The following is a 64,082-nucleotide window of genomic DNA, read 5'->3' as shown; positions in this document are numbered from 1 at the left end:
GTTTCCGCCGAGATTCCCTCTCTTAGTGCGGTTGTAACGGCTCTTGTCTCTTGGCTCGATCTTGACCGGACTTGGTATCGGTCGATTTCCAGGTTTAGAGCTCGATGTGGGTTCGAGCTCGATATTGACTCAGGGTCGGTATTGGTTGGCCTCTAGCCCTTAAGCTCGATTCCATCGCTTCTCATCATAGTTCGATTTGGACTCGAGCTCGATAATGACTTCAAGCTCGGTATTTGACCTGTCCCTGAAACTCGAAACTCGTTTGTGCCTTCTTCGGATCCCATCTCGATATTATGAAGACTCTCTTCGGTTCCTTATGTTCCCATCTCGACCAGTCGTACGAAGGCTGAAATCGATTTCGACCGAATACAAATAGTCCACTCGTTTCTCGGGAAGGATGTGGCGAGAAACGATATGATTTTCCAATGGCTCGATCAGATATACACTGACGTTTGCATCGAGCCCGACCATGACATATGTGATAGCTGTCCCGTCGGTTCAGTTTACCAAGGCATTAAATGTGTATCAGACGGTGGTCGGCCACTGTTGATATTGAACCGTCAATCCACAATCTATAAATAGCTTCTCTTTTTACCATTGATATTGAACCGTCAATCCACAATCCACAATCTTTCTTCTGTGATTTTCACCGCAAAATCTTTCTTCAAAACACCACATCTTTGTCATCTTCTTCTATTCTAGATCTTCAAAACTAAAATGGTGAAAATATCAAAAACTGTTCCTCAAAAAGAAAAAGCTTCTTCTTCACAGCCTGCCGCCGACAAAACACCGTTGGAGCCACGGCCTGAAGAGTGTGTTCCCTGGGCGTGTGTTCTTTCCTCCGATTTTAAGGTCGACAAAGGCTCGTCGGTTTCCGGCCGATACGAGCCAGTATCGAGGTATATATGTTCGATAACTGAGGGGCATCTCGAAAAGATAAGGAAATATTGCAACAAGGAAAACAAAGGAGTGGTAATACCGTCTCCTAAAGAAGATATTACTATTCATGTGAAAGGGTTTTTAAGTATGTATACTTATCCTTTCACGTTAGGTCCTCTCGACCCCTGTTATCATTGATTTTTGTCGTCAATACCAAATAACCCTAGGCCAAATCCATCCTTCTTCTTGGCGGATCGTTATTTTGATCTGTTTTTTTGTGAACAAAATCGAGGGGATGTCTTTCACCCTCGACCACCTCATTTGATTGTACAGCCCCCGCCTCTTTCGAGGCGGGTTAATAAAACTTCAGTGCCGGGATACCAAGGTTCTGTTCTCGAGCATAGACGAGGACAATGATCGAGGCTGAATGGGCAGGTTCGTTCGGGTGAAGACTTCGGACCTAATACCGGCCGAGAAGATGCCATTTCCCGAGGAGTGGAACATGAAGTGTAAGTGTAACTCTGTTGTTTCCTCTTATTGTTTTGCCCCTTCGTTTCTTTCTCACTGATATCCCCTTTTGTGATGCAATGGTTCCTTCGATGCCCGGTGTAGTTCCTCACCTCAAGAACTGGGTACGGGACCTGGCTTCGACCTCTACATACGCCGAGCGCACATGGCGTGATTTGTCAAAGGGCTGATGGGAGGCCAAAAATCATGATAAGCCTCTTTCTCATATCTTTGATAGTTCGAACGAGATATTTTTCATATACTTAATCAATTTTCTTGTATGTAGGCCTGGACAAGGATGCGGTTTTGAGGGGGGCGTCCGGCGAGGAAGAGGCTTCGACCTCTGTTCCGAAGATCAAAAATCGAAGACGAGGATGGCTCGTAAGCCGAGGAAGAATACCATCCCTTTGACCGAAGAATCAGTTCGGCGTCTAAGGGATGAAAATGAGAAAGAAGAAGACAACCAGTCTGTACTGGTGGCCAGAGTGAAGAAAACCATTGATGCCTCAAAGGCAGCTGGATCGATGGTGGTTTGTGTGTCTCCGCCTCGGACTGAGGTAGTATTGGAGAAGGATTCGGGCAAAGTCCCCGAGTTAATGGAGGTCGTGGATGCCTCCCACTGAAGTCAACAACCTGTGGGTATATCTGAAAGGGTCGATCCTGAAGCTCTCCGAACTGAGGAGAACGACTTAAGCGAGTCGCTTGGGGCAATAGTAATCGGAGACTCGCCCACTCTCCCTGCATTTTTTGAAAGTGTAATTCGGGAAGCCCAAGCTTTGGGGGCCCTCGAGATAAACCGGTCTCATGAAGGCGAGGACCCCTTTTGTGATTTGTTTAATGGTGTCGAGGATATTGCTGGCCCTAGTGATGTGTCGGGCCTTTTCTGTGAAGTGCAACAAGCTCTGAATCGACTAAGCTCCAACTCCCTTCGTTGATACCACTTTTATGTTTGCTATTCTTTTCTAACTTCTTTTCTTCTATCTTTGTAGGTCGCAGCGGTTCATCGAGAAGCATGTTCTTGGTCTCGAGCTGAGCTGCGTCGGTACAAGGCCGACCTCCGACGGGTCACGGAGGAGAGGAACGCCCTTAGACTCCTCTTCGGGCAAAGGGAAGAAGAAATCAAGGACCTCCAAGCTAAGTTGTCCAAGGCTCATCAAGACCATACCGACCTAACCGGGCAGGTAATGATAATCTTAAAAATCCATGGGCTCGATCCTGGAACGGTCGCTAATATTTCGATCTCACAGTTGCAGCAAAAGCTTGAGGTGATTGGGAAGCTTCGTGAGGAAGTCGATATGATAAGGGCAGAGGCCTTGGGATGGAAAGATGGTAACCATCTCGCCGCAGAAAAAGAAACTGCTCGAGCCCAATTATCATCGGCGAAAAACCAACTTCAAGGCATGAAGGAGAAGAGGTTGGTTTCAAGCAAGAAAAATAGAGGAGCTCGAGGCTCGGTTGGCCTCCGAACTTGCCAAGTCCAAATCTGACACCAAAAAAACAAAGGCTAATGCGGATGCATTCGTGGCCGTCTATCGGGCCGATGCTGAAGCTGCTCAGGTACAGGCAAGAGAGGCAGCCGAGATTACTAAAACTCGAGCACATTGGGTTGCTTAACTTGCTAAATGCCAATCTCGGAGGGAGACCCTCGAAGAGATCCATGCTCGAGGTTTCGATCTCACCGAAGAGATAAAAGGGGCTAAAGAGCTCTAAGCCGATGTTGAAGCCTTGGCTTCCGATGATGATGGCGATGATGATGATGATGATGATGATGATGATGATGATGATGATGATGGTGATGATGGTGGTAGTGGTGGTGGTGGTGGATGATGATGATGATGGGAGCAAGAGCTAATCCGAGAGCGGGGAGGAGCCCGATGGAGAAGAGACCGCCCCCGGAGATAACCAAGAAACTTAGCCCTTAGTTTCTATTTCGGATGTTGCAAATAATCTATAAACAATCTTGTATATATATATAAATATCTTTTATTTTCCCGTCTTGCCTCTGTTTTATTTTCTGCCTTTTCTTTTCCCGACTTGTCTCTGTTTTATTCTCTGCCTTGTTTCATTCATGCCTTATGAAAGTTTTCATAAGTTCGAGGTTTTAGGCAATTTGATCGAATTTAGACCTTGTGGTCTTTATAACCGAGTGAGTGCTTGCCATAGGCTTAGTGGTCGAGTAAGTGATCACTCAAACTTAGAGGTCGAGTGAGTGAGCTCGAACTCGAAGCAAGGTAGCCCTAAGGCTTTATTGGTCGAGTGAGTGATTACTCGAACTCGAAATAAGGTAGCCCATAGGCTTTATAGTCGAGTGAGTGCCTGCTCGAAGTAATGTTAGCCTGTAGGTTGTAGTAGTCGAGTGAGTGATTACTCGAACTCGAAGTAAGGTAGTCCGTAGGCTTTAAAGTCGAGTAAGTGCTTTGCTCAAACTCGAAATAAGGTTAGCTCGTAGGCTTAGTAGTCGAGTGAGTGATTGCTCGAACTCGAAATAATGCTAGCTAGCCCGTAGGCTATAGTAGTCGAGTGAGTGATTACTCAAACTCGAAGTAAGGTAGCCCATAGGCTTTATAGTCGAGTGAGTGCTTTGCTCGAACTCGAAATAAGGTTAGCCCGTAGGCTTAGTAGTCGAGTGAGTGATTGCTCGAACTCAAAGTAATGTAGCCTGTAGGTTGTAGTAGTCGAGTGAGTGATTACTCGAACTCGAAGTAAGGTAGCCCGTAGGCTTGGTAGTCGAGTGAGTGATTGCTCGAACTAGAAGTAATGTTAGCCCGTAGGCTGTAGTAGTCGAGTGAGTGATTACTTAAACTCGAAGTAAGGTAACCCGTAGGCATTATAGTCGAGTGAGTGCTTTGCTCGAACTCGAAATAAGGTTAGCCCGTAGGCTTAGAAATCGAGTGAGTGCTTGCTCGAACTCGAAGTGATGTAGCCCGTAGGCTTAGTGGTCGAGTGAGTGATTGCTTGAACTCGAAATAAGAGTAGCCCGTAGGCTTAGTAGTCGAGTGAGTGCTTGCTCGAACTCGAAGTGATGTAGCCCTTGGACTTCGTAGATAGTCCCCGAGTGAGAATGGTTGCTCGAACTTGTTGATTTTTCGATTGGTAGTCCCCGATTTATGGGGTAATGATCGGCCCTTAAGCCTATTCGCATAATAGATCTCGAAATAGAGAAATTTTTTCTTGGATATAAGATATCGGTAAAGAAGAAATTTTTTCTTTGTAAGTCATTATACATGTGTTCATGTTTTGTTCCAAGGCTCGGGCCAACTACATGAGCATGGTTCGTTTTGACCATTTAGCTCTTACAATTTTTCCTATCGGAACCCTGTTGTTATGAACTTTCTTGCATCGAACTTGATAATCGAGCATCGAACTTGATAATCGAACATCGAACTTGATATATTTGAGGGTAATGCCGGCAATGCCCCCCAGTATTCGAGGTTGATTGTAAAGAGGCTTCGGATACTGTTGAATTGTTCTAAGTTAGCACGATCAATAGTTGCCTCATTAAAAACCTTGCCGAAAAACCCATTTGGGATAAAACTGGTCTAAGGGAAAAAGAGTGCAATGCGTGCTTTTAGGCTTAAGGCTATGTTGAACAACCCATCCTTGTTCCTGGCCGAACTCCTGCAAGGGTTAGTTCCGAAATATAAACGAACATGGAAGGGTCATACCTTAGCAGTAGTATCATTTTAGGTACGACACGTTCCAATTGCATGGTAGTTATTTGTCATATATAACACCGAGCTTGTAGGATCATTTACCAACGATTTCGAGTACCTGATACGGTCCTTCCCTTCATTTGGATTTCTGGTGTTAAGGGTGACTTTCCTTAACGCTAAGTCCCTGATTTTAAAATGGTGAAGATTGGTTCTTCGATTATAGTATCTTTTGATCCGCTGTTTTTAGGCGGCCAATCGGATGAGATCGCCTTCTCGTTTTTCATCCAATAATTCGAGACTAGTATTCATAGCCTCGTGATTTGACTCTTTTGTTGTATGTCGAAACTTGGCACTGGGTTCCCCGACTTCGAGTGGAATCAAGGCCTCAGAGCCATATACTAAGGAGAACGGGGTTGCCCTCATACTGGATTTTGATGTTGTTCGATATGCCCCAAGGACTTCGGGTAAAATTTCTCTCCATTTCCCCTTAGCGTCGTTCAACCTTTTCTTTATGTTTTGAATGATAGTCTTGTTCGTCGATTTGGCCTGTCAGTTCCCACTAGGGTGATACAACATTGTTAATATCCTTTTTATTTTATGGCCTTTGAGGAATTTCGTCACCTTGCTGCCGATAAATTTTTTTCCATTCACATACTATTTCGGCGGGTATCCCAAATCGACATACGATGTGATCCCAGATGAAGTCTATAACTTCTTTCTCTCTCACTTTCTCGAACGTCTGTAATTCAACCCGTTTAGAGAAATAGTCAGTCATAAATAAAATGAACTTAGCTTTACCTGGGGCCGATGGCAGAGGGCCGACAATGTTCATCCCCCATTTCATGAATGGCTATGGGGATAGGACTTAATGAAGTTGTTCTTCGGGCTGATGGATCATCGGTGCAAACCTTTGACATTTATCACATTTTCGAACAAACTCCTTGGTATTTTTTTCCATGCTATCCCAGTAGTATTCTACTCTAATGATTTTGTGTACCAGTGATTCAGCGCCAGAGTAGTTCCCGCAAGTGCCTTCATGGACCTCTCGTCAAACATAATCGGTGTCTCCTGGTCCTAAGCATACTGCCAATGGTCCATCGAATGTTCTTCTGTATAATGTTCCATCTTCAGCCAATGTGAATCCAGCAGCTTTGATTTGTAGGGTCCTCGACTCTTTAGGGTCTGATAGGAGCTTTCCGTTCTTCAAGTATTCAATATATTTATTCCTCCAATCTCAGGTTAAGCTTGTATAGTTTATCTCGGCATGACCTTCCTCGATCATGGATCTCGAGAGTTAGACGGCAGTCCCAGAGCTGATCTCGTCTTCCTCGACTGATGACCCCAAATTTGCAAGTACATCGGCCTCACTGTTTTGTTCTCGAGGTACATGCTGTAAAGTCCATTCTTTGAAACGGTGCAAAGTTACCTACAGTTTGTCCAAATACCTTTGCATTCTATCCTCTCGAACTTCTGCTCCCAAGCTTTTAGCTAGCTCGAGACCGCTATTTCCGATATTGCCAAGTACAAGTAAAGTTTCTCATCTACCTTGGGAGTGTGAAGCAGCAGTGGGCTTGATAGGTATCGCTTCAATCCCTCTAACGCCTGTTGGCATTCCGGGGTCCAGGCAAAATCGTTCTTCTTTTTGAGTAGAGAGAAAAATTGGTGGCTTCGATCCGACGACCTCGAAATGAATCGGCCTAAGGTAGTTATCCATCCGGTTAGTTTCTGTACGGCTTTTACACTGTCCACGACGGTGATGTCTTCGATCGCCTTGATTTTATCGGGGTTGATCTTGATCCCCCGCTTCGATACCATGAAGCCAAGGAACTTGCCCGATCCGACCCCAAAAGCACATTTCTCGGGGTTGAGCTTCATGTTGTATTTCCTTAAAATCTCGAACATTTACTACAAATGAACCAAATAGTCCTCTGCGCGCAGGGACTTAACTAGCATGTTATCAATATAAACTTCCATTAATTTACCTATTTGTTCTTCGAATATTTTATTTACTAGGCGTTGGTAAGTAGCTCCTGCATTTTTTTTAGCCCGAAAAGCATTACATTATAACAATATGTTCCATACTTGGTGATAAATAAAGTATTTTCTCGGTCCTCCGGTTTATTTGGATTTGATTGTACCCGGAATAGGCATCGAGAAAAGTAAGGATCCCGTGGATGGCTGTGGCATCGATCATGCGATCGATGTTAGGCAGTGAAAAAGAATCTTTGGGGTACGCCTTGTTTAAATCCTTATAATCTACACACATTCTAAGTTTGTTCCCTTTTTAGGGACTACAACTACATTGGCTAACCATTCGGGTATTTCACCTCCCGAATGGACCCTATTTTGAGAAGTTTAGTTACCTCGTCCTTTATGAATGCATGCTTTATCTCGGACTGGGGTCTCCTCTTTTGTTTTACCGATTTGAACCCGGGGTCCAGGCTTAGCCGATGCGTTGTTATCTCCGGTGGGATCCCTGTCATGTCTAAATGGGACCAAGAAAAATAATCTATGTTATCAATAAGAAATTAAATAAGCCTTTTCCTGAGTTCGGGGGTTAACCCCGTTCCCAGGTATACCTTTAGCTAGGGTAGGTACTCGATCAATATAACCTGTTCCAGCTCTTCAACCGTTGATTCATTGGCGTCGGAATTTTCGGGAACAATAAAAGTTTGAGGGGTCAGAAAATCCTCTTCTTCTTTTTCTATCTCCTGCTTCCCCGATTCGGTCAAGGCTGATGGATGTGATTGCTATTTGACTTCCTATTTACCTTTGATGCTCAACCTTTTCGAGGTTGATAGTGCCGATATTGGTGTTACCTCATCGACCGCAAACATTTCTTTTGCAGCATGCTGCTCCCCGTATACTCTTTTTACACCGTCCGACGTCGGGAATTTCATCACTTGGTGGAGGGTCGAAGGGACTGCCCTCATATTATGGATCCAAGGCCTTCCGAGTAGGGCATTGTACCTCATGTCACCCTCGATTACGTGGAACTTGGTATCTTGAATTGTTCCAACCAAATTCACCGGTAGAATAATCTCCCCTTTAGTTGTTTCACTGGCCATATTGAAGCCGTTTAAAACCCGAGCTGCAGCCACGATTTGATTATGCAGGCCGAGCTGTTCCACGACCCTCGACCGGATGATATTCGCCGAACTACCTGGATCCACTAAAACACGCTTAACTTGAACTTTATTTAATAAGATAGAAATTAACAGAGCGTCATTATGTGGTTGAGAAATGTCTTCTGCTTCTTCGTTGTTGAATGACAAAGTGCCTTCGGGCACATAATCTCGGGTTCGTTTTTCCATAGTGGTTGATACCTTAGTGTGTTTGAACATGGGTCATTGTGGAATGTCGACCCCACCTACGATCGTATGAATGACGTGTTGGGGTTCCTCCTGTTCATTTTTCCTATTGGCATCCCTTTCTCTGAAATGATTCTTGGCTCGATCGCTTAGGAACTCTCGAAGGTGGCCCTCGTTGAATAGACGGGCTACCTCATCCATTAATTGTCTATAATACTCGGTCTTGTGGCCATGCGTGCCATGATACTGGGCCGATACAATGCCCGATGCATCGATGCTAAAGCTATATTCCGATAATTGAGGTGCCTCTGTTGGATCGACATGCTTGTCAAAACTACTTTTTCTCATAAATCCTCGAGAACTCTGTCCTCGATCACTTCTTCGATTGTTCCGGGCGGAATTACGTCCTGAACCATCGTTCCTTCGATCTGCGGTATATGGTTGATATCGGTCTCTATTCGACCTTGGCTCCCTGTCGATATCCCTTTAGTTTTTAACTATCGACCTGTTCGGATGTACTGAACCGGAAGGGGCTCCTAGTTGGTCATCCTCGACCCTGATCTTCGATTGATATCGATTGTGCACATCTGCCCAGGTTACGGTAGGATACTCGATCAAACTTTGTTTCAACTGACGTGATGTTATCGAGCTCCGCTCGTTCAACCCTTGGGTGAAAGCTTGAACGGCCCAATCATATGTGACCGGTGGCAATTCCATGCGTTCTATTTGAAATCGGGGCACGAACTCCCTCAACATTTCATTACCCCTTTGTCTTACCTTAAAAATGTCTGATTTCCTCGTTGCGACCTTTATGGACCCTGCGTGTGCCTTTATGAAAGAATCTACTAACATGGCGAATGAGTCGATGGAGTTTGGTGGCAGTTTGTGATACCAAATCATTGCTCCCTTCGAAAGGGTCTCTCCGAATTTTTTCAACAGTACATATTCGATTTCATCATCTTCTAGGTCATTCCCTTTAATGGCACATGTATAATAGGTGGCATGTTCGTTGGGGTCGGTCGTTCCATTATATTTAGGAATCTCGGGCATGCATAATTTTTTGGGGATTGGTTTTGGAGCTGCACTTAGAGGAAAAGGCTTTTGCACGAATCTTTTGGAATCCAAACCTTTCAACACTGGTGGTGCCCCCGGGATCTGATCGACCCTGGAGTTGTACGTTTCCACCTTTTTGTCGTTTGCCACGATCCTCCTTTCTCCTGACTCTATTCGTTTGGTTAGTTCTTCGAACATCTTAGTAATTTCGGGATTAGTCCCCGATTCTTGCTCATATGACCTTACTATAGCTGGCTCAGTTCTGTGGGTGACTTCTCGGGGTGGACTGGACTCCGGCCTGTTCGGTATCTGGGTTTGACTCTACAACTGTGCTATCGCTACCTGTTGAGCTTGCAACATTTTGAAAATCTTACGCAAGCTAATTCCGTTTTCCTCAATGTTATGGGTGTCTCGAGCTGCAAATCGAGTACCACCATGAATGTTATTTTCAGGTTCAGAACGTTGGTTTGTATCAATGGCCACATGCGAATTAACGTCTAATGGTACTTCGGCTTGAGCCCTAACAACATCGATAAGCGGCCTTTCGGCCCTTGGCGTCAAGTTGTTGTTCTCACCTTGAAGGCCAGCTTCATTATCGATAGGTAAGGCCATTAATTTAGAGTTCATCGTTGCTAATCCGAAATCAAATACACCTTCAACCACAAGCATAAAATGGTGTGTTTTACAGATTCGTATCAAATAACCACTGTTATCCTTAGCCCCATGGTGGGCGCCAAACTGTTTACCCGAAAAATAGATGAGTTTGAATTTGTACGTAGTTCTAAGGGTACGTGATATAACTTGACACAAATTCGTATGAGCGAAAATATCGAGTATTGACTGTCAAGAATGAAAATACAAACAAAGTTGAAGGAAGGATAATTTATGAATAAACAAGATGAAAATAATGTATGAAGCTTAAAATCATAATCTCTCAATATGGAGCATATGCACAGTATCTGAGTTATGGTGTCTTAATGCCTCAATGGTTCGATCCTTTACAGATATAATAGCTATCCCTCTTATAGTGGGGAATCCCACTTTAAATATAATTAAAAATACATAGTGGGGAACTCATGATAAATCAGTTTTTTCTAGTTTCCGCCGAGATTCCTTCCCTTAGCGCGGTTGTAACGGCTCTTGTCTCCTGGCTCGATCTTGACTGGACTTGGTATCGGTCGGTTTCCAGGTTCGAGCTCGATATGGGTTCGAGCTCGATATTGAATCGGGGCCCAGTATTGACTCGGGGTCGGTATTGGTTAGCGTCTGGCCCTTAAGCTCGATTCAATCGCTTCTCATCATAGTTCGATTTGGACTCGAGCTCGATAATGACTTCGACCTCGGTATTTGACATGTCCCTGAAACTCGAAACTCGTTTGTGCCTTCTTCGGATCCCATCTCGATATTATGAAGACTCTCTTCGGTTCCTTATGTTCCCATCTCGACCAGTCGTACGAAGGCCGAAATCGGTTTCGACCGTATACAACATATTAATCAACCATGATTAAATGATCAATGTCAATACTAAGACAACTACTATGCATTTATTTATTTGACAAAGGGTCTGAAACAGTCTTTCTACCTGCACAAGGCAGGGTAGCGGCGTAGTCACATACATTGAAGGTTGGTCAACCGAACATCCTTCATGGAAGAATTATATTGTATATATAGAAACTTATATTGTGTATATAGGTTAAAATTTATTTTTTATGAGTATATTAAATTGTAAACACCCTTAGCAAAATTTTCGATTTCATCACTGGATAGGAGTAAGGTTTGCGTACACACTACCCTCTGCATGTTCACTTGTGGGATTACACTAAGTATATTAGCGGCGGTGGTGGTGTGAAAATCAACTTTATCAATAACCTTCCCCTCTTTCCCTTATTTACTTTTATCAATCACATGGGAATATAACATTTAATAGCTAGTTAATACTGCCAACTACTGAAAATTAACACTATTTAACATATAAATTAAACTCATTTAATTTGCAATATGTCGTCATATGAATGACTACTACACAAGTGAAACTGAGAATTTCTTCGTTATATGTTCGTCTCCGTCTGCACAAGTGAAAACATACATTTGTGTATGGATTGGTGGCATATTAAAAAACGACAATGATATGATTTCAGCAATTTTAAATTATAAAATTTGATTAATATTAATTTGGACATTATTTTAACCATGTTTGACTTGTTTGCTTAGAGCAGATATCTTACAAAAACAAAGTACATAAGAGAGAAGTTGACGGAGTGAGTGAAAAATGTGAATATTTTTTGCGGACTTTGCGGGTTTTCCCTTTGTAAGTTTGCTATTATCAAATTCCTCTTACCAAGAATCCATATTTGTTCTTCTCATATATGTCCAAGAGGCAAGTCCAACACAATAAAAACAATTTTCCATGACAAGTTTCTTTCCTCCTATTACCCCCCTACCCACACAACCTTTCCCTATCCCTCATCCTATCTTAGAAATTTAATCTATATACACTAAAGGGAAGCACGATACACGAATCATCTTGCATTTACGTATGATCGGGGAAAGGGTCGTACCCTAGAGTATGATATAGACATCCTATCTTATAGGTTGATTTCACATGGTTCGAATCCGTAACCTATATAAGTCACACAAAAATAACTTTACGGTTGCTCCAGGGCTTTTTAATCAATATATACTGATGGTGTAGAATTCTTTTACATATCAATATAGTTTAACCTATAATAATATGTAATCTGCTTTATTTTTATTACCAATCATATATTTTATGAAATGTTGATTATAATGCTATCTTTTAAATGATCGGACCAGAGACGGATATAGAATTTTTAGAATATGTGTGCATCACCAAAGAAAGGAGGGGAAAAAAGTATTAAGTAGGAAATGATCTTTGCTTCTTCGAGTAAATAATTAAGTATTACACTAAGTGGATCATTCAACCTTTATGGAGCATGAGTACCAATACATAATATTGGACCAACTCTAGAAAATACGTACATAAAATACTTAATTTGACGGATGAACCAAGGTTCACATGCCCCATAATTTAAGTTATAGATTCGCCATCTAAATAATTACTACTTTAATTATACGGCCAAAGGGCCAAATATACCCCCTCTACTTTCGAAAATGGTCTAAGAATACTTCCTGTTATACTATTGGGTTATCTATACCCTGCACTCATACTTTGGGTTTAAATATACCCCTAATTTAAACAGAGAGACATGTGTCATCGTCCTGTTGGTCAAATCTAAATATCTTCTAATTAATTAAAAAGACCCATTAATCATACCCAAAAAGTAATTTTTTAAAGAATTTTTTTTGTAAAAACTGAAAAAAAACTGAAATTATTTTTACTAAAAACTAAAAAAAATGAAAATATTTTTTTTCAATTTTTACAAAAATAACTGCTTTAGAAAAACTGAAAAATATTTTCTAAAATAATATTTTTGAAAAAACTGAAAAGAAAGCTGAAAATCAATTTTCTAAAGCAATTTTTTTTGTAAAAACTGAATTGTTTTTACTAAAAACTAAAAAAAAAACAAAAATATTTTTTTTTCAGTTTTTACAAAAAAAGCTGCTTTAAAAAAGACTGAAAAATATTTTCTAAAATAATATTTTTGTAAAAACTGAAAAAAAAATAAAAAGCAAATTTCTAAAGTAATGTTTTTGTAAAAACTGAAAAAACAAATATTTTCTACTTTTTTTTCAGTTTTTTGTTAAAAATATTTTAGTTTTTAATTGCTTTAGAAAATTATTTTTCAGTTTTATTTTTTCAGTTTTTACAAAAATATTGTTTTAGAAAATATTTTTCAGCTTTTTTAAAACAGTTTTTTGTAAAAACTAGAAAAAAATATTTTCGTTTTTTTCAGTTTTTAGTAAAAAATATTTTTTTAGTTTTTTTCCAGTTTTTACAAAAAAAAATTTATTTTTCGGGTATGGATAATGAGTCTTTTTAATTAATTAGGAGATATTTAGAATTGACCAACAGGACGGTGACACGTGTCCCTCCGTTTAAATAAAGGATATATTTGAACTCAAAGTATGACTGTAAGGGTATAGATAACCCAATAGTATAATGAAGGATATTATTAGACCATTTTCAAAAGTAAAGAGTTATATTTGTCCATTTGACGTTAACGTTAATTATATAGAATTAAACTTTCTTAGAAAGCCCAAAATAGTAGGGTGGGGTGGGTGTGTTGGGGGTGTTGGGTTGACACATTGATATATGCACACTTGTGTTTAACTGTTTATAATTAAAGAACTAATGTCAATTCAAGATTCTGTTTAGAAGTGATATTTTAAATATATCCATTCTGTCTCATAGGAATTTGGGGCTTTCCTTTCTATACCAAAATCCTAACACCAAAAGACAATCATATAGGTGCCACTGACCAATATCTTAAGTTCTTCCTTTTGGTTTGATTGGATTGGACTTTCAAAAGATACATCTGTTTATTTTTTCCCTTTTCTGCTCTTTCTTTTTCTTTTTTGTGTAATAAAGAGAAGAAAAGCATGCATAAAATCCTATGATATGACTTTTGACTGTGGCAGTAGCTACTGTTTATCGCTTTGTTTAGTGAGATCGTAGGAGCAATTTTATACTATCATAACAACTTAATCTATTTATCTAAAGAAATTCTTACCTCCTTTTACTACTATACTTAATTTTTCTTCGTATCAAAGGGATTCAACATCTTAGAGACAAAAAAAAATTATTTTTACTTTATTTGCACAGTATAACTTTCCAACAAAGGGTATTCGGTTGAACCCCTTTGATCTAAAAATATATTCAATAAATACATTCCATTATTATTTAACATTCATATTATAATTCCTGCATTATAATACGAACAAAGACGAATGTATGTAGTGAAATAAAGTAGTACACGGTATTTGTAATTAGCTACACAAAGTTACTAAGTACGACCTCTAAATGTAAACCCACATGCCCCAATATCTCAAATTCCACACTTACTCCTCACAACTCACGAGAAATAAAAAAGAGCTACAAATAAAACCGAGGTCCCTATATCTAGACCTAGGACTAGGATTCTAATTTGGTCTGAAATTCACATCCATGTTTTCATATAGATTGCATTTATCGATGTAGAGGTTTATTTAATTAGTTTTACCGATTTTTAAGACAAAGATAGAAAAGACTAATTATTGTGTATCCTCGTGACAGCACAGGACATAGAGAGGTACATGAGTTTAGTTCAGAATTCAGATTATTGACTTTGGAGCAAGCGTTTACTAATACTAACAATACTTAAATTTATATAATCATGGATATTTTGAAATGAAAAAAATTAATTGCTATCACAAAAATATATAAAAAATAATTTTATCGATGAATCTTTGTGGGTATAATTCCGTATGATTTTTCTCTCCGAATTGTTCTCTAATATTCGAGGGCTTAAGTTTTTGAATATAGGATAATGCGAAATTTCTTGGAATGTATTAGATCTCCATGAAAAGGAAAAACGCTTGTTGATCACTTTGGTGCCTTTGAGGAAGATAATATTTGATGTCTTTTCTCTCTTTTGTTTGTGAATATTCTATGAATTTATAAAATTTCGAAATAAACAAAGTCTATTGAAAGTTACTCTTCCAAAGTAATTTTAGGAGATGTAATAATAATGTTTTACTAGTTATTAACTCATGAATGGTTAATGTCAATTTATAAAGAAACGGGATTTTCACAATCTCCATATTCATGCATTGAAGGAGCATACAAACTAAAACATTAACATCAAAACAACACATCTTACGCTACGCAACACAATAACGTTCACATCTGACTTCACTCACAAAATAATGGACCCAAAAAAAAGTCTGTCATTTGGAGATTCAACTATACAAACAACAAAAACAACAAACAACATTTTTCTCCCTATCACCCCAGCTAGCTATATATACATCACCCCAGCTAGCTATATATACATCACCCCACCCCTATAACCAGAGGCGGAGCTAGCCCTTCGGACCCAGTAATTTTTATCCAAACTCTGTATTTGTCTTAAAAAATTATTAAATTATACGCAAATTATTAATTTAGAATTCACTAGCTTAAAAAAATTATAATATTAAACCCATTTATTTCAAATCATGACTCCACCTATGCCTTAAACTCCCAATATCTAACATCACCTAACCTATGACTTAAACTCCCAATATCTAACATCACCTTCAATCTAATAATTCAGAAGCTACTCTTGGATTCTTGGTTCTAGCTCTTTTGCCCCTTGGCACTTTTCCTTTTGGCTTCTTCTCTTCTCTCCCTGATACCTACCAACCTCCCTAGCTACCCTTACCAAAAAAATTAAATACTTCTTCTATTTCAATTTATGTGAATGTAGCTATTACTATTTGGAAAGTCAAATAATAGTTTTAATTGTTGCTTTTTATAAATAATTTTTAAAAATTTTAAATTATTAACTATTATGGTTTATCGTATTTTTATGTACTAGTTTCTACAACGACAACAACATATTTAGTGTGTTTCCATAAGTGGGATATAAGGAGTGTGAGGTGTACGCATACCTTACCCCTATCTTGTGAGAGGCAGAGGAGAGGTTTTCGATAGGCTTTCGGCTTAAAGAAAAATATTTTCAAAACAGATTTTCTTAATGATGTTTCTAAATATATAAATTTTATTTCAAAAAATTTTAAAATTCTTATTCGAATTTATAACGAAAATTAGTTAGTTTGGCCCGGGTACTTTAAAAAGGTTTACATAAATTAAAACAACTAGAGTAATATATATCGATCGTACAAAAAGATTCTTCTATACTATAATAATTGCATATTAGTTATCATTTTTATTAGATTATCGGTTCTTCTTATAAACAGATGATTGCTGCATGCTAGTCTAAACGTTTTATTTATCTTAATTTTTTTAAAAATATATATAAATTATTAATTTAGAACTCAATAACTTATTAAACAAACTTGCAATCTCAAACCCATAAACCTGGTCTCTTTGTATAAATACATTTTGCACTGTAAGGCCAAAAACATCCATATACTCTTCTTGTAAGTCAAAACCCTTTAATTTCTTCTCTGCAAATATCCCTTTTAACTTCTTTTACTCATTTATCTCATCAACCCCTAGCTATTTCTATATATTCTTGAGATTAGAGCTTTGTGTAAGACAGAAAATGGGAAGCAAGTTTTTTATCAATGATAATCAAGATTTGCTGATAGAGATATTGAAGAGGCTCGACGGTCGTTCCTTAGGAGTTGCTGCATGTGTATGTAAACAATGGTGCGCCATCACTCGAGACGATTCCCTGTGGGAGCACCTCTGCTTTCGCCACGTGTCGCCGCCGCCGGACGGTGTGAGGACGGTGGTTTTGGCGCTCGGTGGGTACCGGCGGCTGTACATGGTGTGTGTTAGACCAGTGTTGAATCGATTGCGAAAGTGGAAACCAATAGGAATGGAGTCAGCTTCTGATTCGGAGGTTGGGAGGCGAGTTTATTGGACGCGCCATGAAGTGGAGTTGTCGTTATCGTTGTTTTGTGTGGATTATTATGAAAGGGTGTTGTTGGGCGGCGGCGGTGGTGGTGGTGGAGGAGGAAGACACGGCGACGCTGCGTGTACGTCGTCGCTTATGTTCCTTTGCAACGCCGTCAATGTTTGAAATGGTTCAAATTTGGAGATGAATGAAGATTATTGAAGCCTAGCCTCATTATTATTCTTTTATGTTAATTATCTTTTCTTCTTCTTCTTGTTTGGTAATTGTAACTTCTGCCATATGGTGATATTTAATATAATTACTCCTAATTAATATTGCGTCGGGACTAATATTCTTTCATTTTATTTTCTTCTTGGCCAAATAGTTGTACGGCCCCTTAAACTTGGTTCTAGTTTTCATTTTAACACCTTAATTTAGATCTTTTCCTATTGAACATTTTAACTGTACTTTGGATTATACCATTTAAACACAATGCATGACCGGGCTGTAAAAACTTAAGCGCGTGTTTTTAAACGCTTCCCACGTGGAAAAACATACCAATAATAGTCTGACACGTGTTTATTTATCCAGGTCGGATAAAAAACCTCGTTTTTACCTTACCCATATACCTCGCCTCACTTAATCGATCTTCCACCCCAAATTCCCTTTCTTTAGCCTAATAAACCCTAATAAACTACATTGAGACCGATTCCCCGTGGAATCTCCATCGATTTTGAGTTAGATTCAATTGTCCGTCAACTATTTGGCCATTATATTACTAATACGGGTAATCATTTGCTTCTTTTGACCGTGGTGGTGAGTGGAGTTGGTCGTAACTGGAGCTGGTCGTGACTGGAGTTTCGAGGGTTTAGATATGTTTGCAGATGAATATATTCTTGTCGATTTTCACCATGGTGGACATATTGTCGAGGATCCTGTCCCGAGATATATAGGAGAGAGGGGTGAGGATGGTCACATGATAGACAAGGACCACTTTTCTCTTTTTGAGCTTCCATCATACACAAAGGATATGGATTATGCTGAGGTAGAGGGTTTTTATTTAATTAATCATAAATCTAATGACTTTGACTTGATTGAAAATGATGAACAACTATATAATATAGTTTTTCATCTTAATCATCTTGATCATTTAGATTTGTATATTAAGCATGTAGTTAATGAGCTTGTGTTGCTTGATGAGGCTGTCCCATGTGGCTTTTTATGTGGGCCAGAAGTTATTGAACCAAGTAAAAATATATTAAATAAAGAGGCTAGGGCAACATCTACTGTTCCAGAGGATATAAATGTCCAAGAAAGTGCTACAGATAATACATCAGTGCCTGAGGAAAATCTAGCTGATGTTGGGGTTGCAGGTGAGAATTTACAAAGGGCTGAAGAAACAACAAACATTGATGCTAGTTTAGCATCAGGTCTGTCAAGTAGTGAGTCTGAATTAGATAACATTCCTGATGAAGATGATAGTGATGTGAATGAAGAGCTCACTTCATTAAGGCATGAAAGAAGAAAGAAGAAAAAACAGAAGAAACAAAGAAAGAAACATACTCCAACTGAAGAGATTATTCTAGGAGAAGTTGGAATAGATAAAGGCTATGAGGATATTGGCAGACCATCTAAGAAGGACAGGTTTGCTGGAAAATTAGGAGGGGATGAAGACTACTACACCAGTTCTGATATTGGAAGTGATGATGCTGGAAAATTAGGAGGGGATGAAGACTACTATACCAGTTCTGATATTGGAAGTGATGATAGCACATATGAGTTAGATATTTTAGCTGAAAGGGGTATTGACTTACCTCCTAGAAGGAGAAGTAAAAAGGTAAAGTTTGACCCTGACTGTTACCTTGCTATTTTTGAGCTTGGTATGGTATTTGAAAATGCTATAGAGTTTAGAAAAGCAGTAGCCTCATATGTTGTGGAGAACAAAGTGCAACTAACAATTAGGCCTAATGAAAAGGATATGGTTAGAGTTAAGTGTAAAGGAGCCAAGTGTAACTTGGAATTGTATGCAAGCAATTATGGAAATTCATGTGACTTTACTGTGAAGAAATACCATCCAACTCATAAGTGCAACACCAAAAATAAGAATAAATTATGTACTTCTAAGTACATTGCTAATAAGTATAAAGATAGGATTATTTTCCAGCCAAATATTAAGTTGTGGGAGATTCAGGATTTGGTCAGGGATAAGTTAGGTTTGTATGTTGGAAGGACTGTTTGTTACAGGGCTAAGTGTAGGGTGATAAGTCAATTCATGGGTGACTGGAGGATGAAATTTAACAGACTTGCTGATTATGCTAATATTATTAAGCAAACAAATCCTGGGAGTTCATGCTGGATCAGAACAGATAGTGAGACTATTCCTGGCAAGAATCTGTTTGTCTATTTCTATCTATATTTAGATGCTTTGAAAAGAGGATGGTTAGAATGGTGCAGAATGATTATATGATTTGATGGCTGTTTTCTAAAGGGAATCTGCAAGGGTGAGTTACTTGTTGCAGTTGGTAGAAATGGGAACAATCAAATATTTTCTATTGCATGGGCTATAGTTGATCAAGAGACAAAATACTCATGGAGCTCGTTCATCACATATTTGATTGCAGATTTACAGTTGGGAGATGGTGTTGGCTTAACTGTTATGTCAGATATGCAAAAGGTAAAGTTACAATCAACTTTTAATTTTTTTTTCCTGCTTTATATATACTGTCCACTGACAATTATTATTATTTTTTATAGGGACTAGTACCAACTATAAGGGAATTACTACCAATGGCAGAACACAGAATGTGTGCTAGACACATTTGGTCTAACTGGTCCAAGAACTGGAGAGGTGAAGAAAGGAGAAAATAATTCTGGAGATGTGCCAAAGCATCTTATGAAGTAAAATTCAAGGAAGAACTGGAAGCAATGAATAAGCTTGGTTATAAGATATGTGAAGACTTGTTGAAGTATGATAAAGAGTATTGGTGTAGGGCATACTTTAGAGATGATTCAAAGTGTGAAGTCATTGAGAATAACATGTGTGAAACATTCAATTCTTGGATAATAGGTCCTAGGCACAAGTATGTTATAACTATATTGGAAGAAATTAGACATAAAATGAAATGAAGAAGTTTGGTGAGACTTGGGTTACTGACATTGCACCAATGGCTAGGATGATACTGGAAGAGAACAAATCCCTTTCCACGAGGTATAAGGTTATGTGGAATGCAGAACATGGGTTTGAAGTTGATGAAGGTGTGTACAGATTCATTGTTGATTTTAGGACCATGCCATGTACTTGTAGATCATGGATGTTGAGGGGCATTCCATATCAACATGCAGTATGTGCATTCTATGATAGAGAAATGGACCCAGATGATTATGTTACCCACTGGTATAGGAAGGAAACTTTCCTTAAATCTTACCAGTATTTCATTCAACCAATTCCCAACATGAAGATGTGGTCGGATTCAACAAATCCATCTATAGAGCCTCCGGAACCTAAACTTATGCCAGGTAGACCAAAGAGATGTAGGAGATAAACCAAGGATGAACCAAGAAAAAAGCATGGTAAACTATCAAAGAAATGGGTAAAGATGACTTGTTCAAACTGCCAACAAACAAGACACAACAAATTTGGATGCAGGAAAGGGGTAAGTTCTGATATTTGTAATTCTGTCTTTTACATTCTTTTTTTTGCAATTCTGATATTCTTTTCTTTTACTTCTGTCAGCATGTTCCAAGAAGTGCTACTCAACAAAGTCAAAATATGCCACCACCTCCACCAAGATCATCTCAAGAAATACCATCTCAACAAAACAATCCATAATCTATATGTGAGGATACAAGTGTTGTCAAAAAATAAAGCAACAACCAATCAACTAGCCTTGGTAGAGGAAGAGGAAGAGGAAGAGGCCATGGACTAGATAGGGGAAAAGGAAGAGGAACTACACTAGGAGGAGGCTCGGCTAATGCAGCAACCATTGGACATAAAAGGCCAAGGTATACTGATTTTGGGATTTTCACTGACTGAAACTACTATCCTGAATGTAAGGGTGTATAGTTTATTATAATGCAGTTTTGTAGGCTGGAATTATTCTGTTTTTTACTAATTCATTGTATTTTATATCCTGATATATCATTTGAGAGAGTCATATCAGCTGGGACATTCAAGGATACATTTGCAACTAACATAGACATTGGATTTAAGCCCCCCGGATTGAATTTTAAAGGAAGAAATGCAGTGACAAGGTCACAACTTCAGCAAATGAGTGCAGCAAGGAAAAAAAGTTCTTCAAGTCAAACAAGTTCAGCTGCATCTACACTGTGAAACAGACCAATTTTTATTTATGTTATCTAAGATGTCACTACCAATTTTTTGTTTGGGCAGTTATGCTCTATTAGAGTTTACTAGTTTGGACAGTTATATGTTTGGGAAAATAATGCTCTATTTTTTGTAATTTGTAGACCAAAATAATGCTCTATTTTTGATCTTGGATGTAATGCTAGTCCATCACATTATGCAATGGAATGTTTAGGTAGTTATGTTTTTAATTCATGAATATGAATTTGCATTTCATTCATAACGCATTATGGAAGTGCAGCTGAACTTCAATTTGCATTAAAAATTGGTCATTTCTATTTCATTCATAACAAAATAGTATACATTAACAAAAGGCCAAATTCCTAGTTCCTACTTCCAACATACTATATTTTTCTTGAACTAATAGTAGCAACTATAATACTATTAACACCAGCATATCATAAAAATACTACATTGTTCTACAAACCACTAGCATCACCAAAGCCAAATCCATAGAAACACCACCACCACCACAACAAATAATCACTTCAATCGCGCAACTGTTTTCTCAGTTCTTTCAACTCTCTTCAACAGACCCCGTATAACCTTCTTAGCTTGATCGGGCATTTCATCATCATGCCATCTGAAATATTTGCAGCCACCTCGACCCTACAAAATTCAAAAAGAAATGCGGCCAAAAAAATTAAAAACAAATTTCTTTATTAAAAAATTCAAGGGTCTAACAAAAACAATACGATCGACTTACCAATTTACAACCATAAAATCGGCGACCTGGGTTTGCAGATGAGCATGATATAGTCAGTGGCGCATTAAATCCACTGTGAAAATTTTCATTCCATTGCGAGAAGTTGTTGATTTTTGTGATATGGAACTGATAAACGAGAAAGATGAGGAAGAAATCAGATCAAGATTCAAGCTTGGGCACCTAATCTTCAGTAGAAGGGAAAAATGGCGAATTTGCAAGGGAAGAAGATGAAAGAGGAATTAGGGCATTCTTGAGAGAAAAAAATAGAAAAATCAGGTGTTTTAAAGTGGGTCTAACGGGTGGGTTTTATTTTTACCGTTGGAATATCCACCTAAGCAAATATTAATAATATTCACGCGCTTATCATGTGTGGACATAACGCTCCTTTGGCCGGACGTGCGTTGTGTTTAAATGGCATACACCAAAATAGAATTAAAGTGTTCAATAGAAAAAGTGCTAAATTAAGATGTCAAAATAGAAACTGGAGCTAAGTTTAAGGGGTCGTCTATATATTTGCCCTTTCTTCTTCTTTCTTCATACAAGGTGAGAGGTTTTTCCTAGACGAAGTAAATTTAGAAGGAAGAAAGAACACCCCACTATAAATGTTACGAAGTGCTAGTATTAATCAGATAAATATATATTTTCCCGTTTTAAAAAATAACAATCGATAAAATATATATTTTTATAATATACGATATACATTTATATATATTTTTTGGCTTACGAATGTAATTATCGACCGGTCAATTTTGTTTTTTCCCTATTAATTAACACAATGTTTGCGTTCCGTGATAGTAAAATATTATTGCAACGCTTTTTTCTTCTACTTTATGTTACAAAAGCTAAATAAAACAAAAAAAAAAAAATTAATTACTTCCACAAGTATTTTAGTTTCCAACTATTCTCTTAACTAGTTTAGTGTAAGTGCGTTGCACGTGTGTCTCACGTCAATATATGTGCAAGATGTTTGACTAAGATGCTTCATCCCGATTTTATATATTTTTCTCATCAATTTAGCATTGATATATTTGTGATAATTTCCATATATACTAACCTTAACTTGTATTACACTTTCAATTGTTGTAATTCAAGGGGCAAAAATTTAGAAAACAATCTAGAAAAATTAGAGTTTATGAATAAGAAAAATGAATTTTGGGGGCAAAAGATTTAGGGTTATTCTCACCATTTCAATCTCATTTTATTTTCTTCTTTGAGTCGTCTGCTTATTCTGATCTCAAAAAAGTTTATTCAACCCAAACTGGCATGAAAATAATATATAAATAAATATCAAATACGTGAATAGAGTTACAGACGAACATAAAAAATACTAAGCAACATGGAGTTTAAATCAATAATTAAAGCTTAGATCATAAGTTAATAGGATTATGTTATCATGCCAATAAAAATGTACAAGAACTATGAAGTACATGGAACATTAACAACAATCTAAAACAACAACAACAACATCAACAACAATAACAAACTCAGTATCCCACAAGTATGGTCTGCAAAGGGTAGTGTACGCAGACCTTACCCCTACCTAGAAAGTAAAGAGGTTGTTTTCGATAAACTTTCGACTCAACAAAGGATGAAAAGAAAGTAAGAAAAAATATATATATTCATCAGATAAATAAATATCAAATACAAAAATATAATAGAAGAAAATCGAACTTTTCTATAAAAACCTATCAGAATAATAACTAAATAACTTTCAAAAGCCTATCCAAAAATTAATAACTAACCATGAAATCTTACAAATAGACAAAATATTGTAATAGCAATACATGTGTAGAGATAATTAAAAGTTTTAAACGAAAAAGAGAAAAAATAGACTTCTGAACGTGAAATCAATAGGTAATTTGTCCTGATGACTTCAATATCTTAAATAAATTATTGATATTGACTTCAATATACATATCAATAACTTTATGCATTGTAACTAATAAAAAAATTATAACTAAAGTTTTAGTTAAGTGCAAAATCTTAAAATTTTAAGAAAAGTAATTTAATATAATTTTGTCCAATATAAGTACTATTAAAACCTGTTAAAAGCGGAGAAAAAGATCCAATAAGAGCACAAAAAAATAGTAGAAGAAATAACTTGACAAAAGGTTAAAGCATATAGTCGAATACAAAAAGGATACTATTCAACCAAGCTTTACAATCAAGAACATCAAAATAAGATGTATCTATTAAATACGTGCATGCAAAATTTAACTGCTAATACAAATACATGAATGCAAAATTTAACTACTAATATAAAAAAAATGTTCAAAGAAAGAGAACCTGAAACCCTTAATTTTGTAGTTGTTGCTCGAACAAGGCAAAATTATGATGATGAAAAGGTGAAATTGTAACTTCTTTTATAGAATTGCATGCGTATATAAAATTGTGTAAAATTTTTATTAGAAAAAGACTCTAATAAATTCTCAAAGAGCTCGTCTTCATCTAATATAATTTATAAAAAAATTCAATGTCAAAAATTTATATCAAAACTTTCTTAGTTGAAATTTTAATACCCTTAAATTTAAATATAGTTGAAAGTATCATAAGTTTCCTAGTAGGTGAATTAGTTAAAATTTTATTAACTAAAGAAAAACGGAAACCTTCCTATTTTGTGTGAATTAGACAAAATTTATTAACTAAAAAAGATCCTCCTAAATTAGAAAGAAAAATTTAATAATACTCCTAAATATGGAGTTGAACGAAAACTTCCTATTGTGTAGAGAACGAAAATGTTTCCTAGTATGTGTGTCAATATTATAAATATTAAAAGAGTAATTAAATAACTATTCTTAAATAGTAGGGAATTAATTAAATATTTATTTATAAATATTAGAAAAATAATCAAATGACTATTTTGTCTAATATGGAGTTGAACGAAAACTTCCTATTGTGTAGAGAACGAAAATGTTTCCTAGTATGTGTGTCAATATTATAAATATTAAAAGAGTAATTAAATAACTATTCCTAAATAGTAGGGAATTAATTAAATGTTTATTTATAAATATTAGGAAAATAATCAAATGACTATTTTGTCTAATGTGAACTCTATTTTAAAAAGGGTAAAAAAAGGTGAATGACATTTCGCTAAGGGGTTTCGTGCTTTTAATATAGTATATAGATAGATTCGGAATAAGATCTAATCAATACGGATAATTTTAAAGTGTAAAATATTCTTTATGCTAAAAATTAGAATTTGCTTCGGAGAAAGTTCGGAAGTGCGGTGGAAATGTTGAAAGAACATTAGACGATATGCTTGTCATTTCATTTTACGATGGTGTTTGAATAAACGAGAAGTTTCAGAAAAGAATAGTGCTAATACTTTTGACATTGGAAATATAAGAACAAAATATATACTCTATTACATTCTAAATAAAAAAAATAAAAAAATTAGTGGTTGTTTTCACGATTCGAACATGTGACATATAGATCAAACGAAGATAACTTTACCGTGTTCCGACGCTCTCCTTCGATAGAGATCAACAAATCTCAACACAGTAAAACAGCCTATCAGCTTGAACACTTATTTCTTCTTTGAAAGAAGTATAACGTGTATCAACACAAAACTACAACGTACTATCTAAACAAACGTAAGATATGGTATGTTATACAAAGTTAACCATATATTTATGCTCGTAAATTAATCTGAATTGATAGTCCAAATATACCTTGAATCTTAAAAACCAATAGCAAGGTGCAACCATTGCATACGTAAAAAGATTGTAGATAACATGCTTGGCTTTTAAAAGGAATAAATATATCAGAAAAAAGGAATGAATTTACAAAGAGAATCATCATTGAATTACATACTAAACACTCAAAATGTTTGTGGGTAGAGCTGAGAAACTGTCAAGCAATCAATCGTGTTCCATAAATATCATGATAATACTATAACATGAATAAGATCTCCAATTGTCCATATTATGATAACACTTGGAATCCAACATTAATTAGTATATGGTTTATGCTTATTTCTAGTGTCCACTTACTCTAATTGCCACATTTGACACTACGAAAAGTATTGGTAAAAGTTTATATGTTGCAACTTGGTAACTTAGACAAATGCATTTAGTTATGTTCCCTCAGAAACAGATAAAAGTACAAGCCATTTAAATTTGTTGTCTGCTTTTGTACTAATGAATTCCAGTTCGTTTTTCACTTCATCATTAATGGAAAATGTAAAAAAATAATAACATACCCAGTTTAATTTCATAAGTAAGGTATGAAAAATATATTGCATATATAGTGAGTACACAGATCTTAGCAGATAGAGATGTTATTTTTCCGATAGACCTCGGCTCATATGTATACAAAGACTAAAATGTATACTAATTCGCCAAAGTGTTTCTCTTCAACTTTTACAATATTTCAATTATGGGATATTTGAACTTCACTGATCCAACATTAATATGAATTTAAACTCACTAATAAGCGTGTAAAGTGTCCCTACGGAAACGTTCTTGAATTCGATACTTGATTCAGAAAAGGGAGATTTTAGCCATCTCATTACACTCCTCGATCGATAGTGTTTAGTTTATAGTACTATTCGTTTTCTTCCTAATCTATCTTTGTGTGAATTAGATGTTTCTCTTTATGCCTGTCAAAAGAGTAACTCGATGCAAAAAAAATAATTCCGTATTTACACAGGATCCGAGAAAGTACCACACCCCAAGGCATACCGGATGATTTGCAATTCAGTTTTGTCTTTTCTTCTATTGTAGACATAATACATTTGTAAATAAACGGAAAAAGAAAAATAGGAAGGAAATATATTATTCCAACTAAAGTGTGAAAACAATAAAAAGTATTCAATGCCTCTTTCCCTCTCTTGGAATCTCTACTTTTACTCTACAAAACTCCTTTTTGAGTCATGGGAATCAATAATTAAAGAGAAGAAAATATAAAAGATTCATTTTTCTCATATAATTGCGTACAAGTAAGTTTAATTCTATAAATAATTATATTTGCTATAAATTTTAACTAAAAGAGCAAATAAGGTGAGGCCAAGTGGCAGACAACTTGTGATTCCTTTATATAATAAGTTTTCCACTATCTTAACCAAACATTTTAGTTTAGGTCACCCAAGAAAAATGATTTTCCATCTTAATTTTTCCTACTAGAAAATGTTGTTATAAATAAATTTCTGAAAATTTTGAACAAGAAATATTCGATTTGGGACCTAAGAATCCAAAACCCAATCCCTATGGACAAGGTTAATTCTTTTTACAGATTATTTTTAAAAGAATGACTGTATTCAAAGTACAAAAATTAATATGTATACATAATTTTTCTATATAAAATTTAGATTTAAAGAAATGATTAGATTCAAGGTACAAAGTTGACTTTTTTTTAATGTGTGATCAAATCCTAATATCTTATAGTACATAAAAAAAATATACTCCAATAATTAAGTACCAATTTTACACTGTAGTTAAAATAAGTTAAAAGAATTTGACATTTTAAATAAAAATAGAACTATTAACTTTTCAGAAATATTAACTGCTCCTAAACTTTCACTTTGTAATCATTTCATTATCAAATTATAAGTAGTACTACTATTTCTATTTTAATTTTTTAACTACAACCCACAGTATTGTTGCAGTTTAGTTGCAATAGTAAGTAAAAATAAAAAACCCTCTTCTACTCTTTGGTGTTTCCGGCAGTATCTTCCGCCGTTACGCCGCCGTCAACTACCATAGAACTTCCACTCAAAAAACTCAGTCATTTTCTTATAAATCATTTTGAACCTTAATTTTTGTAAAAGTTTAATTCTGTACTTGCTTTTGAGTTTGTCATTTCGCATGAGGTCAATATCCTGATTTTGACTTGGTCAAGATCTGCTTCAAATTTTGGGATCCACAGCTTTTTTGCTGATCTACGGCTGCTTCATATATCAGTCTGATTTTAGTCTCCGTAAGTTCACTTTAATTCGTATCTTAAGTTTATATCATTTGCTTCAGCTAAGTTTTGTGCTAAAATGATCTGTTGCTTTTGATGATTTTTTTGATCTTGTTGTGTTGTTTCTAGTTTAGATCTCACTAAATTAGTCAAAATTAGTCAAAAATTTTGACTTGAAACTGAACATGCTGAAGGAGTCGATGCCCTTGATTTTGACCGACTCAGTTGGTTTACTTGAACTGTTGTTCTTTCTGGTATGAAGTAAGGAGTATGTTTGAATATAGATTTAGATCTGTAGTTAAGAATTTACGGGTTCATCCGAATAGCTTTGGCTCGAACGCCGAGGCAGATCTAGAATTTGAACTCTACAGGTTCAACCTTTAATGTTCTTAGCATTGAATCTAAATATTTTTAAAATTATGAGTTTAGACCCACTGGGTACAGATAAACCTAGTGTTAATATGCTGCATTTGCCTTTGCTCGAACCCTGTGTATATGTGTTAAAAAAATCCACTTAATAAGTAATAGAGTTTGGACGCAGTAAATCAAATGGGCTGTGGTAGAATTCTGAACTTGAACCTATAATGTTCATATCCTGGATTTGCGTTTGCCCATATAACGGTTGATGGGTTAAGATTTGTTGGTTTTGTGAGTCATTCTTTTAAAGTTAGGATATTACTGAAATGTTGAGTACTGTTAAACGTCGATTAGTGGATCAATTTTAAAGGTAGAAATAATGACTTGTACTTGTATATTAAAGTGCTTCTTGTTTAATTGCAGGCCCTGTAAGAAAGCTTTTTCCATGAAATGGATTTCGGTTGTAAAATTTTGTGAGCTTCTGAGAAATTTCGTAGAGAAATAAGCTGATATTCTTGCTTTTTAGATGGAGTCGAACATGGAGGAAGCACTAAAAGCTAAAGCAAATGCTGAAAGGAGATTTGTGGAGAAAGACTTTGTGGGTGCAAAACATTATGCTTTAAAAGCTCAGATGATGTATCCCCATTTGGAAGGAATATCGCAAATGGTAGCAACATTTGGAGTGCATAGTGCTGCAGAGACGAAGGTTAATGGAGAATTTGATTTCTATGCAATACTGGGTTTAGATCCCTCTGCAGACAAGTCTAAGCTGAAGAAACAGTATAAGAAGATGGCTGTGTTGCTCCATCCAGATAAAAATAAAAGTGTTGGAGCTGATGTTGCATTTAGACTTGTTTCTGAAGCATGGACGGTGTTGTCCGATGGTGCCAAAAGAAGCTCTTACGATCACAGGAGAAGTTTGTTTACTCTGCATGCCGCTGGTGTTGGAAGCTATGACAGTTACTCCAATTCTTCAGTTTCTCATAACAGGCTTGATACATTTTGGACGGTTTGTACCTCTTGTCACGTTCAGTATGAATATCTTAGGAAGTACCTGAATAAAAGACTGTCCTGTAAGAATTGCCGTGGTGTTTTCATAGCTGTGGAAACAGGTTTGGCCCCAGTTAATGGTTCCTATCCCTATAGCTCTTGGTCTAATGGATATGGAAGCCATGGTTGCGGGGTTACATATGTCCCAACAACATCTGTTTATCCTGCAAATAATGGGGTCTCAGGACATCATTCTGGACATGGTTCTGAGCATGTCTCTAATTTGTCCTTTCAATGGAGCTCCAGCCCTGGAAATTCCGCTGCTGTTTTAGATCCCAATGGATCCACAGCTGTCAGTTTTTCGAACCAGGCAGGTAGGAAAATCACCAGAAGAAGAGGCAGGGGGAAGCAAGATATGAAAAAGGTGGTGAGCAATGTGGTTCTTAACGGGTATTCTGTGTGCAATGAACAAATACCCCGCAGGCCTGGTAGACCTGCTAAGAAGATAAAAATTGATCTTGAAGGTACATGTGGCTATAGTAATGGTGAAGTGGCTCCAAAAACTGCTGGAGAAGTTAAAATGGCTGATGGAAATGGGTACGGGAATTTGAAACAAAATGCTAAGCTTCCTACTCCCACTGAAGCTTCAATAAGAAGATTTTCAGCTGCTCCTGCATTTGATGCAAGACGGTTATTAATTGACAAGGCAAGAGCAGAAATCCGCAAGAAACTGGAAGAGATCAAGTTGGCTTCAGAAGCTGCTGTTGCAGAGGCCCAGAAGAAGAGAAAGGCGGATGCTGAGTTTGGTGAATCAAGTGAAAGACCTAAGATGGTCGCACAGGAAAATGCTGTTCATCAGTCAGAACTGAGGAAAACTGGGTCAATGACAATAATAGTCCCAGATTCTGACTTCCATGATTTTGACAAGGATAGATCAGAGGATAGCTTCAAACCTAAGCAGATATGGGCTTTATATGACGAGGAAGATGGTATGCCTCGCTTGTATTGCTTGATCCGCGAAATCATCTCTGTGAAGCCATTCAAAGTTCATATCAGCTACTTGAGTTCGAAATCAGATAGCGAATTTGGGCTGGTAAATTGGTTGGATTCTGGTTTTACCAAGTCTTGTGGAAATTTTAGGGCCTTTAACTCTGAAATCGTTGAGCATGTGAACATATTTTCTCACCTGCTAAGTAGGGAGAAAGCTGGAAGGGGTGGTTGTGTTAGAATCTACCCAAAAAGTGGAGACGTTTGGGCTGTATACCGAAATTGGTCACCGGATTGGAACAGAACAACCCCAGCTGAAGTAAGGCACCAGTATGAAATGGTTGAGGTTCTTGATGATTATTCTGAAGATATTGGTGTCTGCGTTACTCCTTTGATTAAATTAGATGGGTTCAAGACAGTATACCGTAGAAACACAAACAAGGATGCCATTCGATTGATTCGAAGAAGAGAGATGTTACGATTTTCACATCAGGTGCCATCTTGCTTACTGAAAGGTGAAGGAATGAACTTGCCTGAGGGGTGCTGGGATCTTGACCCTGCTGCAACTCCAGATGATTTGCTTCAGCGAGTAACTGACGAAGAGGAGGAAATACCTCGTGAAGCTGAAAGCTCAGCGAGATTTGATCTAAATGAGACATCTCAGGCTGAAACCAAAATGTTGATTGAAGAAAAGCTTAGACAACCAGAGTACTCTGGTGTTTCTAACGAGCTCCACAGCACTAGATGTGGTTTGCAGATTCAAGATATCTCAAATGAACCAGAAAACCTCTTCAGGCTTTCCACTGAGCTTCCTCAATCTATGAAGGAAGTTCATACTTGCGAAGAACCAACCATAACGGAAAATTTCTCTGACCAGGTGAGTATCTTCGGGCTGTAATGGAAGTATAAGTGAAGGAAAGGCCAAGGGAAAGAGAATAAAGATCATCGGTCCTTTTCATTAATCATTCTAACAGTATCGGGATTCTAAATGTATAGATTTAAACACAGCGAAGAGTGATTCTCAAAATATTAGATAGCTCGCAGGATCAAAGCGATCCTTAACACATGCCTCCATTGTTCTAGGTGGGCTATAGGTCTGATAATCGACATGTAATGGTAATTCTTCTTCTACTTTAGCTGTTTATTATGTCCCAGTTTAGTGACTAGAATGTTGATGCATTTACTTGATGTGCTACTTCTCAGGAACTGCAGTGTTATAAGCATCAGTCATTTCCTTGAAATACCCAACTGCCATTGTTTAAATTTCAATTCTATCTTTACATGGTTTCTCTTTAGTGGCAACTAATATTTCCTCCCAACCACATATGCCTTGTGATTGGTTTATGGGGCAAAAACATGTTTCTAAAACTACAAAAGAAGCTCATACCCTATTTTATGTAGTACTACAACAACATACCCAGTGTGGTCCCTCAAATGGAGTTTGGAGAGGGTAGAGTATATGCACACTTTACCCCTGCCTTTAAAAAGACAGAGAGGTTGTTTCCGGAAGACCCTATTTTATGTAGTACAAGGAGATAAAATATAGGTTCCTAAAACCATAAAAGTCCAATGTTTATTTTTGTCTAAGAAAAAACTAAAGAAAAGGAAGGATAGCGCATTACTCCTATTATTTTTATAATGGTTTATACCATTTAATAACTAGAGCAGTTTGAAAAATGGAATCACACAAGCTTAGGCCGAAATGAGGGATGCGATAAAAATTGGAACGGAGTATAATTTTTACACTACCGGTACATATAACTTGAACCTTTATGAGAATATAGACCAAGCTGTATTGTTTTTTTTCACAAAATATCGCTTTTGACAAATTTTGACAAGATAACCATAAACAAAATCTCCCTTTGAACAAATATCCTCTACTTTGCCGCATCAAACATTTACACTGCATTTATCATTCGTAGCTATACTTTCAGCAAATTTACCATTCGTAGCTATATTTGAATTTTATAGCAAATCGATGAAATCAGAGATTAATTGTTTTGAATTAAAATAAGAGAGCAATAAGCTTTCATAGCTCAATTGGTTAGAGCACCGGCTTAGTTAACGGAGATCTTGAGTTTGACTCTCAACAACAACAACAACAATCCAGTATAATCCCACTAGTGGGGTTTGGGGAGGGTAGTGTGTACGCATACCTTACCCCTACCCTGGGGTAGAGAGGCTGTTTCCGATAGACCCTCGGCTTCCTCCCTCCAAGAACTCCCCACCTTGCTCTTGGGGTGACTCGAACTCACAACCTCTTAGTTGGAAGTGGAGGGTGCTCACCACTAGAGTAACCCACTCTCAACAAAAATATTTTATTTTTCTGTATTTCTCTATTTCGCCTTAGTTGTATTCGTTGCGCGAACAAATACAGTCGATACAAGTTGTATCATTTGTATACACCCTTGTATTTCGCCGATACACATTGTATTTGTTGCGCGAATGAATACATTTGACACATTATGTATTCGTTGCGCGTTTGAATATAAGTGATACTGGTTAGTAGCAATTAAATAATAGCTACGTATGATAATTAGATAAATTATAATTACTAGGCTCTAAATTAGATGGCCGGCTTGAGGCCGAAGAAAGTAAAGCATTGGCTTGAGGCCCTCAAATTCTAGGGCCCCCAAAATTTCTTATAGTTAGCTTTATGGTTTAAAGATATTTAGAAAATATTGAAATTTTTAGAGAAGAAAAGGTAAAAAGCATTTGTAAACTTTATAATTCATGTGGACCCTCCCCAGAAAAAGCTCAAAGAAAATGAGAGCATAGTGAACGATTACTGAAATGAAACATATAAAAATTTGATTTATTGGCAATACAAGTTTCCTTCTAATCTTGTCTTCCTAATTCATATTCATACTTATGCTCTTTCTTTTCTTTTATCGTAAGCATTTTTATATTGTGTCAAACAAAAAAGTACATTTATTAATTTGAATTGCATATTCCTTCCACCCTAATTTATGACAGGCTGTCCTTTAAAACTTGTTGTCTAGAAAATATGAGTCATGTTGTTAGAAATTTAAAAAAAAATTGAAACTTTAATACAATCACAATCTCAAAAAGGCGCTCTTATTAAAGTATTACCAAGAGAGTGTTCTTTTCAATAGTGAAACTAATCAAAATCTTATATAAGATCAACATTGTTTCAAGAAAAATAAATGGATTAGCTTTATTATCAATTGAAAAATATTTATTGAAGAAATCAATTATAAGATATTAATTACTCATTTCAAAATCTAGAAAATAAAATTTACAAATAAAATATAAATGAAATTTTATTTAAAATATTTAAGGCCTTTTCTTAAAGCTTCGCTTTAGGCCCCCACTTATATTGAACCGCCCTTGCTAAACTATAGTTGTTTATAAAAATTCCTCGTCAAGTTACCTGATAGGCCTAGAGTTCAAAGCTCCCATTCATATTTTCCCAAAAAAAAAAACCCTATAACCCGACTTGAAATATAATGGCACTGAAAATTTTATTCTTACTAATTCGAAAAACCAAAAGATGGTACTATAAGGGTGTTTGGCAAAACTTATAAGGTGAACTTTTGGCTTATATAAATATCCAAAATGCTTATAAGTCAAGTGTTTATAAGTTAAAATCAACCATAAATTATAAGTCGGTCACTCTCAACTTGTAAAGTTTTACTTATAAGCATTTTTAATTCAATTAAGACTTTTTATAATCAGCTAAAGGGTTTATGTTATGAATATATTATATTATGGATGTTCATTTAGTACTCCGTTGTAAATAAGCTTCCTGAAGAAGTTTATCCATATGAGACTCCGCCATAAATATGCTTATCTATTTAGTACTCTATTGGAAATAAGCCTCCTGAAGAAGCTTATCCTTTCGGTACTCCGCTATGGATAAATATTACCAATGATAGAAGATTATCTATATCTTACACAACAGCTTACAAGCAGCTTACACAGCAGCTTACAAGCAGCTTACACAGCAGCTTGCAGCAGCAGCTTACACGGAAGCTTGCAGTAGCAGCTTACACAGCAGCTTGCAGTAGCAGCTTACACAACAACTTCCTTTCTTCTATAAATAGAGGAGAATTCAGTTCATTATGTACAGAAGTTTGAAGTTTGAATAATATATCAGTTTCTCTCTATACTTGTCTTTACTTTACAGTCTTTATTTTATAACACGTTATCAGCACGAGACTCTGCCATCTCGAAAAAATACTTTGAAAGTATCAGAGGTACGAACTTTCTTTTTCTAAATAATGTCAAATCTTTCTAAACTTGAGTTTGTATCCCTGGATATATCAGAAAAAAGCTACATGTCTTGGGTGCTTGATGCCGAAATTCATCTTGATGTGATGGGTCTGGCAGACACCATCAAAGATAAAAATCAGGCATCAAACCAAGACCGTGCCAAAGCAATGATATTCCTACGCCATCACCTTGATGAGGGCCTGAAAATGGAATATCTTACTGTTAAAGATCCAGTCATACTGTGGAGTAATTTGAAAGATAGATATGACCACCTGAAGATGGTCGTTCTTCCACATGCACGTTATGATTGGACTCATCTAAGGTTATAAAATTTTAAATCTATCAGTAAGTATAATTCTTCTATGTTCAGAATTATTTCCCAATTGAAACTATGTGGTGATAATATTACTGATCATGATATGTTGGAGAAAACTTTTACCACTTTTCATGCCTCGAATATGCTCCTGCAGCAGCAATATCGAGAGATGGGATTCAAAAAGTATTCTAAACTTATCTCACATCTTCTTGTGACCGAGCAACATAATGGGCTATTAATGAAAAACCATGAAAGCCGACCTACTGGTTCTTGTCCATTCCCTAAAGTGAATGAGACGAACTTCCACCAAGCTAAACGTGGAAGAGGACGTGGCCCCAGTCGTGGTCATGGCCGTGGTCGGGGAGGAAACTCTAATCGTGGTAATAATAATGCACCAAAGAACCCTCCTCACCACCAGCAGTGGAAAAGGAAGGAACAAAAGCATGAAGCGGTGCAAGCAGCAAAGCCAGAAAATGCATGCTATAGATGTGGAGGAAAAGGGCACTGGTCACGTACATGTCGTACGCCAAAGCACCTGGTTGAGCTATATCAAGCTTCCCTGAAGAAGACAGAGAAAAATGCTGAAACAAATTTTATTTCTGAAGATAATTTAGACTTCATGCATTTGGATGTAACTGATTACTTTGCACTCCCAGAAGGAGAAACAAGTCATGTGATTGGTAGTGAATCTGTAGAGATATAAATATTTTAATTTTTGTTATTTGTAGTAGATAGTATAGTTATGTAATTGTTGTACATAAATAAAAGTTATAATGTTTACTATCATATTTATTTTGTTTATGTCATTCTGAAGAATATGGATAATCCTCAAATCATGTTTGGATCAAATATCAATCATGAAGATATTTGTATAGTTGATAGTGGAACAACTTATGCCATATTCAAAGATCAGAAATAACTTTCTTACTTGCATAAGGAAAAAGCAAATGTTTCTACAATTTCTGGTAATATAAGTTTGATTGAAGGCTCCGGAAGAGCTATTGTATTTCTGTCTAAGGGAACAAAATTTATTATTGACAATGCATTGTACTCCTCCAAGTCCCGAAGAAACTTATTGAGTTTTATAGATATCCGCCGAAATAGGTATCATATTGAGACAATAGATGAAATAAATGTGGAATATCTTTGTATTACAAAGAATATTTCTGGCCAGAAATGCATTGTAGAAAAGTTACCGACTTTATCTTCTGGCTTATATTATTCAAAGATTAGTACAGTTGAAGCACACTCTATCGTAAATCAGAAGTTTACTGATTCAAATACTTTTGTGCTTTGGCATGGCCGTTTGGGCCATCCTGGATCAATAATGATGAGACGAATTACTGAAAATTCGAGTGGGCATCCATTAAAGAACCTGAAGATTCTTACAAATAATGAATTTTCTTGTGATGCTTGTTATCAAGGCAAAATGATCACTAGACCATCACCAATGAAGGTTGGCATTGAGTCCACTACCTTCTTAGAACGTATACATGGGGATATATGTGGATCTATTCACCCACCAAGTGGGTTGTTTAGATATTTTATGGTCCTAATAGATACATCTTCAAGATGGTCTCATGTGTGCCTATTATTATCTCGCAACCTGGCGTTTGTAAAGTTATTAGCCCAAATAATTTGATTAAGGGCACAATTCCCAGATTATCCTATAAAGTCTATTCGCCTTGATAATGCTGGAGAATTCTCATCTCAAACTTTTGATGATTACTGTCTATCAGTTGGGATAAAAGTTGAACATCCGGTAGCTTATGTTCATACTCAAAATGGCCTTGCAGAGTCATTTATTAAACGACTGTAATTGATAGCAAGACCACTATTTATGAAAACAAAATTGCCCACTACTGTTTGGGGCCATGCTATCTTGCATGCAGCATCCCTTATCCGTCTCAGACTAACACATTATAATAAATATTCTCCGTCACAATTAGTTTTTGGTCATGAACCAAATATTGCCCATCTACAAATTTTTGAATGTGCTGTATATGTGCCAGTAGCACCACCACAGCGCAGTAAGATGGGCCTCCAAAGAAGGTTAGAAATATATATTGGGTTTGAATCACCCTCTATTATTCGCTATCTTGCACCATTGACGGGAGATTTATTTACCGCTCGATTTGCAGATTGTCGATTTGATGAAACAAATTTCCCACAATTAGGGGGAGAGAAAAAGGAAATCAAAAGAGAAATTGTGTGGAAAGTTTCATCATTATCTCGCTTTGATCCACGTACCCATATATGTAATCAGGAGGTCCAGAAGATCATCCATTTACAGAATATAGCAAATCAAATGCGAGACGCATTTACTGATTTGAAAAGGATAACTAAGTCACATATCCCTATAGAGAATGTGCCTATCCGAATTGATGTCCCAGCAGGACCATCTATTAGCATGAGAACTAGTGAACCTAAAGCACGCCTGAAGCGTGGTAGGCCTATGGGTTCTAAGGATCGAAATCCTAGAAAAAGAAAATCGATAAATAATCAAAATGATATTATGAAGGGATCTCCTGAAGATACCCAAGATCTGATTAGTTATGAGATTCCTGAAGAAATCAATAAACCCGAGACTCAAGTGAGCGAAGAACTTTTAATAAGTTCTACTGGTGATGAGATTAATTTAAATCGATCTGAAATAGTAGTGGATAATATTTTTGCATATAATGTTACACTTAACATTATGCAAGATAATGAGGATTTTGAACCCCGATCTGTTGAAGAATGTCAACAAAGATCTGATTGGCTAAAATGGCAAGGGGCAATTCAATCAGAATTGAACGCACTTGCTAAAAGAGAGGTCTTTGGACCAGTAGTCCAAACACCTGCTGGTATAAAACCAGTTGGTCATAAATGGGTTTTTGTGCGAAAAAGGAATGAGCAAAATGAAGTTGAAAGATACAAGGCTCGCCTTGTCGCACAAGGATTCTCACAACGACCTGGAGTCGATTATGAAGAAACATATTCACCCGTTATGGATGCCATAACATTTCGATATCTCATCAGTTTAGCCTTACGTGAAAGGCTTGAAATACATATGATGGATGTGGTTACAACTTATTTGTACGGGTCACTTGATAATGAGATTTACATGAAAATCCCTGAAGGATTTAAAATGCCTGAAGCATATTCAAAATCTCGGAAAATGTACTCAATCAGATTACAAAGATCTTTGTACGGTTTAAAGCAATCTAGGCGCATGTGGTATAATCGCCTCAGTGAATATTTGCTGAAAGAGGGTTACATAAATGATGTTATTTGTCCATATATTTTTATAAAGAAAATGGCTTCAGAATTTGTTATACTTGCTCTTTATATTGATGACATAAATCTTGTTGGAACTTCAGAAGAGCTCCAAAAGGCAATTGAATATCTTAAGAAAGAATTTGAGATGAAAGATCTTGGGAAGACAAAACTTTGTCTTGGTCTGCAAATTGAATATTTAGCAGACGGGATCTTTATCCATTAATCTGCCTATACAGAAAGGGTCTTAAAACGCTTTTACATGGACAAAACGCACCCATTGAGTACACCAATGGTTGTTCGATCACTTGAAGTAAATAAGGACCCGTTCTGACCTCCAGAAGAGGATGAGGAACTCCTGGGTCCTGAAACACCCTATCTCAGTGCAATTGGTACACTTATGTATCTTGCTAATGCTACAAGGCCTGACATAGCATTTTTTGTTAATTTACTAGCAAGATATAGCTCTTCTCCTACACAGAGACATTGGAATGAGATTAAGCATATATTGCGATATTTAAAGGGAACTCTTGATATGGGTTTGTTTTATGCTAACAAAGATAGTGCAGATCTTGTTGGTTATGCAGATACAGGTTATTTATCTGATCCCCATAAAGCTCGATCTCAAACCGGGTACGTGTTTACATATGGAGGTATTGTCATATTATGGCGCTCCATAAAGCAATCTATTGTTGTTACTTCTTCAAATCATGCTAAAATAATAGCTATTCATGAAGCAAGTAGGGAATGCGTATGGTTGAGATCAATAATTTATTTTATTCGAGAAAAATGTGGTTTGGAATGTGAGAAAAGACCCATAGTTTTATACGAAGACAATGCTGCATGCATAGCCTAATTGAAGGGAGGATTTATAAAAGGAGATAGAATGAAGCACATTTCACCAAAATTATTCTACACACACGATCTTCGGAAAAATGGTGACATTGATGTGCAACAAATCCGTTCAAGTGACAATCCAGCAGATTTATTCACCAAATCTTTACCAACTTCAACTTTTGAGAAGATGGTATACAAGATTGGAATGCGGAGACTTAAATATTTGAAACAAGATTTTCATCAGGGGGAGTAAAATACGCGATGTACTCTTTTTTTCTTATTAATATTTTTTCCCACATGGTTTTCCTTATAAGGTTTTTAATGAGGCAGTTAGCAATGCGTATTACTAAATATGTGTACTCTTTTTCCTTCACTAGGATTTTTTTCCCACGAAATTTTTCCTAGTAAGGTTTTAACGAGGCACATTATCTTTTAATGAACATCCAAGGGGGAGTGTTATGAATATATTATATTATGGATGTTCATTTAGTACTCCGTTGTAAATAAGCTTCCTGAAGAAGTTTATCCATATGAGACTCCGCCATAAATATGTTTATCTATTTAGTACTCTATTGGAAATAAGCCTCCTAAAGAAGCTTATCCTTTCGGTACTCCGCTATGGATAAATATTACCAATGATAGAAGATTATCTATATCTTACACATCAGCTTACAAGCAGCTTACACAGCAGCTTACAAGCAGCTTACACAGAAGCTTACAAGCAGCTTACACAGAAGCTTGCAGTAGCAACTTACACAATAGTTTGCAGTAGCAGCTTACACAGCAGCTTCCTTTCTTCTATAAATAGAGGAGAATTCAGTTCATTATATAGAGAAGTTTGAAATTTAAATAATATATCAGTTTCTCTCTATACTTATCTTTACTTTACAGTCTTTATTTTATAACAGTCTATACTTTTTCTCTTACAATAATTACTTATTTGGGAGATAGTCAAATAGGTTTATTTTATTGCTGGTAGTACATAGTACGAATTACACCTTCCTAAAATGGGCTAGCGATATGTGAATTAAGGGAGGAATCAATAGAGGCAACGACTTTATGCTACGACGACCGAACTTGAAGAAAGTTGAGAAGATCAAAACCAGTTGGCGTGACAAAGAAAAACCAAAAATGAATCCTCAAATCTGGCACAAAGTTGCTGCTATTTCTGGTAAAACTACTTCTCTTTGGATACTCCACCATGTCAATTTCTTATGTTTTGCATTTGTCATAGCTCCTATCTTGAAAAATCTTTTTTGGGTTTAAAGAATTTTTAACTTAGAAAATTGTAAGCTGTGGAAAACAGGTGTAGCTGCTCTTGGGTTAGGAACTTATGGAGCTCATGTCTTCAAGCCCAAAAATCCCACTTACAAAGAGGTTCTTGTTTTCTTTTCTCTTTTTTCCCAATTTTTTTAGATGAAAATTCTTTTTTCCATCATTTAGTGTAGGGAATTTTTTTTCTAATTTTTGGATTATTTTGTTGCAATTGGTAATTAAAGGTGTGGAATACTGCATCACTGTACCATTTGGTTCACACTGCTGCCCTTGTTTCTGCTCCTATCACTAAACATCCAAACATTGTGAGTTTCCTAACAGCATATTTATCTTTGTGACCTATTTAAAGCCTTCAACTTTGCTGGGTGATGGATATAATCTGTTTTTTTTCCCTCTTCCTCATTTTGGTTGTAGTTTGGAGGACTGCTAACTGGTGGAATTATCGCTTTCTCTGGAACGTAAGGACTTCTAGTTCAGTGGTTTGATTTTGTCACATTGTCCAACTTCTATAATACGAATGCCAAAAGGATCTTTTTCTAGGTTTTATCTAGGTGAGAGTATCTGTGAATAAATCTATATGCGAATTTGTAAGATAGCAGCCCGGTGCACTAAGCTCCCGCTATGCGCGGGTCCGGAGAAGGGCCGGACCACAAGGGTCTATTGTACGCAGCCTTACCCTGCATTTCTGCAAGAGGCTGTTTCTACGGCTCGAATCCGTGACCACATGATAGCAACTTTACTAGTTACGCCAAGACTCCCCTGAATTTGTAAGATGATTGACACTAAATTGAGTGGAAGTCTAGTTAAATAAATTCACCCTGAAATTTGCAGTGTTATGCAAATTGAAGTACTCTCGCCTAACCAAATGAAGGGTGGTTTGGCATATGAAAGTCAAATTGTCCAATCTCTGGTTAAATTCGGACAAAGTATGGAGTTTTAAGAAAAAAATTCAAAACTATATAGTAAGAAATATAATAGATCATAGTTTTAAAAATTTTAAAGTATTCTGAAAATGTTTAAGCAAATCTTGGTCAAAGGAAAGCTTATATGACTCTCTAAATGGTAACAATAATGTCATAGAAGACGGAATGATAGAGTATAATTATCTTAGTTAGAATCTTCTTATTTAGGATAGAGACCGTATGCCCGTGTATGATATGTGAGGTTTAGAGATTTCTTGTTTCAAAGAAAATTTGTTTTAAAAGAAAAATTATTTAGTTTCAGAACGAACTCTGCCTGAATAGAGCAGAATGAATACAAAGGATTAATTTTTGCTTTTGGTTCCGGCGAACGAATAGTCATTGAGTCATCCTCCTTCAACACAACACATACAAAAAGACATCAAATAATTAGTGAACCTTAGAGATAGAGGGAGATATTTCTATAATTAGTTCATTACTCTTCTATTTTTCTATCTCCCATCTAAAAGCAAACACAACTAGTTTGGAATTGAAGGAGTAGTTGATTGAATGATTGCTCATAATTGGCATCCTTTGGTGTTTGCTGTTAATTAGCAATACTTGGTTTGTAGAAAATGTACATGAAAACATAATGTTCATGGTCTACTGATGGTGCCTGAATGATCATATCCACCATTTTTATTCATGAGATTTATTTTTTTGGGGTACCTGAATGTTGATAAAATATTGTAGTATGTATTTACTTGTGAATGAGGTATTTGGATCATATGTGATCTTAAACAAACTTTCAACATTTGGTGGTCAATACATCTTCACTTTAGTAACTGAGTGTTTCTTGACAAAACTAAAATGCTGGTTGGTCTGCAGGTGCTATGCAGTTGCACTTCTCGAAGACAGGAAATACTCAACCTTAGCTCCCTTCGGTGGCTTTGCGTTTATTGCTGCTTGGGCAAGTTTATTGTTTTAGGAGAATGAATGTCCAGACTTACCACATCGAACTTGAAGTTACTAAACTTGATTGATACTGCAGATTTAATGAGCGCGTTGTGAATCAGACTTGCGCGTGACACTTCCCTGTTTCACTTTCAATCAACAGGAATGAAACTGGTGGAAATTTCCTGTAAGCATCATTTGACAGTTCTTGAATGTGTAAAAGAGATATTAAGTTCAATATACTGTATGCTTCATATAGACTATTCGCTCATGTATGTTGGTATTAAGCACCAAAATTGATTTTGAAATTTCCTAATACGAAGTTAACAATAAATTCAGGCTTTGATATTGATTTATAATGGTGCATGAGCCTGAGTTTTATCTGTATAGCAAGCGGAGTCACCCGGGTCAATTAAGCCGAGGTATGACAGTTGAGTTCATTTAACTCGTATTTTGTTTTAAATATGAATTTTAGTTTGTTTACAAGGACAAGCTGAAATTGCATTGTATGAGTAAAGAAGCACCAAATAATGATAAATTAGTGCATGTCACTATTGCATGACAAGCAGCTGATATCTCAGACTTTCAGTAGCAAAAATGGGTACAACATATTGAATTCCAATTACTCAAAATCCAGAATATAGTCAGCTGGTTAATGCCCGGGACTATCTTTCTTGGCTTAAATGATGAACCTCAACTTGGCATTAACAGATTGAAAAGCAATAAGCACTAGGGCATATACTCGTAATGGCAAGAATTATAACCTGTAACCAAACAAAATGTAAAAGTTAGCTGATGTGGTTTTATACCAAGTATGGAATTAGTGAAAAAAATAAAAATAAAAAGCAATTACTAATAAAAGTAAAGTTACCTAATAACACAGGATAGTATATAAGATGATGCAGATCCATGCTGAGCTTAGCATAAAGGGTTTCACATGGGCTCATGGTCTCTTTTTCTCTTTAAACTTTAACATGGTTGGAGACTTGGAGTCTTTTTTAAAAAAAAAATTATATATAGTGAAAACAGCCTCTTCCAGAAATGACTGCGTACAATAGACCCTTATGGTCCAGCTCTTCCCCGGACCCCGCAGATAGCGGGAGCTTAGTGACCGGGCTGCCCTTTTATACATAAGGGAAGGGGAAATGGGGGAGAGGATTAGAAGGCGGAGAATCAAACTCCTCACCAACAAGGTGAAAGCTCACATGACAAACCAACTGAGCTACTGAGATTTCCCAGACTCTTCTACTTTTGGATACGCTTTCATGTGATAGCATGACCTAGACATTCCTTTAGACACAAGATAGGTTTTTCCTTTTACTTTGCTTTTTCAATTTATTCTAAACTAGATGTCATTGGTGTATTTGGATATTGAACTAAGAATTCCTCTTAGATATACTGTTTTAAATTTATAAAAGGCAACTCTGCAAAAGATGCTATGCATATTTTTTACGTTTGCAGAGAAGGAATGAAAACAGAATAAGGACTAAGATACTTACTAGGATCAACTTGAGTAATCATAGCAGCATTATTGAAGAAACAACTTCCACCTTTCTTCTTATACTTCTGAAAGTAATTATTAAAGGCATAAGAAGCATGGTCTTTCACAGTATTTGGGTAATAGCAAACTTGGTCCTTTTGAATCTTGCTACAATCTGCACCCCCTTTTCCACATGCCCAATCTAATGCCACCTGCAACTCATTGTCTGGTGTTTGCTCATCTGCTATGCACCATTCTTCTAGCTGTCCATTCACTATTTTCATCCATATTTGAAAATAAAAGAAAAGGCGAAAATAAAATGAGACTATCAATAATAACAAACTATTACATGCCCAGTGTGATACCACAGGTGGGATCTAGGGAGGGTAGCGTGTACACATACTTTACTTCTACCTTGTGTGAGGTAGAGAGGTTGATTCCAATAGACCCTCATCTTAGGGCACAAAGAATCCCGCGTTCACGCAGGGTCGGTGGAAGGGCCGCACCCAAAGGGGTGTGATGTAGGCAGCCTACCTTGACGCAAGCATCAGTGATTGATTTCACGGCTCGAACCCCTGACCTATAGGTCACACGGAGACAACTTGACCGATAGACCCTTAGCTTAAGAAAACAAAATGAGACTATCAAAGGATACTAAATCTAAAACTTAATCTTCTGAATGCAAATAAGTTGAGTTTTACCTGAATTTTTTGTAACAAACATCAAAAGCAGTAGAGGAAGAAAAACTCTTGGGATAATTGACATACTTCTCCTCCGTAGCAAAGTAAGAGAGACTTGCTTTGGGGGTTTGGAGAGGGTGGTGGGGATAGTGGTGCTCACTGACAGTTATCTAGATTTATAATGTAAAATATGCACAATTTTTTGTAAAATATTTTGGTGTTATTTGATGTAGTGGGATGCTATCCAGGCTTCACATGATGGGTAAACCAATAAAATTTGTTTTTTACTAAAGTTGTTTTAATATTTTATTAGAAGAGATTCTAATTTTGAAACTTTAAAAATCTCACAGCTTTCCAATTGATAGCTAGAGTTGCCAACTTCAACATGGTAGCATATAAAAAGACTAAATGAATAACAAGACATCTTCACTTCTGCTGTTTTTGTACCAAGTAGAAAAGAGTGAAAATTGTATTCTTACAAAGATTTAGTAGGCGTCTGACATAAAAATTGTAATTTTTGGAAAAAAATAAGATTTGGAGTTAAGTTGAAAAATTGTATTTGAAATTTGAAATTATGTTTGGACATGCATTTCACTTGAAAAAATATTACAGATTTGTGAGTGGGGAAAGAGAAATTTTTGAAAAAGTAGTTTTTGAAAAACTCATTTTCGAATTTTTTTAAAAAACTTGCAAAATTTCATGGACAAACACATTTTTGAATTACTATTATTTTTTTGAAAAAAAAGGAAAAATTTCTGATGGACAAACGGGCATGTGTTATCTCAGTTGTTCATTGTATTACTTAAACAGATAAAAGCACTAGGCTAAATTCTAATTAAGATACGGAGGATTAAATTCAAAATAAAGAAGAGTGAAGCAACAAGAAAGAGATTTGATATTCTCCTAATTTAATACTTGCGTATGGTAGGAGTTGTCGTCGTTGTCTTACTAAAGGCGTCACGAGTTCAAATACATGAGAATATTACATAAATGCAAGGTAAACTAAAGTATGTGATACGATCCGATTTAATCCAGTTGTTTAACTCGACCGTGAATTCAGTGCTTGGGACTTGTTTGAGTTTTTCATTAGGCAAAAGAGATGATGTGATCATGGTGATTCGTATATTTGATAGTATTGCTTAGGTAAAAGAAAAAAAAAGAAGTAAAAATAACATCTATTCAAAGTGACCCATTGTAGCCATTTGAGCTTTTTCTCCGCATTCTTACTATCACGTGTTGTGCCCTTTATTATATTGTTTCTTACACATATGCATGAGTGAATAAGTGGTTATTGATGAAAGTTGATGATTTTAGCACTGCAGACACTTGAGCGGATATTATTGGATTGATGAGGTTATGATTTGGATCGGGTTCCACCACAGAACAATTGATTAATGATCATTATTTATATAATGATCGACGCTTGGATTATGGATTTGTCCCTCCGGAGTCAGGTAATTACCCATGTTACTTTGGGACTTGTGAGCGTAGCTGTGAGATTTGTTGAGAAAAGGATTCCGAGCTACTTTTGTTTAGATTCATGCTATGAATTGAACTAAGTATTGTTGCCTGGTATTAGTTTGACCCGTGGATTGAGATAACTATGTATTTTATTTGATTCTCGAAAGCATGCCTAAATTCCGTATGAATTGTATTTTGCGCTTAATTAAGGGGTCGTTTGGTTGGTAGTTTGGAATAATTAATATCCAACATAAAATTTCCATATAATAATTAGTTGATCACATAAGGAAAATAATATCACAACAAAATTTAGTACAACGTTTGATTATTAAATAATACTTGCAAGATGAAGTTTATGAATTCACCATTAAATATTTATAGTGTTTAATAAATTTCTTAATATAGAGGATACATATATTGAGTTCACATGAACTCGTATGTTGCATTATGAATCCGGCCCTTCATTTAGGTATTATTATAAGCGAGATAAATGTGGAGTAAGATTATAAGGATACTTATACTAATAATACAAAGATTTAAAGATCAAATCTTCCTTTTCGATTAATTAATTTATATATCTATATCTATTCTATATTTATCTATACTTTATTAAAAGCACGAAGGCCCTTAGCGAAATGTCGTTTGCCTTTTTTACCCATTAAAAATAGATTTTACACTAGATAAAATAGTCATTTATTTATTTCTCTAATACTTAGAATTAAATATTTAATTATTTTTCTAATATTTAGGATTAGACATTTAATTATTTCCCTAATATTTATAACTTTTTTAGGTTTAGACATTTTGGAGTCTTTTTTTTGGCAGCACAATAAATCCTTAACCAAAAATAATAAAATTCTACATAAATATTGCCTTTGTCAACAATTTAGTACAACAATAACTTCCATCAAGTAGTATCAACTAGAAAAAAAATACGATTGTTGAGTCCTCGTCAAAGTCTAGCATATAAAATTATTACATGTACTGGTATCGCAAGTTAAGTTGGTTTCCTCCAACCAAAACATCAGTACTAATCAATTGGTTCTTGATCTAAAGTTTGGATCTTTTTCTTTTTGGAATCTTTAGTTTTCCTTTGTTATGAAGTAAAAGTTGATCTTTTTGTCTATGTTAAACTCTTGTGTATCTTTCATATAGAATCTTTGTGTCTTCATAGTATTGATATGTAAAGAGGTATTGATTATAGAATCTATTTGTTGGTTGATTCTCTATTTGTTAAGGTTTATTAATTCATTAATAACGTCTATATGTTCTCCAGATTCTTTGAAGCACTAGAGTGAAGATAGTATGTGTATTTTTTGTTTCTTTTTCGTTTTTCTATTCTTTGCGTTTTTTTTATTTTATTTTTGTATTGATCATGGAATTTTCTAATTCTGCATGTCATGTTTATTTTAGGCATGTTTTAACTTGATAAAAGATCCGGTCAAAAGACACACTCAATTATTAAATTTTCTTTCCTAAATTTGCTATACAGACTAAACTGTAAGAGGATAGTGATAGATTATATAACAATGTTTTATATGTAGTGAGAAATCAATAATTGCAAATATATTTAACCATATATTAACTATTTATTAAAGGAAGATAAACAAACTGATACTTCCATTCCATTGCCTAATGAATCAAAATTACAAAGATGAGAACGAAAGATATCTTTTATATAAATTTCACAATGAGAGTTGTCTAACCTGCTGATATTCCGGCGAAGAGAGTCATTATTTGTGTTGCGTCTTCGAATTCAAGAAAGGGATTTCCTCTAATCTCTCAAATTATAGGCATTGAAGCGATCGAGAGAAAGTGAGAAAACTATTGCACACGCCCCCCATTCGCCCTTTACTAATATAATAGAAGGTAAGGCAAAAGTAAGAGTGAAACTACGAGCTAAAAGCAAGCGTGACTGTATGATACCATCCCCACTTAATATGATACTAATTTATATCTATTTTATTATACAATAAAATTATAATATGCAATAATCTTTTAGTTAAATGTATTGACTGATGATTGGGAATTTTTCTTGTGGCAGTTTCTTCTTTATTAAGTGATGCCTATGAGATCAATATTCATCATTTTCAGGAATATGCACTTTTATTTTATAACTTAAAGCACAATATTTTAATACAATATTTTTATGTTTTTTTTAAAAGTCTTTACCACTTGAAATAGTATAGTGCGTATCATAATACTAGTAATAATTAAATATATCTTCAATATTAATTATGCATTTAAAAATTCTTGCATTATAACCTGCATAATTAGTACTGTGTGCGAAATTAGATTACCACCTTGTGAAGGCCTAATTTTGTATACCGAAAAATACATAAGGGTATTCTTCTATAATATTCTAAATTTACACCGAAATTCTCATCGATCAAAAGCTGAAGCTCTCAAAAGACACGTGAGAACCATGGCAATGGCGGTTGGGATCGGAGAAGGAAATTCGGTCGCCGGCGGTGGAAGTTTATCGGAACTTTACCAAAGCTCCAGGCGGCTCTTACTCAAGTCTCGAGATGGTTTAGAGAAGCTCGAGCGTTTCGAGTACACTTCTTCTTCTTCTTCTTCATCTTCCATCCCATCGTCATCTTCGAGCACCGCTATAGTCGATCCTTCGGAACAATCATTTGACGCCGTAAGGAAAGATATCGCTCAGATCCAGTCTCTTTGCTCCGAAATGGAACTTCTCTGGCGATCTATACCTGCCAAATCCCAGCGTGATCTCTGGAAAAGGTACGCCTTTATTTTAATACTTTATCGTTGAATTTTGATCTCCGATATTGTGATTATTGGTTTGCTTAAAAATACAAATTATGTAGTAATGGAATGATATGAGCGGAATGTATACGAGGATTTATATTGCTGATACAACTAGGTTGGGATTGAAACGCAGTTGATTGATAAGTTGAATTTGATGTTCGACGTTTGTGCGATTTATGGTCTAGTGTGGTTGATTTCTTCGACTAAGGTGAAAATGTTTGAAAATCTAGCTTGTTGAATACTTATAAGATCTTATTATCAGATCGGAAAATCCAGTGCATTGTGGATGTATTGTGTAAAAGTTTAGTGCCAGAAGACTAGGTATTTTGTGATCAAATTAAAGCATTTGGATTGAGATCCCAAGGTAAAGCGTCAGTTAAGGAGAAAATTTAATTTGAGAGATACAGCAATGCAAGTTCTATATGTAATGCCAAATGGAGTAAATATGGTCAAAACTGAGAAACGAATGACAAAGAATCCCAACAAATTTATGGCAGCTGGATGAAACGAGGAGGAGAGGATGAGAATTGTTGAATGGAATGATCTTACCGCTTTCTTTAGCAATATGTAGATTTAAACTGAAAACATAAAAAGGTTATGACACTTGTAGCAATTTTTTTCTCTTCTCATAACAGAGTTAAGGCTCAGAACCGCCTTGAAAATTCAGCTAACTAAATTATGGATAAAGGAAACCAAATGATCTAAGAGTTGTGAATAGATGAATTCATAGAATTTAGACACTTGGTTACTATTTGATCTAAGCTATTTTAGCTTGTACTTTGACATTCTTTCGGGTTAATCCTTCAACTTAGTTAAGAATATGAAAATAAAGTATTCTACTCATTTTGCTGCTCTAATTTTTTCTCTTTTGTTTTCTCCCTCGAATTTTTGCTTCTGTTTTTTCCCTTTTGTTCTCCTTCTAAGTATACTCTAGCTTCGCTAGGTGTAGGGGTAAGGTCTGCGTACACACTGCCCTCCCCAGACCCCACATGTTGGAATATACTGGGTATGTTGTTGTTGTTGTTGTTCTCCTTCCAAGTATTAGGTTTCGTCTTTATTGTAAGAGTAGATAGAGCTAACCGAAGTTATTTGTTTCACCGTTTGAGTTTGTTTAAATTTGGAAGCTGTTTTTTTACGGCTTCAAACTCTAGTTAAGATCATTTCCCATGTAAAATTTGAGTCCTAACTGAGGGAAACTGGTAAAGAGGCTTACAGAGGAGCTGAATCTTAATTATTTTTAAGCTGACATAACTTCATATTCTCCAACTCTTCCTTTTCTTTAAATGCTGAATTTCACTTTACAGTTGTTAGTCTGCATCGCCCGGGTTATTTGGTTGTCCTTTCAGTTGATGAGGTACACTTTTTAATGTGGAATATGAATAGGTTTGACATTAGAAATGTAGTCTACAATGCCTGAGTTACTGTGTTTTTGTCTTAATAAATGAGGCTTAAAATCTCATATAGGTTCCTTTTTGTAATGTTCAGTGAACAACTTCGCTTGGTGTCTACTTTTGTATAATTTGGTGATTCAAGTATAAAAAATCATTTTCCTAGATAAAGAACTGAAAAGCCACTTTGAAGGGACTTGAGAAAATTAATCAGTCCCCCACTGCTTTTCATCCTTTTAGGTGCCGTTGAACTAAATGAATTGGAAGAATGTGTATCCACCCAGTTAGCGCCTTTCGAAGGATGGCTGCAGATTTAGATGGGTGACTTTGGATATTCTATGTTAGTCTAGGTTTACAAAGCTCTTTGGCTACGATTAAATTAGTTGCAGGCCACTCCTTGAAAAAAAAAAAGAGAGGTTAATTTCATCCAAATAAAAGAAGAAGTCAAGTCACTGGATTGTTGGAATAGCTCTTCTAGGATGACATAAGAGAAGCTATATATGCATATAACGGAGTTATGCGAAAATGGTCCAGAAGCAGTGTTATTAAAGGCGAAAAACGCAAAAAAGCTCTAACGTCTGTTAGGGCTTTAAGCGCAAAGCACAAATAAAGTGTGGGTTTTAATGAAAAAAGGCGAAAATGGAGAAAAATAACAAATATGTATGTGTAGTCCACGACTAATATCTATAAGCATGAATACCAAATATATGGACAAAGAAATTGAAGAAAATTTATGATAAAGTAAAATATCAATTGTTTAGTGTCCCTCTTCAGGATTACGCTCATTGGCAAGGAAAAGTATGTCTTAGAGCCTTGATGACAACACTGAAGTGCCTGCTAAGCGAGGCGAAGCGCTCAACATGTTTTGAGCCTCGCTTCAGGGCTTAAGCGCGCTTTGTCGGGATGGTGAATAAGTCGATGTATATTAGCTTGCAATAATTGATGTGCCTGTTTGCTGAATTAAGGAGTGGCTGATTAAGTTGACTGTATAGTCTGGAAGTAAACAGAAGGTCATGCTTTTTTGGAGCTTCTTCAGTGCATGCTCAATGCTGTATTTATGTCTTCCTTGTGCAGAAAAGTGGAACAAGTGGCTGAAGAAGCTGACTCTTTGAAAGCTAGTTTGGATAAATACAATTTAAGACATCAGCGGCGTATGCAAGAAGCCCGGGAAAGAGCAGAACTGATAGGGAGAGCTGTATGGCATTGTTTTCTTACAGGTGTTATAAAATTTTATTATGATACTCTGATGTTTCCTTCTAATGGATTATTTATTGTTTTAGAATGGTGATTCATCCCATGTTCTGAGGATTTTCGATGACGAAGCACAGGCGATGCAATCTGCTCGTAGGTCATCAAGAATGATGGAAGAAACGTTGGCAACAGGTGTGGCCATTCTGTCTAAATATAGTGAGCAAAGGGATCGTTTGAAGGTACTTTTCAACAGAGACTACTCCTTTACATACTGTATAGCATAGAAACTTGTTTTGTTTGTTACTTCCTTGATATGAGATTTAAATGCTGAAACATGCTGGGGATTCTTTTGCTTGGAAAGTGGGAAAATGATGCCTGTTTGATGATGCCATTATGCTATCTTATTGTTCCAAATTATATAACTTTTCACTAGCTATATGTGGCTCAAAGACAGGACGGTGAATAAGTCGATGTATATTAGCTTGTTCCTCCATGTTTTGTTAATAGAATTTAGAGATCGATAAAAAAAGAATTTAGAGATTGAACAGAAATATGATATAGAGATTTTTTTCTATCCGGACTTGAAAATAATTAAAAGGGATGGTTAATCGAGTTTTGCTCCTTAGTACCGACTCTTTATAGCAAAAAGAAGAAATGTGGTGGCAAAGCAAAAGTGTAAAGTAAGGAGAGCTAAATGCTCCTCTTTGTTTTAGGTTTCTGTTGTTCAAGCTCTGGCTGCAAGAGTATTTTCCAAAACTTTTGGGTCTGGATTCCTGGTTGAAAGGGGAAATTTGTTCATTTGAGTTTGGGCCGCATAGCTTTGCTTTTTAAATCAACAGGGCCGCAGAGGTAAAAATTGCATGGGGCGCCCTATTTGGTCGCCCCCATTTAACCTATACCCACTTTTTAAAAAAGTTTTAACTTGTACCCACTTTTTAAACAACTTCAGGCCTCTTTCTCCTTCTCCTTCGTTTTCTTCTCCTCCTCCTTCTTCTTCTTCGGGTGACAATGATTTTATATGGTGGTTGTGGACATATTTTAATGTTGTTTATGATGTTTTACAATGGCGAGCTGTTATGACGCTTTATTTTTTACTATTACTTAGGGTTTCTTCTTCTTCTTTTTCTTAATTGCAAAATGGGTTCATTAGATTTATTGGTGTTTTGACAAATTGATAATTGGAGTTTGTTCCTGATGATATTTGGAGGTTATGCTTCAAATTTGAGCTCATTTGGAGTAGATTTAGGTATTAAATCCTATATTGAATTGTTATAATTCGAAGAACAATTTTCTGTTTCTGGGCAATTTGCACTTGAGGCTTATTTGGCCTTGAGTGCATAAAAACGTTGGTTGCACTTCAAACCTTTTGGCCTTAAGTGCATCTGAAGTGCAATTTTTCACTTAAGACTTGTTGGCCTTAAGTGTAGCAAAGCGTTTGTTGCACTTTAGACCTTTTGGCCTTAAGTGCATCTGAATTGCAATTTTTCACTTCAGACTTATTGGCCTTAAGTGTAGCAAAATGTTTGTTGCACTTCAGACCTTTGGGCCTTAAGTGCATCTGAAGTGCAATTTTTCACTTCAGACTTATTGGCCTTGAGTGCATGAAATCATTGGTTACACTTCAGACCTATTTGGCGTTAAGTGCATCTGAAGTGCAAATTTTCACTTCAGACTTATTGGCCTTAAGTGAATGAAAACGTTTGTTGCACTTCAGACTTTTTAGCCTTAAGTACATGAAACCATTAGTTATACTTCAAACCTATTTGACCTTAAGTGCATCTGAAGTGTAAATTTTCACTTCAGACTTATTGGCCTTAAGTGAATGAAAACGTTTGTTGCACTTCAGACTTTTTGGCCTTAAGTGCATCTGAAGTGCAAATTTTCACTTCAGACTTATTGGCCTTAAGTGAATCTGAAGTGCAATTTTTCACTTCAGACTTATTAGTCTTAAGTGCATGAAACCATTGGTTGCACTTCAGACCTATTTGGCCTTAAGTGCATTTGAAGTGCAATTTTTTCACTTCAGACTAATTTTTTTTAACTTCAGGCCCGATAAGTCTGAAGTTGATCGTAAAGTGGGTACGCTTGCAAACTTTTTTGCAAAGTAGGTATAGGTTCAATTGTGACCCCAAAACCGGGTATAGATGCAAAAGCCCCGCCGCAGAATACCCCTTTGCTAAATATGGAAAAGTTGCATATGATATAAGATGGTCAACATTAGTTATTACTTTTGTTAAAACACTATTTTTGTCACTATAGCTGTTATTACTTTCTAAAGTTTGTGTCAGTCTCGAGCATTATGGTTAAGCTGTTGGTCATTTTGTTAAACATTATTGCAGAGAGCTCAACGTAAAGCGCTGGATGTGCTTAACACTTTGGGGCTATCAAATTCTGTTATGAGACTCATTGAGAAGAGGAATCGTGCTGATCGATGGATCAAATATGCAGGGATGGTCGTAACAATCGTAATCCTGATTTTCATTTGGAGGTGGACAAGATGATAGGTGCTATATCATCAAGGGGACTATTAAAATTAGCACATTTTCTTGTGGTAGTACTGAGGGGCAATGAAATTGTGAGAGTGATTTGAAAGGAATCAGAGAGGAATCCGACTTGTGTAGCCATTTTAGCTAATGCGCAGATCTTGATAAGCATTGCAATGTAAATGTCAAAATGAACATCGTTTAAGCTACTGATTTTAAATCTTAGCTTGCTCCATTTTCTCATATTTGCTACGACACCAAGGACAGAAAAATGAAAGATAAAATAAAACCATAAACTGCCTTTTCTGGTGAACTTTATAGTCCGATTCTTCCTTCCTTGTAGGTAGGTAATTATATTTTAGTTGCTACTCTGTCTATGCTCTGTTACGATTTGGGATAAACATAACCATCGAACTCCACATTCTTCCAATTCAGGAGTTTTAGCCTCTTGGAGGTTTAATAAGGCATTTATGTTAAAAAATGAAACTGCTAAAACCAAAGATAGCACAGGAATACAAAGAAGCTAAACAAAGGAAAGCTTAATGAAAGTTGAGAGAGGATAAAAGAAAAATATGGTTTTCTTTATTTCTTCAATGTGTCCATACAGCCAAAAGCTAAGGAAACATATAATACATAGAGAAAGGATAAGAATGGCCAGTTGACACACAACAAAATTCTCTGGCAAAAGGATTCAGAGACATTTTTTACCACTTCAAACTAAGTGGGGTTAGCTATCCAATTAAGGCTTCCAACATGAGCAACTGCTTGACAGTACTTGGGCATACCAGAAATGCTTATGATCTTCAAAATTTTCTCATGTATGCTATAGGCAATTAAAATCTCACCTTGACAATCTAGCAAGATGTCACCATTCTTAAGTATGCACACCACTTTAACAGTTCCCTTCTGCAAACTAGTCCTCCAAATGTCATATGATTGGGGTGACAAATCTTGACCAACAATTGTAGAAGCTCCAATATTGAACTGTTTCACCCAAGACTCTTTCTTGTTATATTCTTCCATGATCCAAATTTCCAAGTTGTCTCCATTAGAGGTTAATAAACACGCGCAAAGACACCCTCGGAGGGAAGCCAGATGATAACTACAATGAAATAAGTTGACATTGAAGTCAGGTCGTGGAACTTGTTGAAATGTATCATTAGATAGGTCAAAGGAAACGATAAGGCGATCAAGGTGCCAGTTAAATCTAGTCACCCAATGGAGTCTTCCACTGACAAAAATCCCAGGTGAATGATGAAGCTTGTAAGGTAATTCCCCTAAATTTCTCCAAGAATTGCTTCCTAGGCTGAACACATGAGCTTCTGATCGTGGAAGATCATAAACGTGTGTATTTCCCGGAGACCAAGTTGCATAATAGACATGAGGATAGTAGCCTATTTTAATAACCTTGTACTCGTTAGTAGCAGGATGAAATCCAAAACCATAAACCACCTCATTCACTTCAACCGCATGATTACAGTGTAGCAACTTCTTGTGTTCTGTGGTGAAAGGATTGTATATGTACACAGCTTGATGGTCATAGACACCAGATAGACATAGCAGGCCTTTACATGATCCTACTATTTGAAATATAGCCATGGATGTTGAAAAGGGAATCTGAATCTCTCTCAATGTGCGTTCATCATCATCATGATCAGACAGTTCAACAAAGAAAAGCTGATCTTTTTGAGGATGGTAAGTCTTAAAGATGATACATGGATTGATCTTCAATGCACGAGACAGGTGCAGATCGACAAGGCGTGAATCATGTGTTAACATGTTCCAGGTTTGGCATACAAACCTGAACTGAATGAGAGATGAAATAGGAAGCCTTGAAACTATGTCAAGTGCTATTTCATTTTGCAGACTATCTATCAGATTTCTGCTCTCATCTGCCGGCTTCCTTTGTCTTTCATGATTGGAGTCCATGAACAAAGTAAAATCAGAACTCACAAAGCACAGAAACCTTTGTTAGGTATCCTCTCAAGGCATCAGAACTGAAGATACTTAAGTAGTAACAAAGTAAGAAACTCAGAGATGAAGACTCTTTTGCAGGTATAAGGGGACAAGACTTGCATACAATTATCAATCATCACAAACTGACAAGGTGATTGCGTTATTTTTGTCCGCCTGGGAATTGGTATTCTAATCATGTCCCCGTCAACAGTTAGCTGGACAATGAGTACATATATTACAACTTGCATCAGAATATTCCTCATTTAACACTGCTTGAGGTGTGAGAATCTGTTATTCATGTAGCCCGAGAATTCTTTTGTTTCGTATAAATAACAAAAAGACCTACATGACCCATCATTGCAAGAAATATATTAGAAAACCCTTAAATTTCCTAGATATATACACTGAGCAAGTATGCAAATACATTTCACTAGTCATAAAAAGAAAATAGAAACATTGGATCAGGTGGCGATGCCAGAAGCTAGCATCACATGAGGACGCTTGACAATCCAAGGCGTGAACCAGTAAACCTCTCCGATAAAATCTTCATCCAACTGTTGTGTTGCTACAATCTAGTATTCCTGAGAACAGTAGCCTAAATGAGACAAAATGTTTACATCCTTGAGTGGCCAACACATGATAGAGAGACAGAGAGAAAGATTTATGTCAATGTCAGGAGACAGGATGACCATTATCAAGGAGAACAAGCATAGACATAATAACACATGAACAAGAACTCCAAGCGGAGAAGGATATCATTGGCTCGTCAAGATACTGATTAGGCAGTTGCCCAACTTGTCTTGAATTTCCTTACATCTTATGAAGTCCAGAGACTTATAGAAGATCTCAACTGAGATAGTAGTTCTTTGCCCACTTACTCCAATTTCTGAACGACGTGTAATCCTCCCAACACTGCTTCCTTCGACATCTCCCCTAACTTCTCACCAGTTTCTTCAGCTCAGTCTACCCAAACGCCCAATGGAGGTTTGGACGCAGCAGTACACTTCTTTGCGCAGGACTCCTCCAATTTCCGAACGACATGTAATCCAGCCGATACTGCTTCCCTCGACATCTCCCCTAACTTCCCACCAGTTTCTTCAGCTCAGTTTACCCTAACACACAATGGAGGGATTGGACACAGCAGTACTTGGAGGGGATCAGGAAGAAAGGTTCCGCAATGGAGTTTCAGGGAAGAGGGGGTCATGGCATATGATGCTTAGAGAAGTGGGGCAGAAAAGGTAGATGGGTGAAGTTGCAGCAGGAGGAACCTCGGGAGTTTTTTGGATCACTAACATGCCTCCTTAGATTTAAAAACTGAAGTGTCCTTTATGTGACCAGCTACAATTGTTTGAAGCCACATGAGAACCGCCATGAAATCCTTTTGATGTGAAGTCACCAAAAAGTAGAATTTAGTCAATTTACTATATGAACCATTGACTTACAAGCTTTTTAAAGGCTCCCCCAGTATGCGACCTTCTCCGTATACAAAGTAGATCTGTAGAACCACAAAATATAAGTCCCTTTCAGTCTTGAAAGATCATTTCACCCTAATAAATAAATAAAGAAATAAATATGCATACACCAGATAATATCATAACCATTTGCACAACCAAAGAAAGAAGCAAATATGCCAATATTTGGCAGACATAGGATGGCGGGAATATAATTTTTTGAGCATCGTATCTTACAAGAAGAAATGTCCATTGACCAATTTCTAGACTACCTTCCTCTTAGGTAGGGACTATCCCTAAAAACCATGACAAATACAACGAACTGTCTAATACCCTTATTACAACTATTAGCGTTAACATGTACAGGAAAACATAATTATTTTCATATAAATCTCAGCTTACAGGAGTCCACATTGTATGAGATGGCAAGAACAACACCTCTAAAACGATCAATTAATCTAGAAAAATGTTTCATTAAGGTCACTTTACTCTTTGATATCACTATGACCACAGTTTACCTGGATCAACTATCATGTATGTTCCTCCGTAACATCTTCACCGCTATCCAGTACAGAACCAACTTCTTGAACAACATCAGCAGTCGAATTTGCCTGCTCTACGAATCTATCTTCTTTCCCGACTAAAGCCAGGCTCTCGAAGAAAGGCTCACCGTGAAATGAGCGATTGGTGCCATGGACTCCAAGATAGCTTATGCTTCTCTTCTTGGGGTTGTATGAAACCATTCCTACCATTCTGGCAGAAATCAATAACTCGCCGTGAGTCCTAAATCCTACAACATTCCTGAAACCTCCTCTCAAATCAATATTATGAAGTCTACTCCGAGACTTCACCATGCCATATTCTTTCATCACCCATATCCAGCAATAATCACTCTGCCAAAACTTTTCATACTCAACTAGCGTGAGTGACGTGCCCATAACCATCACATCCAATTTCATTACATTTCTCTCAGCAACACTATCTGGCAAACGTATTTCACTAAAATTTTCAGTTCCAACATTAAATGCTACAATAAAGCTATCATCTTTATTTTTACCACCACCGCTGCTGCTGCTGCTACTACTACTACTACTGTTATTGTTATTGCTATTGCTACTATCACCATTACCACCACCACCACCACCATCATCATCACTCGAATTCGATGCAATCCAATGAACAGCGCCATTAAGATAAGCCGAAACAGAATGATTCTGATGCAAAATATACGAAGGACACACATCAGAAATGCTCTTCCAAACCCCACTATTCAAAGAATAAACCTCAATTCCAGGTGGAACCAAGAATTTAACTGCCCTCAATTTATCAAGAAACTCAATAGTTGGTGGAAACTGCAACCTATAATCCTCAGTAGCAGTACTATTATAAACAGCTCTAACAACTTTATAGTCATTCTTCGCAACATCAAATCCAAACCCATAAATACAAGACCCACGTCCATTATACCCTAAATTAGGCCTGGGCAACTTCAAATGTTTCCGAATTATAGGGTTCCATAAAACCACTGTATCCGTATATTTATCATAATCATCAGAAAGGCAAATAAGACCATTACAGCAACCGACGATTCTTAAATACTCACTACGACTCTTTTCTGGACATTTCAGCTCGAGATATTCAGCGAACGAATCAACATCCGAGGAATCATTTTCATCTTCATCGTCGAAGTGTAACGCGTAACGTTCGACTCTGTCAAACATGTTGTAGTGCCGAACGAATAATAAAGGTTGGCGATTGCTGTTGCTGATTATTTGGGTGTTGTGATGTACGGAAATGAAATTAGGGTTTGTGATTGTCGAATACCATGATTTGCATACGGTTGTGCAGTGAATTAGAGATTTTACAGGTAGTTTTGATAGAATTTCTACAAGAACATCCTTCGGAAGATAGTCCGACATTTTTTTCCAGCTTACAGAAATGTTGAGTGATTGTATATGTGAGATTTTTGGGGCTAGGAAATGAGTGAATCTATTAATATATAATATATAAAAGGACGAAGCAAATCTATGATGTTATTTTGACAAGTGTCACAATAAAATTTTAAGACAGAACTCCGATAAATTTAGAGATTCAAAAAAAATTTACAAAATTTTAAAGAATTTAACGTTCCACCGATATTTTTGAAAATTGAACAGTAAAAAATTAAAATTACTCCAATACCAGAAAATGGACTCCCACGTTTTTTTTTCATTAGTTTTTTTATTTAACTGCATATCGTGAAAGTAAAATTCGGTAACCGTACAGCATAATCCAAGGCACGTTTTGGAAATTCTTTTTGTGAAAGTTATCAGATTCAGTTTATTGACAAAAACTTTACCCCATCATTTTGTATCTATCCTGTTCCATTTAATGAAAGTTACAGAGTTGGGTTCACGATTAGAGTTAGGGTTTGACTTTGATATTCATGTATGGAGTTATTGTTGGGTTCCAGCAAGTGAAAGGAGAAAAGTGAATCTACCATTGTAGCTGCTTTCTCAAATTTCGATTCATATAGGTAGTTGCCATGGTAGAACATGCATTCAAAAGGTAAGATTTGAGATTATATATATTGATCTCTATTTTGTTTATTCTGAAAATTTTGGAAATCGTGGTTGCTAAAGTTTACTTATTTTCATCTGTTACTTACAAAGGCTGACGCAGAACAAACTTGATGTTTCGCCTTCACTGTGTGACCTACCGTCAAGTAAGTGGAACTACCCCTAACCCTAACCCTAACGGATGACCAATGTGACAGCTGATCCATTCCATTTTTTCCATGTCAGTTGTCAAGTCACTTATTTACTCAATTAAAAAAAATTAAAACATATCTGAATACTCGAACTTCGATCTGAAAAAGAAGAACTTATGGAATCACTAACTAAGAAGATCGAGACGCTGTCAAAAGCCATAGAAGTCGAAGCAAGAAAACAAAAAGTTAAGCAACAAGGTCAGTGAGAACATCTTGACATGTAAAAAAGCAAAAAAAAGTGATCTTGGTTCATGAGTCATTGGTCTGAAAAAGAAGAACTTATGGGATTGTCGAGATAAGTTCTTAATCTGGACGGAATATGCGAACTCCAGTGACTGCTAAGTTTCCGACAACCCTGTTGTTTTGGACGTCGCTCGTTAGCCTACTGCTGTGATTTTTCTGTTGTGAAATTGGTATGCTTCGTCGATTGCTTGTTAATTAACCGTGATTTGGTGTCACAATTGGTATGCTTCGTCGATTGCTTGCGATTGACCATGATTTGGTGTCGCTCACATCTCACGACCCAAAATTCCACCACAGGCGTCGTGGTGGCACTTAGTCTCTAAGACTAGGTAAACCAATTACAATTACATTTCGAGCCATTTTTTTTAAACATATAATTTAATACAAGTGCTGAAACCAAAAGCGGAAATAAATATAAAAACTTCACATGACTGATAATACTGAGTCACGAACTCTAACTGAATACATGCAATGATCTCAAGGATCGAGTATACAATATTGTTCGGATAAGAGTTGACAGTACAATAAAAATGGAAAGACTCCAAGGGACTGCGACGGCCAAGAAACTCTACCTTAAATCCTTACGATCACACCCTAACCTCTGTCCGAGTCCGATATCTCCAATACCTATCTCTGCACAAAAATGTGCAGAAGTGTAGTATGAGTACACTACAGTCGGTACCCAGTAAGTATCAAGACTAACCTCGGTGGAGTAGTGACGAGGTAAAGTCAAGATATTCACTAGTCAAATAACCTGTGCAATATAAAGTACAAAATAATAGAAAGACAAATAGCAGTTATAGCGACAATAATCAACTAGTGATATAAACAGCAAGGCAGCAAGAACACCATAAATATTGCTCAAGCGAATAATGAACACAAGTATAACCAATTAATCAAGTCCTTCAAAATATACATCTTTCAAATGTAAGTCCTTCAAATATAAATCTTTCACATATAAGTTCTTCAAATAAAAATCTTTCGAATATAATTCTTTCAAATAAAAGTCACTATGTGACACCTCATTTCATAATCATAAAATACGGGTCTCAGCCCACTTTCATATTTTCACGGCACCTTGTGCCCATATCTCTATTACAACCGCACAGACAACTCACGTACTAAAATATCAATGTATATAAGATCCACATGATCAATTTATTTTCAATAAAGTAAGCTTATAATTTTTAAACCAAGTAAGAAATCAACAAAGAAATGAGTTTATTTTTGAACTCGTTTGGGTGAAGAAAATGACATTTCAATTAAAATGAAGCATCTGATAGCTACTGATTTGGATGTAAAATTTATTAAATTAAAACATAATAGCAATTTCTTTTATTCAAAACAACTCAAACGTCGAAAACCAGTAAAAACCAGAAACACAAATCCTCAAAATCTCGTACGAAGAGCCAAAGCCAACACAATACAACAAGTAATACAAAACACATAATAAAATCAAATAATACATCACGGCAGAACACAAGAATTTACATATCACGAAAAAATAAAATAACCAAAGGCAAGTACAGCCATAGAGAAATATCAACAAAAAGGGCACTCCCGAGGTACCGCCTCATAATCCTAAATCATAAATAAATTTTAATCTTTCCTTATATCACTGCGGGAGCCTTCACATTTAGTTTTTAGAAATAATTTTTTCCGAAATAGCAATCCGTGTTTTAGCAACTCTTATCACACCGCGTGGCTTTTAGTAGTTCCCCTACTAGCCACGCGTATCAATCCCCCACTTATCTCACCGCATGCGTTTCAACACCTAGACCTTATACCACCGCATGCGTATCAATATCACAATATATCACAATTCGCACCTCAAGTGCCCGATTATCATAGCATAACACAACTTGCACCTCAAATATCACAACATATCACAAATTGCACCTCAAGTGCTCAAATATTACAACATATCACAAATTGCACATCAAGTGCTCAAATATCAAAACATATCACAAATTGCACCTCAAGTGCTTAAATATTACAATTTGCCACAGAAATCAACAATACATTATTTTTCACAATAAGATATCTGGGAGTGAACAACAACAAAATAATATTTCACAATTTAACACTTTGCCTCAATATGATTTACGACCTTTATAACTCAATACAAATTTCAACAACATGAACTGGAAAGTAATTCGTCAATAACACCACCTTCTTTAATCCAAAATTTTGACAAATAGATTAATTCCTCATTTTAAATTTATTTAATAAATTATTTATAAATTAATAATCCATAATGAAATTATCTCCAGGAAATATCAACTCAACAAAATACGTGATCCACATAAAAATCAAGGTGGCAATCACACCAAATTATCATATAAAAACAAATTCAACAAACAAGGATTTACTATGTTCCAACAATTTTCCAATTTAATACATAAGGGCGTCTACGAATTTCAACCAATGTAATTTGCACATATAAACCAAGTACATATTCGTCACCTCGCGTACATGGTTTTCAATTACACAATTTTCACATAAGACTCAATGCCTAAGGGGTAATTTTACCCACTCAAGGTTAGGCAAGATACTTACCTTTTTGAAGTTAGGCCGATATTCCAAAATAGCCTTCTTGCGTGAAATGACCTCCGGACGGCTCAAATCTAGCCAAATAAATTATATAACTTTATTAAAATTAATCGGAAATAATTCCGGATAATAAAACGTCGTCTTAAAAATTCACATTAAAAAGTCAGCCAAAAGTCAACGCAGGACCCGCCTCTCGAAACCCGACAGAATTTTTACGAAATCCGAACACTCATTCCGATACGAGTTCAACCATACCAATTTTATCACATTCCGATAATGAATCGACCTCCAAATTCTCAATTTAAAGTCTATAAAATTTCTACCATTTTCAACCCAAAACACTAATTTAATGATAAAAACAATAATAGATTCGGGTAATTTAACCAAAATTGAGTTAAGAACTCTTACCCCGATGTTTCCCTTGCAAATCTCTCAAAAATCGCCTAAAATATTGCTTCAATCCGAGCTTTATAGCTCTAAATATGTTAAAATAGCCTAAACCTCGAAATATAGCTTCTGTCTAGGCATTTACTCTTCGCGATCGCGAAGCACAAAATTTTCCAGCTCAAAATTTGCTCTTCGCGATCGCGAAGCACAAACTACCCAACTCTTCCATACAGCCTCTAGTATAATGGTCTTAACTTTTTGTACAAAACTCCAAATGACAAATTGTTTGACTTTTTGAAAACTAAACATCAAGGACTACAACTTTTATGTTTTTCTCATCTCCCAATTCCTTATAGCTTTCGAGATATAAGCTTCCAAAGTTAGCCCTATGCAACAACAATTTCTTCTTAGCGATTTCCAAACTCTTCCCAGACAGCCTGTAGTATATTAACCATAACTTTTTGTACACAACTCAAAATGCTAAACGATTTGATTTGCTGAACAATAGACATAAAGGGCTACAACTTTTATTTTTAGATCATCTCCAAATTTCTTATAGATTGCGAGATATAAGCTTCCAAAATCAGGTCAGTGCAACAGAATTTTCCTATACGCGATCGCAAAAAGGCTTCCGCGATCACAATTCACAGTGTCCAAACAGCAAAATTGCTCTCTGCGATCACGACCGTTTGTCCGCGATCGCGATGCATACCTCTGTGGCCAAAAACCAGTAACTAAAAATGGCCTAGAAATTGTCCGAAACCACCCCGAAACTCACCCGAGCCCCTCGGGACCCCGTCCTAACATACCAACAAGTCCCATAACATAACGCGGACCTGCTCGAGACCTCAAATCACATCAAACAACGTCGAAATTATGAATCGCGCCTCGAATCGAATCATGAGTTTATGAATTTTCCAAATTCTGTAATTTACGCTGAAACGTATCAAATCAATCCGGAATGACTTCAAATTTTGCACACAAGTCTTAAATGAAATAATGGAGGTGTTTCAATTTATGGAATCGAATTTCGACCCCGATATCAATAAAGTCAACTCCCGGTCAAACTTTCTAAAAATCTTTCATTTTTCAACTTTCGCCAAAATGCGTCAAATTGTCCTATGGACTTCTAAATCCAAATCCGGACATACGCCTAAGTCTGAAATCACCATACGAAACTATTGATATCATCAAAATCCTATTCTGAGTCGTTTTCTCAAAAGTCAAACTCCGGTCAACTCTTTTCATTTAAGCTTCAAAAATAAGGATTGTTCTTCCAATCTAATTCCGAACCTTCCAAAAACCTAACTCGACCGCATACGCAAGTCATAATACGTATT

At 36.2% G+C, this 64,082-nt stretch overlaps 8 protein-coding genes across 10 annotated transcripts; 5 read left to right on the top strand and 3 right to left on the bottom strand.

The window, feature by feature from the left end:
• The first annotated feature begins 16,426 nt into the window (after window positions 1-16,426).
• Window positions 16,427-17,207, top strand: LOC107769829 (F-box protein SNE-like). The gene has a single exon (XM_016589087.2). The coding sequence runs from the start codon at window positions 16,573-16,575 to the stop codon at window positions 17,053-17,055; it is 483 nt and encodes a 160-aa protein (XP_016444573.1). The 5' UTR covers window positions 16,427-16,572; the 3' UTR covers window positions 17,056-17,207.
• Window positions 17,208-19,794: 2,587 nt separating this feature from the next.
• On the top strand, window positions 19,795-20,411 carry LOC107769828 (uncharacterized). Its single transcript, XM_016589086.2, has 2 exons — window positions 19,795-19,949; window positions 20,042-20,411. Exons 1-2 carry the CDS (start codon window positions 19,795-19,797, stop codon window positions 20,409-20,411), a joined length of 525 nt encoding a protein of 174 aa, XP_016444572.2.
• A 7,105-nt stretch (window positions 20,412-27,516) lies between these two features.
• LOC107769822 (uncharacterized) lies at window positions 27,517-31,414 on the top strand. Of its 2 annotated transcripts, none has more exons than XM_075238165.1 (2): window positions 27,517-27,854; window positions 28,620-31,414. In XM_075238165.1, exon 2 carries the CDS (start codon window positions 28,723-28,725, stop codon window positions 31,069-31,071), a length of 2,349 nt encoding a protein of 782 aa, XP_075094266.1. In that variant the 5' UTR covers window positions 27,517-27,854; window positions 28,620-28,722; the 3' UTR covers window positions 31,072-31,414. The 2 variants fall into 2 exon arrangements, with proteins under 2 accessions (XP_075094266.1, XP_016444566.1); XM_016589080.2 differs by having other exon boundaries at window positions 27,518-27,854; window positions 28,723-31,414.
• Window positions 31,415-39,795: 8,381 nt separating this feature from the next.
• LOC107769820 (uncharacterized) lies at window positions 39,796-42,256 on the top strand. Its single transcript, XM_016589076.2, has 5 exons — window positions 39,796-39,991; window positions 40,127-40,197; window positions 40,320-40,400; window positions 40,510-40,553; window positions 41,883-42,256. The coding sequence occupies exons 1-5, from the start codon at window positions 39,880-39,882 to the stop codon at window positions 41,980-41,982; spliced, it is 408 nt and encodes a 135-aa protein (XP_016444562.1). The 5' UTR covers window positions 39,796-39,879; the 3' UTR covers window positions 41,983-42,256.
• Window positions 41,997-53,716, top strand: LOC107769819 (membrin-11). 2 transcript variants are annotated; one of them, XM_075238155.1, is made up of 6 exons: window positions 41,997-42,135; window positions 42,288-42,370; window positions 45,431-48,314; window positions 50,804-50,924; window positions 51,010-51,159; window positions 53,260-53,716. In XM_075238155.1, exons 3-6 carry the CDS (start codon window positions 47,995-47,997, stop codon window positions 53,419-53,421), a joined length of 753 nt encoding a protein of 250 aa, XP_075094256.1. In that variant the 5' UTR covers window positions 41,997-42,135; window positions 42,288-42,370; window positions 45,431-47,994; the 3' UTR covers window positions 53,422-53,716. The 2 variants fall into 2 exon arrangements, with proteins under 2 accessions (XP_075094256.1, XP_016444561.1); XM_016589075.2 differs by lacking the exons at window positions 41,997-42,135; window positions 42,288-42,370 and having other exon boundaries at window positions 45,431-45,562; window positions 47,966-48,314.
• LOC107769821 (PLASMODESMATA CALLOSE-BINDING PROTEIN 5-like) lies at window positions 42,477-44,328 on the bottom strand. Its single transcript, XM_016589079.2, has 3 exons — window positions 44,130-44,328; window positions 43,448-43,702; window positions 42,477-42,712 (listed from the first exon to the last, which is right to left on the bottom strand). Exons 1-3 carry the CDS (start codon window positions 44,191-44,193, stop codon window positions 42,678-42,680), a joined length of 354 nt encoding a protein of 117 aa, XP_016444565.1. The 5' UTR covers window positions 44,194-44,328; the 3' UTR covers window positions 42,477-42,677.
• A 247-nt stretch (window positions 53,717-53,963) lies between the features above and the next one.
• On the bottom strand, window positions 53,964-55,489 carry LOC107769827 (F-box protein At3g07870-like). Its single transcript, XM_016589085.2, has one exon. The coding sequence runs from the start codon at window positions 55,330-55,332 to the stop codon at window positions 54,121-54,123; it is 1,212 nt and encodes a 403-aa protein (XP_016444571.1). The 5' UTR covers window positions 55,333-55,489; the 3' UTR covers window positions 53,964-54,120.
• Window positions 55,490-55,657: 168 nt separating this feature from the next.
• LOC107769817 (F-box/kelch-repeat protein At3g23880) lies at window positions 55,658-58,799 on the bottom strand. Its single transcript, XM_016589074.2, has 2 exons — window positions 57,329-58,799; window positions 55,658-56,854 (listed from the first exon to the last, which is right to left on the bottom strand). Exon 1 carries the CDS (start codon window positions 58,727-58,729, stop codon window positions 57,341-57,343), a length of 1,389 nt encoding a protein of 462 aa, XP_016444560.2. The 5' UTR covers window positions 58,730-58,799; the 3' UTR covers window positions 55,658-56,854; window positions 57,329-57,340.
• Window positions 58,800-64,082: the final 5,283 nt, after the last annotated feature.

The sequence above is a fragment of the Nicotiana tabacum genome, chromosome 2 (genome assembly GCF_000715075.1).
Source record: "Nicotiana tabacum cultivar K326 chromosome 2, ASM71507v2, whole genome shotgun sequence".
NCBI classification, from domain to species: domain Eukaryota; kingdom Viridiplantae; phylum Streptophyta; class Magnoliopsida; order Solanales; family Solanaceae; genus Nicotiana; species Nicotiana tabacum.
This window is presented reverse-complemented; position numbering and strand designations above follow the sequence as displayed.

Bases quoted from the DNA above. Each gene is read 5' to 3' on its own strand.
- LOC107769829 (XM_016589087.2), top strand. From the start codon at position 16,573: ATGGGAAGCAAGTTTTTTATCAATGATAATCAAGATTTGCTGATAGAG.
- LOC107769828 (XM_016589086.2), top strand. From the start codon at position 19,795: ATGAATAAGCTTGGTTATAAGATATGTGAAGACTTGTTGAAGTATGAT. The intron at 19,950-20,041 runs GTATGTTATAAC...ACCAATGGCTAG, and splicing joins ATAATAGGTCCTAGGCACAA to GATGATACTGGAAGAGAACA.
- LOC107769822 (XM_075238165.1), top strand. From the start codon at position 28,723: ATGGAGTCGAACATGGAGGAAGCACTAAAAGCTAAAGCAAATGCTGAA.
- LOC107769820 (XM_016589076.2), top strand. From the start codon at position 39,880: ATGCTACGACGACCGAACTTGAAGAAAGTTGAGAAGATCAAAACCAGT. The intron at 40,198-40,319 runs GTTCTTGTTTTC...TGGTAATTAAAG, and splicing joins AAAATCCCACTTACAAAGAG to GTGTGGAATACTGCATCACT. The intron at 40,401-40,509 runs GTGAGTTTCCTA...TTTTGGTTGTAG, and splicing joins TCACTAAACATCCAAACATT to TTTGGAGGACTGCTAACTGG.
- LOC107769821 (XM_016589079.2), bottom strand. From the start codon at position 44,193: ATGTCAATTATCCCAAGAGTTTTTCTTCCTCTACTGCTTTTGATGTTT. The intron at 43,703-44,129 runs GTAAAACTCAAC...GGATGAAAATAG, and splicing joins GTTTGTTACAAAAAATTCAG to TGAATGGACAGCTAGAAGAA. The intron at 42,713-43,447 runs GTAAGTATCTTA...GTTTGGTTACAG, and splicing joins GATTACTCAAGTTGATCCTA to GTTATAATTCTTGCCATTAC.
- LOC107769819 (XM_075238155.1), top strand. From the start codon at position 47,995: ATGGCAATGGCGGTTGGGATCGGAGAAGGAAATTCGGTCGCCGGCGGT. The intron at 50,925-51,009 runs GTATGGCATTGT...TTATTGTTTTAG, and splicing joins CAGAACTGATAGGGAGAGCT to AATGGTGATTCATCCCATGT. The intron at 51,160-53,259 runs GTACTTTTCAAC...ACATTATTGCAG, and splicing joins AGCAAAGGGATCGTTTGAAG to AGAGCTCAACGTAAAGCGCT.
- LOC107769827 (XM_016589085.2), bottom strand. From the start codon at position 55,332: ATGGACTCCAATCATGAAAGACAAAGGAAGCCGGCAGATGAGAGCAGA.
- LOC107769817 (XM_016589074.2), bottom strand. From the start codon at position 58,729: ATGTCGGACTATCTTCCGAAGGATGTTCTTGTAGAAATTCTATCAAAA.